This window comes from Drosophila suzukii, chromosome Y (genome assembly GCF_043229965.1).
Source record: "Drosophila suzukii chromosome Y, CBGP_Dsuzu_IsoJpt1.0, whole genome shotgun sequence".
Classification (NCBI taxonomy): Eukaryota; Metazoa; Arthropoda; class Insecta; order Diptera; family Drosophilidae; genus Drosophila; species Drosophila suzukii.
This window is the reverse complement of record NC_092085.1, coordinates 2,427,997-2,499,460: the sequence shown is the minus strand read 5'-3', so window position 1 is coordinate 2,499,460 and position 71,464 is coordinate 2,427,997. Positions and strand designations below refer to the sequence as shown.

Here is a 71,464-nt window from a genome sequence, read left to right as displayed (position 1 = left end):
AGTAGCCGCCATAGCCGAACTGGAACCGCCATCGACCGTCAAAGAACTTCGGCAATACCTAGGAGTAGCGTCGTGGTACCGCCGATTTGTACCAGATTTTTCCAGAATCGTCAAACCCCTGAACGACCTGCTGCGCAAAGGCAGTAAGTGGGAGTGGACACCAGAGCACCAGATGGCGTTTGAGGAGGTTAAGCCCGGAGCTTGCCCGGACTTCAAAACTTTCATCCTGCAAACAGACGCCAGCGACTACGGCATCGGAGCGATACTGACCCAGGACACCGAAAAGGGCGAAAGAGTAATCTCCTACTAAAGCCGAACACTCAAAGGCGCGGAAAAGAACTACTCGACAACGGAGAAGGAGTGTTTGGCGATCGTCTGGGCGATCCGGAAGCTCAGGCCATATCTGGAAGGTTACCACTTTAAGGTAGTAATCGACCACATGGCCCTGGTGGCTCAACAGCATAGAAAGCCCTTCAGAAAGGATCGCCAGATGGGCCCTGGAGCTACAACAGTACGACTTTGAGATAGCGTACAGAAAGGGTCAGCTAAACGTGGTGGCCGACGCATTATCAAGACAACCACTACCGGAAACACTATGAGTTTTAAAAGAGGCATCGGCAACTACAGCTTCAGGAGGATGCAGCTGGATCCAGGACATGGGCGAAAAGATAAAGACCCAGCCGCAGAAGTACCCGGACTATGTTATTGATGGTGAGACACTATACAGAAACATACCTCACCGAGCAGGCAGTGAAGACGTCGCGTCATGGAAGATGTGCGTCCCAAAGTCGCTACGAGAAGCAGTGTTGAGGGAGAACCACGACGCACCGTCTGCGGGACACGTAGGAAGCCGAAGGACAATTGCACGGTTGGCAGCCCGATACTACTGGCCAGGCATGCACGAAAATGCGAGATTTGCATGCGGTTTAAGCCCAATCAGATGCAGGCGGCCGGGAAGAAGTTGAGCCAAGTGCCGGAGGAACCATGGGAACGGTATGTGCAGACTTCGTTGGACCCCTACCAAGATCTAAGCACGGGAACCAAAATCCTGCTGGTCATGATAGACAGGTTTTCGAAATGGACGGAACTGGTGCCCCTACGCAGTGCGACAGCAGAGTCGCTCAAGAAGGCGTTTAGGGAGCGCATAGTCGCAAGGTACGGGGTCCCGAAGGTGGTCATAACGGACAACGGAGTGCAGTTTACAAGCCGTATCTTCAAGAGTTTTCTGGCTGAGATGGGTATCAGACAACAGTTCACCGCACCATACACACCACAAGAAAATCCGACCGAGCGAGCGAACAGAACGGTCAAGACCATGATTGCGCAGTTCGCAGGGCAGGACCAGAGAAACTGGGACGAGAAGTGGCCGGAGATTATGCTAGCTGTGAACACGAGCACATCGGAATCCACTGGCCATACACCGGCGTTTCTTACCCAGGGAAGGGAACAACGTCTACCCAGCAGCCTATATGATAAGGAAACCCTAGGCACTGGACGAGCTACGGAGACCCCTGAGGAAAATGCCAACAAACTAAAAGAGGTATTCGAGATCGTGCGGCGAAATATGGAAAAGGCGTCCCAGGACCAAGCCAGACACTACAATCTGAGAAGGAGGCAATGGTCACCAGCGGTGGGCGACATAGGGTAGGGCACAAGGACGTGGATAGGGATGGATGGTGATCCCGACCGCAAGGCAACAGGATTCAGCGTCGGGTAGTTGCCAGAGTCATCCGCGATAACGCCAGGCGGAAGGGACACTTACAAAACGGCACAAGGATACGGATAACGTAGAAGAGAGTATGCGCGGAAGGAGACAAGCAACACAAGACGCGCAGTCCAGACATACACCGCAGCATCCGGAGATTCTATACGGAATACGCCGAACGAGCTCGTCTAGTTGTTACCCGAGGAAAAGGGGAGGACGGTGCAGAATCAGATCTACACCGTAGCCAGCTGGTCACAAAAAAAAAAAAAACCAGAAACACGCACCACACCAACAGTTGACTAAATACAAGAAAAGGAACGGGGCATGCATGGGCCGCACCAGCAACCTGAAATTTAAAGGGGGCTTAATGCAGGAAGCAGAAAGACATCATAAATACTTACCGGCTGTCCTGGTTGCGAAGCGAATGCGAAGTCCTCTCCGCAACCGCTCTCAAAAGCTGCCAATGTGGAATCAGATGCTGCCAACAGAGGACGAGTGAAGGGCGAGAGAGGACGAAAGGATGAGATGAAAAGGAGTGAAGGAAATGCAAAAGAAACTTACCTACGAATTTCATAGTATGAAAGTTGCAAAATCACCACGAGCCAGGGAAGGGGGCGCCTCGATAGGCGATCGATTGGCACTGGACGATAGTGCGATCGATGGGCACACGACAATGGAAATATCGGCCAAGATGGAAATATCGCAAACGAGCAGGTGGCAACGCCGCACCGTCGGTATCGATATGCGAATAAATATCGATCACGCACGAATGGTGTGACCAGGCGGAGGAAACACGGAAAGGAGTGAGACGCAGCAATGAGCAGCGAGCTGGGGATCGATAGCCCAGGAGTATCGATGTCCCAGTGGGAACACAGGAAATATCGGCGCTGGAGATTTAAAGTTGCTACGAGGAGGATGACCCCCGCTGTAGAAACTCAAGGGAGTTAAGAGCGTCGAGGGAGCATCGAGGGAGCAACGAGGGAGCGCCGCGGGAATCACAAGGACTCAAAGGCTAGGATAAGCAAGGAAACGCCGGAGAGTAGGAACCAGTCTTAAATGTTTCCCGAAGTAAGGGGGGAATGTGTGGAGTTGAATAACTCCCCACAAATAGAAGCAGCAGCAGATGGCCGGCCGCTTACCAGATACGCGGCGAATTCGCGTAGTAACGGCGCGGCGGGGTGAACGAGAGAGTTTGGAGACCAAGGGTGGAGATCGAGAGAGTTTGGAGACCAACGAAGGAGAGCGAGAGAGTTTGGAGACCAATGAAGGAGAGCGAGAGAGATTGGAGACCAAGGATGGAGAGCGAGAGAGTTTGGAGACCAAGGATGGAGATCGAGAGAGAATGGAGACTTCGCGGGCAGAGCAAGAGTGCCGTATGCAGAAGGGGATAACGGAACTCCACTGGACTTTGGACTCTCCCGTGAACTTTGGACCGGGAGAGGAAGTGCCACATCTCGGCAGTGGAGCGGCACACAGGCGTGCCACGAGCGGCACGGGAATCAGCGGAACGGCAGCAGTGGGCGGAACATCTATTGGAAGCGGTACATAAAGGACAAGTGGGTCATCCAGGAGGCACGGACTTTGGACCCAGAGTGGAGAGATCCAGCGGGCCGTGCGCAAAAGGGAAATAACGGTGCTTGGAGGCCCTATGTAAGGCCGCAGAGCGCTGGCAGCTGGATCAGTCGATCACGAGGAGTCAAGCCTTCAAGATCAGTCAAAGTACCAAGTGAGCAATCAGTCAAGCAAGTAATCTACGAGGGAACTACAACCAAGCGAGTCGTCGGAAGCAGCGCCGTGGGAAGCATACAAGGAGCAAGATCGCCACGTCGAGACGTTCGGGATTAGGACATCAGGAATCTCCGAATTGAGACACAGGTGGCTGAGTTCTGAAAGGCATCACGCGGCTAAGTCAAGGCGTTTGTTTTCTAACTTTGTCACGACCACACCCTGGCGAGTCGCCCGGCGGGTCTGTCAGAGACAAGCAAAAGAGTCCTACGACGAAGAGCCGTCAGCTTGGGGAGGAAAGTTGTCTACGACCCAGCGTACCTTGCCCGACCAAGCAGGACCTGGCGTGACGGACGAGCGGTAGATCGAGAGGCGGCAGCCTGGAGAGCCCTGCGATTACCGGCGAAGTTCCCGAGCAGCGACCGCCCAGCTCCCCGAGCGCCAGAACAACGAGATACTGGTCAGAAGACAGCGCAGAGGACATCGACAGCGACGCCAGCAGACATTTCCGGCAGCCACGTTACCATCGCCGCGCGGAGCTCATTGGGGAGCGCAGGAGCGTCGCGGACGTCACGCATTAGGGTGAAGCCGGGTGGAACGTTCGTCTGCGCTAGGCGTAAAGCGAAGTGAACCGCTAGACAGCCTCCGGGCGGCAGCCTTGACTGTCAGCGCGAACTGAGCAAGAACCTAGCGGGACCGTCCGGGACAGAGCAAGGGACAGGTATTGCCTCGAAAGGCGTCAGCCTGGAGAGCAAGGCTTGTTCACCCTAGTCTGAGAACGGTGACGCTTCCCTAAGCCCACAAGGCCGAACTCTCTGCGGGTCTAAGGCGCTACAAGCGACCCCGAGGCAACGCGTCGGCAAGCAAGCAGAGGCGGCCACTACGAGCGTCCCGAGACCCAGGATCCAGAGGAGGACGAGTCAACGCGTCGAGGAGCCAGAAAGAGGAGCGCCAGCAGCCGGCGGAACCCGAGACAAGAGATACCGAAGCCAGCCCAGCCACACACCCGCTGTACTAATACCACGAGAATAAATCCCACTGTTACCATTTGAACACTTTGTTTTCTCACTGATCTACGGGCAATCACGTCATATAAATTTGGTGGGACGAACGCACAATCTTCTGAGCTAGCCGCACGAATCTCGTAGCGAGCAGACACACAAAATCAGTACGTTACAATGTGATGGAGCAAGATCGCTTGTTTCGAAAACATGGCAACAATTTATTATGGGTTGTGCCGAAGCAGTTGAGATTCCACATTTTACATGAATGTCACGATAAGGCCGGACATATGAGCACGGATAAGACTATGGCAAGAATTCTAAACTTATTTTGGTTTCCCCGAATGCGAAACTATGTCAAAAGCTACATCAAATCCTGTGTGGGCTGTGCGTTTTATAAAACACCAGGTGGACGTCAGGAAGGTCATACCACTACGATGACATTAAGCCGATTCCCTTTTCCACGATACACATGGACCACCTGGGGCCATTTCCGAAGAGTTCCAAGAGAAACGAGCATATTTTGGTAATAGTCCATGCATTCACCAAGTTCACTATTGTACGAGCGGTGAAAAGTACAGCCACTAAACACGTCCTGGATGTCCTGCAAGATGTAACCAGCTACCTGGGAATGCCAATTCGAATTGTAACAGATCGTGGTACAGCATTTACATCAAAATATTTCGATAAGTACTGCAAATCAAACAATGTTAAGCACATTTTAAATGCTGTAAGAACACCCAGAGCCAATGGTCACGCAGAGCGCACAAATCGCATCATTTTGTCAATGTTGTTGCCTTCCAATGACATCGATAAGCGTTGGGATGACAATATCCGATCAATCCAGTGGAGCATTAATACCATGGTAAATAGTACTACTAAATGCTCTCCCTTTCAGCTCCTGTACGGGTATGAACCTCGAGATATCCTGAAGAACGCGATAACCAACATCATTCAAAGCCAAGACAATTGGATCAACTTAGAGCAGATGCTGCGACAACTGTCAACGATCACCGAGCTGCCGCCAAGAAACGGTACGATGCCAAGCATGCGAAGCCAACTGTTTACAGCCTTGGAGACCTTGTGCTGGTCGAGAATGAGCCATTCAGCACGGGCACATCACGCAAATTGGAGCCGCGCTATAAAGGACCTTTTATAATCAACAAGGTCCTGCCGAACGACAGATAACTTGTAGAAGATATCCCTCACGCACAACGAAAGCAGAGACACTACAAGTCGGTGTATTCGTCCGACAAGATGAAGCGCTGGTGTGAGCTGCCACCGGAGGAGCCCGATGAAGATGACGACTTTGAAGATGATCCACCCCATGAATCCTGCGAGGACGCAGAGATTTGTCAGGAGAGGCCGACTGTGAACAGCGCCTAATATAGTATATACCAAACCTTCGATATTAGTGTAGAATAAGTCCCTTTTTATAATGTTACCAGACTCTGAAAATGTAAGGTAGTCGAGACAGAGTCGTACTCAAGAGCAGAACGTGCGCAAAACACTTATAGTTATAATTTCTATATGTAACCTTATATCCAACACAACTATCCTAAAAAAAAAACTTACACCACTCGAAAAGCTACCCTTCTCAAATAGAATCGGATATAGGCATTCCATAAACTTAAAAAAATCTGCTCAGTGCAGGGCCGTAAATAGATTCCTTTCCAAAAAAGAAATTAAAGGCAGCACTGCATTTGAATTTAGAAATAAATTGATAAATTTGGCCAACACAAACAGGGCGCTAATTGGTAATGATCAAATGATCAATAAACATTTGTCCTATTACCGGAATTTTATATCAGAGGAAAACGCAAAAGAGGATTTTGATAAAGATCCCTTTAAAGATACCTTTGATATGAAATGTAAGAATTTTTCACACTTCATTCAGTTTCTATCGACGAAACTCGAAGTGTATGTACAGAGAACACATAAGTCTTTTGGTGAATAACATCAAGAAGGATACATTGCATTTAGATGCAACGGGATGTGTTGTGCAACGAATGAAATATGTGGAGAAAAGAATTCTCCTGTACTCATTGGTTGGACATGTTCCAGAATATAATATGGTATATCCTGTGGCGCATGCCATTTTGTCTAATCACTTTACATATGATATTGTTCGCTTTTTAAGCGAGCTAAATAGGTGTTGTAAAGTGTATAAGTTAAAGCTGCCAATATGCAAACGAATAATAACCGACGTCAGTATGGCTATTATTCAAGCCATTTTGAATGAATTTAACGATCTAGATAGTGACATATTACACTAGGATGCGTTCAATTTTGCACAAGTCACTATGCCAAAATAATGTGTGCTGATATCGACAGAACCGTTGGATTGGCTAGTATGGAGTTAAGAGATTTTGTTAGAAATGCTCTTGGTCTCAAGACCGTTAAGCAGGTGGGCTTAAAATCACGGTATGGGCATGTTTCTCGTACAGTAGTGTGGGCCCCATCCGTTTGATCGATGCGATCATGGACCAACATGTTTACGTAAATATACTGAGAACCCCCACTCGTTGTAATTATTTATTTATTTATTTATATAAAGCTAGCTGAAATTTAAAACTATAGGCTAACTAAATTAAGAACATTTCAATTTTAAACTTAATTTTGGTTTTTTTATGGAATGTGATGATTTTCATGACGTGGTCGGGGGTTGGGTTTGAGATAATGTTGATGGGGTTAAGCGAATGGAAGGATTCTTATCTGGGTTGGGATAAGGAAGGACAGTGTATAATGATATGTTGGATATTGGGGAGTGGTGGCAGAATGGGCATGTGTTGGGAAGTGTTCTAGTTCTACCTAGTCGTAGCTGGTGTTCTAATTATATTTTATTATTTATATATATATACTTCTGAGCAGATGTATTATTTTAGAGTAGATACTTTAAAAGTGTGTATATAGTTTTTCCGTTCATATAAGATAGTCGATTACTAGATGTGTTACAAATTGCTAAACTAGTGACGATTTTTCCGTATTTGCGCGTGGGTGAGCTTAAGTTAATGACACAATGGTTAGGTTAGGTTAGGTTAGAGCGGCTGCCAAATCATTGACACACTTAGTCCTTAAAAGGTCCATTGTGGTACCGCGTGGATCTGTATCCCCTTTCTTAAAAATCTGCTGCCATTATTGCAGCTGGCTTAGCATAATTCCCATCCGGTTGCTTTAATGAATTTTATTATTCGTTTTAGGCTTATGTTCGCCAGTTCGGATAGACTGTTCATGAAGGGATTCCCTAAGTGGTACAGTCTAGATCTGCACAGGGCCGGGCAGGAACAGAACAGGTGTTCCACCGTTTCCTCTTCCTCCTCGTCCCTGCAGCTTCTGCAGAAATCGTTTCGGGGCGCGCCCAATCTGCTTGCTAGGCTCGCAAGTTTCTTGTATTGATTTCTAATGTTAAGCTTGCAGGTGGTTATCGGCATACCGATGTTCTCCTTGTCCGGAAGGAGAGGTACGGTAGTGCCATGCCTGGCCAGCTCATCTGCAATACAGTTGCCTGTAATGTTCCGGTGACCCGGGACCCAAATCAGGTAAATTTTAAACTGCAGAGCCATCTCGTGCAGAGATTTGCGGCAGTTTGATATGGTGTGGGAGTTTGTATTGGTCGAGATAATCGACCTGATAGCCGCTTGACTATCACTATAGATGTTAATCAGTTTATTCTGACAGTTTGCATCGTTCAGAAGCATCAAAGCTTCAATTATGGCAAATACTTCCGCCTGGAAGACGCTACAGTGATCCGGAAGTCTGAAGGATTTCCTGATATTAAGTTGTTCGGAGTATATAACTCCTCCGACTTGATTATTTAATTTTGAGCCGTCAGTGTAGAAATTGACTGCCTCTGTAGGGCCCGGCTGGCCTTGTTCCCAGTCTTCTCTGGTTGGGAGCAATGGTTATTTAACGTAAGATTACGATAAGTATGTAAGCTTAATCTACCGAGTGTTGTATGTAAATGGCTCAGCATTTATAACGATATATAAATAATCGCCAGTTCGATGTCACCTGGGTAAAGTTCACCCTAGCCCGTTGCTGCTACCACCGCTCCACCTACAGATCCTTAACCCGGATGTCGGCACTCTGCTGCCAATGGTCGAACACGCAGTGAGGGAAGGCATTTCCAATAGATCTTACAGGCCTTGGTCACATCGTTGTCATGCTGTATCCTTCAGACAGATCTCCAAATGCGGCTCACCGGTACCGGCAAAAATGTGCTCTCCGGACTTCTCGATGATGCACTGCATCATTGGACTTGGTCAGGCGCTTCAGACCCTACGCCAGCTTGGGCAGATCGGTAGGGTTCTTGGGCTCCACAGGGGATAGGAGGAGCTTCTTGACCTGAAATCGAACGAGAAGATAGTACGAAAATAGTAATTTCAAATATTGTATTCTTCACTGTTTAATCTGTAAAAATTTTAAATATTCTATAAGTGTATGAAGATATGTAAATCACAAATTACATTGACAATTATATTCTTTCCCTGCCGATTCGAGTAAGGGTCGCGCCCCTGTAACTTCTGTAGTTCCATGACTATACCGTCGCATTGCAAACTCACATCCTTGATCTGCTCTGAGGGACAGCTTGGAAAACTAGAGGCGCTTTAGTCTCCTCTTCACGGCCGACGGACTGGGCAAGGCAAGATGTTTAACTGGTGAATTCGACGCTCTTATTCGACGTCGTTGACAAGGTCTTACAATCGTCTATCTCAGATGAAACCTGCTAAGGACTGTGTGCCCGCTTGGGCGTGCTGATGGGAGCTGGCCCGGTATTCGCGGGAGAAGCATTGATGAGGGCTCTGGAATAGTGTATCGCTGAAGATAGATGTCTCCGAAATAGTGAGGTTGTTACCGTACAGAGATAGCTCTAAGAACTTGAGGCGCTTCAGTGATAAACCCTTCCATGCGTGGTGTCCATTGAGGAACTTGCCTTTTCATTTGCTGGGCGTTCCGGACTCTGCAGTTGCTCCCCATCGACCACGCCCGCGGTATAGAAGGTTTGCTTAATCTCGAGCCCAGGCGGCAGGTTGAACACTAGATTTTCTCCACCACCGCTGACATCTACTGTCGATGCCTCGTTGGCAAAGTCCAGCTGGCGCTGCTCCTGCTTCACCTGCAGCTGCAGCACGTTCTTTATATCCTCCTGCCCCGCTCCATCGTCCTCCAGCTTTGTCCAACAAAGGTTCTGATGGTGCTGTTGCTGCTGCTGCAGGGTGCTTTGTATCACAGATGAATAGGCCACAGTAAGGGGCGCCTGCCTCCGACCGCCTTTGTACCGGGGACGCCGTCTTGTGGACGATCACCTGGGCCTGCGGTGTGCTGACCACGTCCACGGCATGTAAATTCGTGATGGGCGATCCATCTGCGGAGCTCAACGCTGGGCTCGCATATTGCGCCGGATAGGATCCCGCCGGAACTGGCACTGCCAGCGGCACCGGACTGCCATCCTGCTGCTCAACTATTGTCGCTCGGAACGGCTGGCCATCCTTGCGCGTCACCTTGACCTTCCGGCCATCGATCATGTAAACGGTGTCCGGCTCTGTTTCCGCCTCGGCGATCTCCTGTTGCAGTTGCTGCTGGAGCTGCTGCTGTTGTTGCTGCGCTGCCTGCTGTTGTTGTTGCAGTTGGATCAGTTAAATCGAGTCGTTGTAGGCTTTTAATTGCTTTTCCTGCTTAATCTGCACTTTGTCGGCCACCAGGTTGAGCTGTTGCTGCTGCGCCTGCTGCTGTTGCTGTTGGGCCTGTTGTTCCTCCAGAGCTGCCGGCGCTGGCGGGCACGATGCGGTTGTAGGCGTAGGACCAGGGACTGGAGTTGGGATCCATGGTTGGCTTGGACTCTTCTACTGCTGTTGGCTGGTAATTTTTAGACGTTATAGAATCGGAACTGTCGGTCTGCTCGGGCCCAGCATTATCTTCACATCGGACTGCACAACGCTCCAAATAGCACGAGCGGTTTTTATGTTGAATTTCGGACGCAGCGTTACGTTTTTTTAGATTCGGTGCATAACTTGTTTGTGGATGAAACAATCTCCAAAATGCCCGCTCTGCTGCCCACCGGCCAAGGTGATTTGCAACTTTCTAGGTAAGTTTTCGCATTTCCTCACTCCTTTCTATTTCATCCTTTCTCTCTCCAGACGACCTCTCTCGCCTCTCGTCTCTCTCTCTCTCGCCCTTCAATCGTCCTCCGCCGGCTGAGCCTGGCTTCACGCTGGCAACACTCGAGAGCTGGTGTGGAGAGGACTTCGCATTTGCTTCGCTGCAGGTGAGTATTTTGGTGTCGTTTGGCTGCTTCCTGTATTAACCCAGTATGAATTTCAGGATGCTGGAGCTGCCATGTATGCCCCTTACTTCTGGCCCCTGTTTCAGCCGCGTTTCCCGTTTATGCCGGTTTTCAAACTCCGTTTTGTTCATTTTATTCAAATTTTATTTCGGCCGCTCCTCGAACACTCTCGTGCCCGCCAGCCCCAACCTCTCTCCAGACGCGCACGCTGCGCCTGCCGCCCATGATGCGAGCCTCCTGTACCACCGGTGCCTCCGCGATCCCTTCGGGCCACACCGGCTCCGCGATCTCTCGCCATCGCTGGCCCTCCGGCGCCGACACCGTCCGCGACAACTTCGGCCGGGCCACCACCTCGGACACTTCGGGCGCCGAGTGCTGCCGCTTGAGCGGAGGACGGCCGTTTTCCACGGGCTCAGGCCACACCCAGGGTCCTCGCTCCAGAAGCTCCGCGGTTACTGCGCTCCTGGTAGGCGTTGGCGTCGATGGCCCTGTCCTTGGCGTCGTTGGTCCGGTGCTCGGCGTCGGTGGTGCCCACTGCTCCGGTCTGCCACGGGTCCTGGGGTCCAGCGGGCTCACCCGGGGACCACATTCTTCCCAGATCCGGGGTTCTTCCGTCGCTGCCGTCTCCTCCGCGGGTCCCTCCGGGCAGGTCCAGACAACCGTCTGCTGTCGCCACCTTACCCCTTCGGCCACGAACGTCCGGGTGCTGTGGCTCACGTGGGCCGCAGGTATGTCTGTCCGGATGTGTTGCTGCTGCGGTGGTGGCTGCTGCTGCGGTGGTGGCTGCTGCTGCGGTGGCGTCCACTGTGGTGACCCCTCGTACCGCGGTGTGGGCGGGATTTCGGGCAGCCACCGCGGAGGCGAGGGCGCCCAATCGTCTGCCACTTCTTGCGGCGCTGTCGGAGCTGATCACCGGATCGGGGACCGCCGCGAGATCCGCCGCGAGGTTCGGGTAGGCCGGGCTGCCGACCATCCTTGCCCCGGGCTAGATCCTCCGGACGGCTGGTGGGCAGCCATCATCCTGCGCGCTTCGCTCCTCGTCACACGTGTGCTCATTATGCTCGTTGATTTTGATTGTGCAGCTGGAGCCTGGGCTCCCTTTAACGACACCTCGGTTCCGAGCCTTCCTCTTTGCTCAATCCCGCTATTTCCATCGGCCTCTCCTTCTTACTACCCAGATCTAAGGTACAGCTCTCTGCTCTGTGCCGTCTTCCACCTTCCTTCGGCAGACTTTTGATGCGTGTTTATCCTTCCTCCGATCAGTCCCAATCGAGACCTTAGACGCTCTGGTTCGCTCCCTTTGTGTTCTTCCTTGGAATTTGTTCGTAGTATCCTTTGGGAATCCTTGCAGGTATCCTTGGACTCTTTCCGTAGTACCCTTTGGGAATCCTTGGACGTATCCTTTGACTCCTTTTGTAGTATCCTTTGGGCATCCTTGGGGGTATCCTTGGACTCCTTTCGTAGTACCCTTGGGCATCCTTGGAGGTATCCTTGGGATCCTTTCGTAGTGTCCTTTGGTCATCCTTGGAGGTATCCTTGGACTCCCTTCGTAGTATCCTTTGGCCATCCTTGGAGGTATCCTTGGGATCCTTTTGTAGTATCCTTTGGTCATCCTTGGAGGTATCCTTGGACTCCTTTCGTAGTATCCTTCGGGCATCCTTGGAGGTATCCTTGGACTCCTTTCGTAGTATCCTTTGGGCATCCTTGTAGGTATCCTTGGGATCCTTTCGTAGTATCCTTTGGGCATCCTTGGGGGTATCCTTGGACTTTCAATGTTGTTTTGCGTCTGTTGTGGTTGCTTGCTGTGGCCGCTCTCTTGTGTTTTCCGTTTGTTGCTGTTTCAGCTCGCTTACGTGGATGGTCCGCTCTTTCTTTGTGTTTATGTGTCGTATTTTGCAGATTACTGGTGACGCAAAACCTATGACTTGGTAAGGTCCCTCGTATCTAGAGGCCAATTTTGCTGCGAACCCCTCGGCCACTTTTGATAAGTGGTGTTCCTTGGCCCACACGACGTCACCCACCTCTGGCGTCCATTGCCTCCTCCTTAGGTTATAATGCCTAGCCTGGTCCTGGGATGCTTTCTCCAGGTTCCGCCTTACAATCTCGAAGATTTCCCTGAGTTTGTTTGCTTTCTCTTCCGGGGTCTCTGTCGGTCGTCCGTTCCCTACGGTTTCTCTGTCGTATAGGGCGCTCGGTAGTCTTGGTTCCCTGCCTTGGGTAATGAACGACGGTGTGTAACCTGTGGATTCTGAAACGCTCGTGTTTACTGCCAGCATGATTTCTGACCATTTTTCGTCCCAGTCTCTTTGGTTCTGTCCTGCGAACTGCGCTATCATTGTTTTCACCGTCCTATTGGCTGTCTCAGTCGGGTTCTCCTGTGGGGTGTATGGAGCTGTGAACTGTTGCTTGGCTCCCATTTCGGCCAGGAAACTCTTGAAAGTTTTGCTGGTAAACTGGACTCCGTTGTCCGTTATGACTATTTTGGGGACCCCATACCTCACGATTATACGTTCTTTAAAAGCTTTTTTTAGGGACTCGGCCGTCGCGCTTCGCAGCAGCACCAACTCAGTCCACTTGGAGAACCGGTCTATCAATACCAGCAGCATTTGGTTACCGTGCTTCGAACGCGGCAGGGGTCCGCAAAGTCCGCACACACCGTAGCCCATGGTTCCTCTGGCACCTGCGTAAGCGTTTTCCCTGCCATTTGCATCTGATTCGGCTTGAATCTCATGCATGTCTCTCATCCTCGCACGTGGGCTCGGGCGTCCCTGTGCATTCCTGGCCAGTAGTACCGGGCTGCCAGACGTGCTATTGTCTTTCGGCTTCCTACATGGCCAGCCGCCGGTGAGTCGTGGTTCTCCTTCAGCACCGTTTCCCGTAGAGCTTTCGGGACGCACATCTTCCATGTTGCAACATCTTCGCTGCCCGCTCTATGAGGTATATTCCTGTACAGGGTGTTACCCTCCATCACGTAGTCCGGATACTTTTGCGGCTGTGTCCTTATCTTTTCGCGCATTTCCAGAATCCAGCTGCATGCTGCAGAAGCTTCCGCCGCCGACGTCTCCTTGATCCCTCGAAACGTTTCCGGCAGTGGCTGCCTTGACAAAGCGTCTGCCACCACGTTGAGTTGCCCTTTCCTGTACGCTATTTCGAAGTCGTACTGCTGCAACTCCAGGGCCCATCTGGCGATCCTCCCTGAAGGGCTCTCTATGCTGTTGAGCCACTTCAGCGCCATGTGGTCGGTTACTACTTTAAAGTGGTAACCTTCCAGATACGGTTTGAGCTTTCGGATTGCCCAGACGATTGCCAAGCCTTCGAGGAGCGAGATTGCTACGTCGAGACGTTCGGGATTGGGATACCAGGAATCTCCGAATTGAGACGCAGGTAGCTGAGATCCAGAGGGCTTCACGCGGCTAGGTCAAGGCGGTCGATTAACCCTGTCCACAAAGTCCTGGCGTTACGCCTGGAAAGAGTATACCAAGCCAGAAGGGAGAGCGGTCGATCGGTACGGTCTCGAGTGGAATTATCCAGGAGAGCCCTACGGATTCGACTTGCGAGGTCCCGGAGCGGCGTGCCCGAACCCCGAGTATAACAAGCCAGAAGGGAGAGCGGTCGATCGGTACGGTCTCGAGTGGAATTATCCAGGAGAGCCCTACGGATTCGACTTGCGAGGTCCCGGAGCGGCGTGCCCGAACCCCGAGTACCAAAAGCCACGCGGAAACGTCCCGAACAAAAAGCAAAAGGGTGAGGCTAGGGTGGAACGTTCGTTTACACTAGGCGTGGAAGCGAAGTAAGGCGCGAGGCAGCTTCCTGGCGTTCCGCCTTGACTGTCCGCGCGGGCTGAGCAGAAACCCCAGTGGGACCATCCGGGACAGAGCAAGGGTCAGGCGGCGGTGTGTCGAAAGGAGCGATCCTGGAGAGCGCAGCTTCTGTTCACCCTAGTCTGAGAATGGTGACGCTTCCCTAAGCCCGTACGGCCGATACCCCTCGCGAGTCCGAGTCGGTACCAGCAGTCACCAAGTCACGCGTGTGAAGCGATCAGCGAGCGAGCGTCTTCAGGGAGCTGCGAGGCTCTTCAGGGAGCGGCGAGGATCTTCAGGGAGCTGCGAGTATCTTCGGGGAGCTACAGGACAGGAGCACCGAGTCATCAAGGCGAGAGGTCGTCGAGTCAATCAGGACCATCGGAAGCACCGAAGGTCACAAGCATCGAGTCCAGGCCAACCAAGCGACTAAGACACTTGTAATAATATACCCGCAATAAACCCAATACGAACCCGTGAATTTTGTGCTTCCTCAATGAGCTACTGGGCGGTCACGTTAATATAAATTTGGTGGGACCAACACACAATATACTGAGCTAGCCGCACGAATCTCGTAGCGAGCAGACCATAAAAATCAGTTCGTTACATCTGGCGCCCAACGTGATTGTCCCAACAGTGAGAACAGCACAATAAAAATGAGAAAGAAGGGGATTTACCGCCTCAAGAAGGAAGACTTCGCCCATGTCGCACAGAGGCTCAACGTCGCCCTGGAGGGCAGGCTAGACGACATGAGGAAGGCGCTATCGGAATGCTACTCCGAAACAGAGAACGATCCACAACTCGTCGACATCTGGGACGAGCTGGAGGCGACATACTACGACAGAGCCGGCCCAAGCATTACGTTAACAACCGCCGAAGGGGACAACCTGGTGGCAAGCCTGAGCATTGACAACATGCAAAAAGAGGCCCACAGGAGAGAATCAAGCCAAGAAAAGAAAGCAGCAGCGCTGACCCCGAGGCCAAGCCAGGCGGACTATGCAAAGGTCGCTAAGAAGGTCCGCGAATGGTCGTTCAGGTTCGACGGGGCGGAAAAACCATTCGAGTTCCTGGAGCAGGTAGAATGGTCCGCCAACACGTACGGTTTGGAGCTTGATATGATCCCTCGAGCGATGTCGGAGTTGCTAAAAGGAAGGGCTTTGAAATGGTTCATCGCCTACAATAAGCAGTGCAGAACTTGGGTAGAATTCATTGAAAGTTTCCACACATACTTCCTGCAAAGAGATTTCTTCACCAGGCTGGCGGTCCAGGTCCGGCAAAGGAAGCAAGGCTTGAGCGAGTCGTTCAAGGACTACATGATCGACATGCAGACGATGGTGAGGCCACTTAGCTATTCTACGAAAGAGACGTTAAGGGTCATTAAAGAGAACTGCACCCCAAGCCTACGGATGTTCTTAAGAGCATACAAAGTGTCGGACCTGGACACTCTAATGATCCTAGCCGATGAGTACGAAGAACTTGAAAAGGAACGGGAAGTCTTCGCACAGGAGAACAAGTTCTCAAAGACAAAGTCGGCGTCACCAACACAGGTGACATGCAGGAGATGCGAGGTGGTAGATAACCAGGACACACGAGGAAACGACCAATGGTCACCACCACACCAAGCCAGACGACAGCAGGCAACAGACGCACCACGCGGAGGCCATTGTGCACCACCCCCACAGCAACAGAGACAGCCAAACAATACCTTGTGCAGGCCGCCAAGCAACACACAGAGGCCACAAGATGCCACCCATATCACAGACCCGCAGGAGGCCTGTCGGAAATGCGGTGGGAACGGACACTGGGCTAGAAGATGTCGAAACCAGCGGCTGCTGTTTTGCTGGATAGGAGCGTCGATTGCTGCCAATGATCGGGAAATGGCCAGCGATCTCCGCCGCAGAGAGGCGAGCGGGGATCGCACAATGCCACTCCAAACTAACGGGCAAGCTAATCGAGGAGGAGCAGCAATTGTCCGCAGCTGTGGTGACTGGTGGGAACAGCTACAAAGCCACAATCGACACCGGAGCAACGGCAAGCTTTGTCAGCGAAGAATTGGCGGACAATATTGCTGCTCTAGGACGGATTACAAGGACGAGACGGCAAGTTAGGTTGGCAGATGGAAGGTGCGGCGGAATTGATGCGCAGCTCGAGGTGGAGGTCAAATTCGGAACCACAAACAAGTGACCATGAGCCTGTTGGTTTTACCCGGAGTAGTGGATCCATTAGTGCCCGAGGATCCAAGGATGTTGGGATGGAACTTCCTGAAACAAGTCGGAAGCGAGATAAGGTGTGCTGGACACGAGATAATAATACCAACCAGGAACCGACACAATGGATGGCTCGAGGAGAAGCTATCAGTAGCAGTCGTTCAACAAGTAGACGAGTTGGACGATACTACAGCATTCCTTGAAACAGAGCTGGCAGACTTCAGCACAATGTCGGGAACATCGAATCTGGCAGAACACCAGATAAAAATGAAGGACGACAAGCCAATCATGCAGAGATACTACCCAAAGAACCCAAAAACTCAAGGGGAAATCAACGCAAAGGTGGACGAGCTTCTCCAAATGGGGTTCATAGAGCATTCAAAAAGCCCTTACAGCTCCCCCATCGTGATGGTGAAAAAGAAGACAGGCAAGTGGAGACTGTGTGTCGACTTCAGGCAGATCAACGCGAAGTCAGTTAAGGATGCCTACCCAATGCCTCGCATAAACTACATCCTGGACCAACTAAGGGAAGCGCGGTACATCAGCAGTTTGGACCTGAAGGATGGATACTGGCAAATCCCACTGGAAGAGAGTAGCAGGCAGTATACGGCGTTCACGGTACCAGGCAAAGGTCTGTTTCAGTGGAGGGTAATGCCGTTCGGACTTCACTCGGCGTCGGCAACGTTTCAGCGAGTTTTGGACCAAGTAATTGGCCCCGAGATGTCACCTCACGCATTCGCTTACCAGGATGACATAATAGTGATCGGTCGCACGCTGGAAGAACACAAAAGAAACCTGAGAGAAGTGTTCCGGCGTCTAAAAGAGGCAAACCTGAGGCTGAATCCAGAAAAATGCCAATTCTTTAAAAAGGAACTACTGTACCTGGGACATCGAGTGACAAGCGAGGGAATAGGAACAGATCCAGAAAAAGTAGCCGCCATAGCCGAACTGGAACCGCCATCGACCGTCAAAGAACTTCGGCAATACCTAGGAGTAGCGTCGTGGTGCCGCCGATTTGTACCAGATTTTTCCAGAATCGTCAAACCCCTGAACGACCTGCTGCGCAAAGGCAGTAAGTGGGAGTGGACACCAGAGCACCAGATGGCGTTTGAGGAGGTTAAGCCCGGAGCTTGCCCGGACTTCAGAACTTTCATCCTGCAAACAGACGCCAGCGACTACGGCATCGGAGCGATACTGACCCAGGACACCGAAAAGGGCGAAAGAGTAATCTCCTACTAAAGCCGAACACTCAAAGGCGCGGAAAAGAACTACTCGACAACGGAGAAGGAGTGTTTGGCGATCGTCTGGGCGATCCGGAAGCTCAGGCCATATCTGGAAGGTTACCACTTTAAGGTAGTAATCGACCACATGGCCCTGGTGGCTCAACAGCATAGAAAGCCCTTCAGAAAGGATCGCCAGATGGGCCCTGGAGCTACAACCGTACGACTTTGAGATAGCGTACAGAAAGGGTCAGCTAAACGTGGTGGCCGACGCATTATCAAGACAACCACTACCGGAAACACTATGAGTTTTAAAAGAGGCATCGGCAACTACAGCTTCAGGAGGATGCAGCTGGATCCAGGACATGGGCGAAAAGATAAAGACCCAGCCGCAGAAGTACCCGGACTATGTTATTGATGGTGAGACACTATACAGAAACATACCTCACCGAGCAGGCAGTGAAGACGTCGCGTCATGGAAGATGTGCGTCCCAAAGTCGCTACGAGAAGCAGTGTTGAGGGAGAACCACGACGCACCGTCTGCGGGACACGTAGGAAGCCGAAGGACAATTGCACGGTTGGCAGCCCGATACTACTGGCCAGGCATGCACGAAAATGCGAGATTTGCATGCGGTTTAAGCCCAATCAGATGCAGGCGGCCGGGAAGAAGTTGAGCCAAGTGCCGGAGGAACCATGGGAACGGTATGTGCAGACTTCGTTGGACCCCTACCAAGATCTAAGCACGGGAACCAAAATCCTGCTGGTCATGATAGACAGGTTTTCGAAATGGACGGAACTGGTGCCCCTACGCAGTGCGACAGCAGAGTCGCTCAAGAAGGCGTTTAGGGAGCGCATAGTCGCAAGGTACGGGGTCCCGAAGGTGGTCATAACGGACAACGGAGTGCAGTTTACAAGCCGTATCTTCAAGAGTTTTCTGGCTGAGATGGGTATCAGACAACAGTTCACCGCACCATACACACCACAAGAAAATCCGACCGAGCGAGCGAACAGAACGGTCAAGACCATGATTGCGCAGTTCGCAGGGCAGGACCAGAGAAACTGGGACGAGAAGTGGCCGGAGATTATGCTAGCTGTGAACACGAGCACATCGGAATCCACCGGCGTTTCTTACCCAGGGAAGGGTAGACGCAGCAGCCTATAGGATAAGGAAACCCTAGGCACTGGACGAGCTACGGAGACCCCTGAGGAAAATTCCAACAAACTAAGAGAGGTATTCGAGATCGTGCGGCGAAATATGGAAAAGGCGTCCCAGGACCAAGCCATACACTACAATCTGAGAAGGAGGCAATGGTCACCAGCGGTGGGCGACATAGTGTGGGCCAAGGAACATCACCTGTCCAAAGCGGCCGAAGGATTCGCTGCAAAACTAGCCCCGAGGTACGATGGCCCTTACCAGGTCGTAGATTTCGTCTCTCCAGTGATCTGCAAAATTCGCCACACACAGTCGAAAAAAGAAAAGACAGTTCACGTTGGCGAGCTCAAGCAACAACTAAACGAGCAGACAGCAGAAACGTCAGATGTCTAACAACGGGTACGAGGCGACAGGATTAGGCGTCAGGCCGAAGCGAGAGTCATCCATACGCCACACGGAAAGGACAATCAGGATAGCACAAGGACATGGATAAGGGTTTCTCGTTAATCCAGACTGCGAGGCCAAAGGATTATGCGTCAGGCCGAAGCGAGAGTCATCCACACGCCACGCAGAAAGGTCAAGGACGTGGATAGGGATGGAAGGTGATCCCGACCGCAAGGCAACAGGATTCAGCGTCGGGCAGTTGCCAGAGTCATCCGCGATAACGCCAGGTGGAAGGGACACTTACAAAACGGCACAAGGATACGGGTAACGTAGAAGAGAGTAAGCGCGGAAGGAGACAAGCAACACAAGACGCGCAGTCCAGACATACACCGCAGCATCCGGAGATTCTATACGGAATGCGCCGAACGAGCTCGTCTAGTTGTTACCCGAGGAAAAGGGGAGGACGGTGCAGAATCAGATCTACACCGTAGCCAGCTGGTCACAAAAAAAAAAAACAGAAACACGCACCACACCAACAGTTGACTAAAAACAAGAAAAAGAACGGGGCATGCATGGGCCGCACCAGCAACCTGAAATTTAAAGGGGGCTTAATGCAGGAAAGAGAAACGGACATCATAAATACTTACCTGCTGTGCTGGTTGCGAAGCGAATGCGAAGTCCTCTCCGCACCCGCTCTCAAAAGCTGCCAATGTGGAGTCAGATGCCTCCACATTGGCAGCTTTTGAGAGCGGGTGCGTCCAACAGAGGACGAGTGAAGGGCGAGAGAGGACGAAAGGATGAGATAAAAAGGAGTGAAGGAAATGCAAAAGAAACTTACATACCTATGAAAGTTGCAAAATCACCACGAGCCAGGGAAGGGGGCGCCTCGATAGGCGATCGATTGGCACTGGACGATAGTGCGATCGATGGGCACACGACAATGGAAATATCGGCCAAAGTGGAAATATCGCAAACGAGCAGGTGGCAACGCCGCACCGTCGGTATCGATATGCGAATAAATATCGATCACGCACGAATGGTGTGACCAGGCGGAGGAAACATGGAAAGGAGTGAGACGCAGCAACGAGCACCGAGCTGGGATCGATAGCCCATGAGTATCGATGTCCCAGTGGAGACACGGGAAACATCGGCGCGGGAGATTTAAAGTTGCTACGAGGAGGATGATCAGCGCTGTAGAAGCTCAAGGGAGTTAAGAGCGTCGAGGGAGCATCGAGGGAGCAACGAGGGAGCGCCGCGGGAATCACAATGACTCGAAGGCTAGGACATGCAAGGAAACGCCGGAGAGTAGAAACAAGTTCTAAATGTTTCCCGAAGTAAGGGGGGAATGTGAGGAGTTGAATAACTCCCCACAAATAGATGCAGCAGCAGATGGCCGGCCGCTTACCAGTTACGCGGCGAATTCGCGTAGTAACGGCGCGGCGAGGAGAGTTTGGAGACTTGGATGGAGAGCGAGAGAGTTTGGAGACCAAGGATGGAGATCGAGAGAGTTTGGAGACCAAGGATGGAGATCGAGAGAGTTTGGAGACCAAGGACGGAGAGCGAGAGAGTTTGGAGACCAAGCATGTTGAACGAGAGAGAATGGAGACTTCGCGGGCAAGGCAAGAGTGCCGTGTGCAAAACAGGATAACGGAACTCCACCGGACTTTGGACTCTCCCGTGAACTTTGGACCGGGAGAGGAAGTGCCACATCTCGGCAGTGGAGCGGCACACAGGCGTGCCACAAGCAGAACGGCAATCAGCGGAGTGGCAGCAGTGGGCGGAGCATCTATTGGAAGCGGTACGTGAAGGACAAGTGGGTCAACCAGGAGGCACGGACTTTGGACCCAGAGTGGAGAGATCCTTTTTTTTTTTTTTCATTTTATTCAAATTTTATTTCGGCCGCTCCTCGAACACTCTCGTGCCCGCCAGCCCCAACCGGACGCGGAACGCGCGCCCCTCTCTCCATACGCGCACGCTGCGCCTGCCGCCCAGGATGCGAGCCTCCTGTACCACCGGTGCCTCCGCGATCCCTTCGGACCACTCATGCTCCGCGATCTCTCGCCATCGCTGGCCCTCCGGCGCCGACACCGTCCGCGACAATTTCGGCCGTGTCACCACCTCGGACACTTCGGGCGCCCAGTGCTGCCGCTTGAGCGGAGGACGGCCGTTTTCCACGGGCTCAGGCCAGGGTCCTCGCTCCAGAGGCTCCGCGGTTACTGTCGCGCTCCCGGTAGGCATTGGCGTCGATGGCCCTGTCCTTGGCGTTGTTGGTCCGGTGCTCGGTGTCGGTGGTGCCCACTCCGGTCTGCCACGGGTCCTGGGATCCAGCGGGCTCACCCGGGGACCACTTTCTTCCCAGATTCGGGGCTCCTCCGTCGCTGCCGTCTCCTCTACGGGTCCCTCCGGCTAGGTCCAGACAACCGTCTGCTGTCGCCACCTAACTCATTCGGCCACGAACGTCCGGGTGCCGGTATGTCCGTCCGGATGTGTTGCTGCTGCGGTGGTGGCTGCTGCTGTAGTGGTGGCTGCTGCTGTGGTGGCTGCTGCTGCGGTGGTGGCTGCTGCTGTGGTGGCTGCTGCTGCGATGGTGGTTGCTCGCGTTCGAGCTGCTGCTGCTGCGGTGGCTGCTGCTGCGGTGGCTGCTGCTGCGGTGGTGGCTGCTCGCGTTCGAACTGCTGCCGCTGTGGTGGCTGCTGCTGCGGTGGTGGCTGCTCGCGCTCGAGCTGCTGCTGCTGTGGTGGCTGCTTCTGCGGTGGTGGCTGCTCGAACCTCGGCGTGGGCGGTCGTGCTGGCGTCCACTGTGGTGACCCCTCGTACCGCGGTGTGGGCGGTATTTAGGGCAGCCACCGCGGAGGTGAGGACGCCCAGTCGTCTGCCACTTCTTGCGGCGGGATGCAGGGCTCGGGCGCATACCTCGGCGTGGGTGGGTACCCCGGGTTTTCCCACAGCTGCTGCTCCTCCTCCTCGGCCATCCGCAGTTGGGCCTGCCACTCCGGCGACTCCTCCATCTCCTTTCCCCGCCGCTCCTCACTCCGCCTTCGCGCCACGCACTTTCGTCGAAACTCCCACGTAGCCGCTACCACAGCCTCGGCATGGCTACTGGGAGCCAGCTGGTCCTGGGGCGGCTCTTCGCTAGCCCACTCCACCTCCGCCTCGTAAGTCGGGATGCGTCCGTCGGCCCGGTTGACCGCTTTGGGAAACCGCCATCGCCGTTGCTCCACCCGCGGGTCCTCCACCAACTCGGCGTCGCTGTCGGAGCTGATGACCGACTCGGGGACGCCCCGCCCGGAGATCCGCCGCGAGGTTCGGGTAGGCCGGGCTGTCGACCATCCTTGCCCCGGGCTAGATCCTCCGGACGGCTGGTGGGCAGCCATCATTTTGCGCGCTTCGCTCCTGGTTATGCGAGTGCTCATGATGCTCGTCGATTTTGATTGTTCAGCTGGAGCCTGGGCTCCCTTTAATGACACCTCGGTTCCGAGCCTTCCTCTTTGCTCAATCCCGCTATTTCCATCGGCCTCTCCTTCTTACTACCCAGATCTACGGTACAGCTCTCTGCTCTGTGCCGTAGTACCTTTTGGGAATCTTTGGACGTATCCTTGGACTCCTTTCGTAGTATCCTTTGGGAATCCTTGGGGGTATCCTTGGGATCCTTTCGTAGTATCCTTTGGTCATCCTTGGAGGTATCCTTGGACTCCTTCCGTAGTATCCTTGGGGCATCCTTGGGGGTATCCTTGGACTTTGTGAGGAGTCGTTTGACCCCTCACAAATAGCGCCACCAACATCGCCATCGCCAACAGCATCGGCCGCCAGCGCCAACAACATCGCCAGCTAGCAGCTACAACATCGCCAGCGCCAACAGCATCGGCCGCCAGCGCCAACAACAACGCCAGCTAGCAGCTACAACATCGCCAGCGCCAACAGCAAACAAAACCCTCGCGAATAACTTTGTAAAAAAAAACATTGTACAGTGCATTTAATATATAAGCTTAGCCAATAATCATAAGATTTGTAGTTATATTGATACACAATAATTATTTTAGCTCAGCCTAAGCGATAGGTTCTGTTTACCTTTTCCCCCTCCGTTCTCACATCAGCAGTAGCCACACACACACACACACACACCTGGAGAGCAACGAAATATTCACCACGATAAGTGCAGCGCCGCACAGGTGCAAGCGAGAGAGGACATGCGATCGAGGAGGAAAACAACCCCCGAAAATTGGCACGCGCCAAGGGAAGAGCGAGAGAAAAGGAGTACCGAAACTTCGACAAGTGGAAAAAACCCAGAGCAGCCGAAAACTTGAACAAAACGCGGCGGCAAAGCTTAACTAGCTCTCTTTTGGAAAAGGCGGTGCACGGGATCAGAAGTGCGAGGAGTCATTTTTGCAAAGGCGGTGCACGTGATCAGAAACAGGAGCTCTCTTTTGGAAAAGGAGGTGCACGGGATCAGAAGTGCGAGGAGTCATTTTTGCAAAGTCGGTGCACGGGATCAGAAACAGGTCTCTCTTTTGGAAAACGCGGCGCACCGGACCAGAAGTGCGAGCAGTTCACTTTTGGAAAACGCAGCGCACCGGACCAGAAGTGCGAGCAGGTGACTTTTGGAAAACGCGGCGCACCGGACCAGAAGTGCGAGAAGCAGGGGACTCTTGCAAAGGCGGCGCACGGGATCAGAAGTGCGATCAGAGCAAATTTATGTGGACAACAGGAGTCTTTTGCCTTCGGGCTGATGCCAAGTGACCCAGGAAGGAGTTTACCTAGACGACCTCGAGGAGAGTGTGCCTGCCCAGGACCAGCGGCGGAGCACCCGGAGTCACGCGTGTGTGTGTGCGTGAGAGCGTGAGAGTCCCGTGCAATGAGAAATTTCTCGAAGGCCTCGATGCGGTTTCGCCCAGAGTAGGCTAGAATTTATAAACCATGACCTAACCTAACCCGTTAATTGCGAGCACTGAGAAAAAAAAAAACATGAACCAAGAATTTAAACAAAGAATATTTTCTTACATATCTGAACACATGTTGTTGCCATGTTGTTCTTTTTCCCTTTGACTACTTTGATTTCTGATTTGATTTCCGAGCTGACTACACCGAGAGAAAGGGGTGGACCCAACTTTAGGAAACCTGTTGCTCATTAATTAAATAAAAATATTTCTCAGATATTAAAAATACTACGCACTGCCACACCCTCTTTCTTTTTAAAAGGAAAATTTATTCTTCTTCTCCTATCACTGCCGGCTGTGTTGAGCCAACTCGCGCCCGACTACACTGGGAAAACAAAATAAAGTAGAAACTCGAGTTACAAATGAATCAATAAAAATACCCCAATAAATGTATTTCTCGCCTGGTTTTAATGCAACTCGTAGGGAAAAAAATCCAATCAAGCTGGCCACGCATAAATATGAATATTTCCAGACAAATGCCTAGATTTTAGGCCATAAATTCTGCCCTAGGGAAAAGTTGTCCCCATAATCGATCCCCTCTATCTCGGCCTTCTCGTAGCGAATGCTATGAGCCAGGCCCAAATGCGTGTTACCGCTGACGCTTTTCACTCTGCTACAGACACCGAATAAACTGTTTCTCTCACTCCGTACCCCGGTGGCTGGCACTCTACATCTCACGCCAGCCAACCGATTTTCGTATTAGACCTTTTTGTCCCATATCTTTACAAATATTTTCGGTAAAGAGACCCTGACGGGACTGAGTATATCCCAGCCTACGAGACTTCTTTACAACTTTCAATGTTGTTTTGCGTCTGTTGTGTTTGCTTGCTGTGGCCGCTCGCTTGTGTTTTCCGTTTGTTGCTGTTTTTTGAATATAAAATAAACGACGCGCCGAAAGTAATTGTTATTTGTTCCCCGTGCCCCGTGTTTTTTTTCGCGTCTAGTAGTCCTTGTGCCCGTCGAACGGAAGTGTCAAACTCACCAGTGCTAGTCGCCCCAGTTGTGCAGTTAGTAGGACCACAAGTTTCCACACACGACAGGCCTGTTTGCTGCTCTCTCTGCCCGGCAAACAAACATTTAGTGAATATTTTCTACACTTTTTGTTCGGTCGTGTTTTTTTTATTTTGCTTAAGTCACGTTGTGCCATCGGTATTGTTTTCGTTTCGGTTTTCGGGGAACAGTGCCGTTGTTCGTCTTGGGGGTCTAGTGACCTTGCGCGACCCGCACCATGGACCTGCGCAGCTGGCGTAAGGTCCTTATCCAGTAGGTCATCGAGTGTCGCTTCACCGAACACAACTTCATCACACTGGAGCAGTCGGACATCGATGCCTTCTTCTCGATCTACGTGCAAAAGGCCCAGGTGGCGCCGGTAGAGGAGGAGAACGCGCTGCCGGCCCAGCCTGGGGAGCACCGCTCCCCCCTGCAGAACTTCCTCCGAGATCATTATCCAGAGTTCAGTGCCCACATAGATGGCCGTGGCCAACTTGTGACCGCGGACTACGTGTATGTCTACACACTGCTCCTGCATTACTCATGCGTGAAGCAGCCCAGCGTGTTTATCCACAGCATCTGCAAGAAGCTGCCGGAGCTAGTGCAGACCTGCATCGCAAACTTCTTCGGCCAGACGTTGGAGCAACAGCTGACGCGCCAATTTCTCCGCCAGTCTATGAACAATGTGGCTGTGATTTACCGCCAGGGCGTCCAGATCAGCCCCAGTCGTCCGAGCTGCAGCACCATGAGTCCCGAACTGACCATTCCTCGTCCACATCCGCATCGCCTCAGCCGCCGAGCAGCACGCCACAGATCCGTCATCCAGCGCCTCCAAATGTCCGCCAACGAAATGCTAGCAGCGCACCCGGGAGCTGCACGGTGTTCGCGCCCAGCTGGAGGTGGTGTCCTACGAGAAGACCATGCTCGAGGAGCAGCAAACGGAGAAGGAGGACCTGATCATAGAAATGCTGGACAACATTGATGGGGCCAGAGGGTCAGGCTCGATGCTGTGCTTCTCGACGAAGCAAGCCACACTCTCGCTTAGCTCCAGCAAGATAGCGTTCTGCTTCTGCAGCTCTTTCCTCAGCTCGGCGTTCTCGTGCTCCTTCTCGCGCAGCTGCTTCTCGACCACAGAGCTGTCCAGATGCTCGGGCGTGGTGTTCGGAGACAGGGAACAGTTGAGCAAATCCGAGGACGCATTTAGAACCTCACGTCGGTTGTGTAACTCCTCGCGCGCTTCCTGTAGACAACGATCCAGCTCCTGCTTGTCGCGCTTCAGGCTGGATTCCTCCAGGCGCTGTTCCAGCTTTTCAAGAAGAAAAACAAAAAAAATATAAATATATATTTATGGAATTTTGGGTAGGTATTATGTAGGTACTTTGAATTTATATTTCCTAAACAGCGCCCTTTTTCGCCAATATTAATTTTAGAATTATGTACCTAGTAGCTTTAATTTAATTAAATAATTAACAACCATTAAATATGAATTCAAAAATATTAATTTATGATGCTGTGGATGAACACGCTGGGCTGCTTCACGCACGAGTAATGCAGGAGCAGTGTTTAGACGTACACGTAGTCCGCGGTCACAAGTTGTCCACGGCCATCTATGTGGGCACTGAACTCTGGATAATGATCTGCGTTGGAATAAAAATGGGTCTCATTATTTGGCTAGTTTTAAGCAACAAGTTAGGGGAGGAAAATCCTTGGAAAATCCCAAAACCTTTTCGAGGCGCCAAGGGAACTAGCTTAAAAGAGGACTTGAGAAGTGTACATACCCTTGCATGTCCTATAGTAATCTAAGGTTTCACTAAAATTGTATAAAATGGCCATTAATCCTTGAATAATCCTACTATTTCAACTAGTTTATTGACAATAAAGTGAAGTAAAATGGAAGAAAGAAAATCCTTTGAAAATCCCAAAATAAGAAAATAACTAAATTAAAAAGGGGAACTTGATATGTACATATCTAAAAAGAATTTATATTCCCTTGTATTTATAATCACAATTCAATATTTGACTAAATAGGAATAAAATAAACATTTGCCCTTGAACAATACTTATATTTCAACTAGTTTTATTGAAATTAAAAAAAATTGCTCATATAATCAGTTCTATAAGTTAAATATCAAGTCGGTTAGGGTCTATACAAAGTCCTTCCTTTTCCCCATGAATGTTCCTATATCCAAAACATTTTTTTCTTATCTAGATATGAGGTAATACACCCTGACAGTACTGAAATAATATACAATGACCATTAGTCCTTGAATACCATTATTTCCACTTGTTCTGTTTACAACAAAGTGAAATTCTCATATAATCAGTTCTTTAACAATCGACTCTGGTAGGTGCCTATGTTTTTTCTATATGAAAGTTCCTATATCAAAGGTGTCTTGGAATGTAGACTCATGACATTTGGGCAACCATGACTTTGAAAAAATAGTATCCCCTATAGTATAGTATAGTATTGAAAAAATAGTATAGTATAGTAGTAAAATAGATGAAGGATGACAACCCTGTTTTTCAGGAGACATGACATGCAAAATTATTTCGGGCTGGAAATGCAAAATACCCGAACTCACCTCGGAGGAAGTTCTGCAGGGGGGAGCGGTGCTCCCCAGGCTGGGCCGGCAGCGCGTTCTCCTCCTCTACCGGCGCCACCTGGGCCTTTTGCACGTAGATCGAGAAGAAGGCATCGATGTCCGACTGCTCCAGTGTGATGAAGTTGTGTTCGGTGAAGCGACACTCGATGACCTGTGTCGGGAAATCGCGTAAGTGGATGGCATCGGGAAGACCTGCGAAGATCCCAGGATCTCTACTACTTACCCACTGGATAAGGACCTTACGCCAGCTGCTCAGGTCCATGGTGCGGGTCGCGCAAGGTCACTAGACCCCCGACGAACAACGGCACTGTCCCCCAAAAACCGAACCGAAAACAATACCGATGGCACAACGTGACTTTAGCAAAATAAAAAAAACACGACCGAACAAAATGTGTAGAAAATATTCAATAAATGTTTGTGTTTGCCGGGCAGCGAGAGCAGAAAACACGTCTGTCCTGTGTGGAAATGTGGAAGCCTGTGCTCCTACTGACTGCACAACTGGGGCGACTAGCACTGGTGAGTTTGACACTTCCGTTCGACGGGCACAAGGACTACTAGACGCGAAAAAAAAATACACGGGGCACGGGGTACAAATAACATTTACTTTCGGCGCGTCGTTTATATTATATTCAAAAGCCGACGCTAGGGATGGGAGAAATGTATCAAAATCGATACTTTTCGTATAAAAATAAATATTTATATCGTGATATTTTTCAACTGACTTATCGCTGTTATCGCTATCAGCAACGTAAGTGACGGAAACGTAAGTGCGTAAATACAAATAAATATTTATGTCCTTCAAATTAGCGTCGGCCTGTTAGCAATGTCCGTCAAATTAGCGTCGGCCTGTTAGCAACGAAAGTGGAACGGTGGAATTTGGAACATGGGGGCCCTTTTTATTTTTAAATTTTCTCGCTTTTTGGGGACCAAATCGAAAAATCTAAAATGCTAGATTGTTAAGAAAGAAAAGATCTATCGATCTAGGTAGGTTTGAGACACATCCGAGGTCTATTAATGTTTCAAAAATGCATTTGAAAAATCGTGTCCCCACAATTTTCTTAACTGCTCCCCTCACAGAGGTTGTGCCAATATGCACGATAAGCCAAGCTATTGGGAGTTAATTCAAGCTCCTTTTTTGAAAGTTTCATTAAAATCAAACCCACAGTTTTCGAGAAAACAGCCTAACAGTGACGCAACCTCGGATTTTCCCCATACAAAAAAGGGGGCAAAAATGAAATTACCACGGCTCCACTCCTAGAAGTTGTGCCAACATGCACGGTATATGGGTAGATAGGGGATAATCTAAGGAGTGTTCTGTGAAAATGTTATCAAAATCAAACCCACAGATTTTGAGAAAACTGCTTTACAGTTGGGGGTGCTAAAAAGATTAATAAAAGACCGTTTAATCCAGAAACTGAACCTTTAGATACTAAGACATGAACCACAATGTAAACAGCTTAGCCATGACAATCATTCGACGCTAACTTTCTATAACTTTATACAACTTTCACAGAGGTTGTGCCAACTTGCACGGTATCGCATTAGAAGGGGCATCATTTTAGCTAATTTCTGAATAAATTACAGGCAATTCAAATCCACAGTTTTCGAGAAATTCAAGTATTTTCAATTATGGCTTTTGCCACGCGGTCACACTGTCCAGGCCAGCGAGAAATCGTATGCACCCGTGACATCAACCATCAAAATATATATGCAAACTAAAGTTTGCATATTAATTCATACAACTCTCACAGGGGTTGTGCCAACTTGCACGGTATCGCATTCGAAGGGGCATCATTTTAGCTAATTTCTGAATAAATTACAGGCAATTCAAACCCACAGTTTTCGAGAAATTCAAGTATTTTCAATTATGGCTTTTGCCACGCGGTCACTCTGTCCAGGCCAGCGAGAAATCGTATGCACCCGTGACATCAACCATCAAAATATATATGCAAATTTTAATTAATTCATACAACTCTCACAGATGTTGTGCCAACTTGCACGGTATCGCATTCGAAGGGGCATCATTATAGCTAATTTCTGAGTTAATTACAGGCAAGTCAAACCCACAGTTTTCGAGAAATTCAAGTATTTCCAATTATGGCTTTTGCCACGCGGTCACACTGTCCAGACCAGCGAGAAAGCAAATTCAGCCAAGACATTTACCACGAAAAGGTATTTATCGATATATCGCCAAGTGCCAAGCTACGACCTACAACACTTAATTGAGCCAATCGAATACTTTTGGCCGCCAAGTATTGAAAAATATATATTTTATGTTTCAAATTTTCATTGTGATATGTATGCACCCCCTAATTGGTATTTATTTCCCTATTATTTTAATGTATAATTCATCGAAATCGAGCCAGTGGTTTGGTAGAATTTAACATTTTATTGATTTAAGAAAAATATAAAAATTACCTATTTGCTATTGTGGAGTTGCCATACTGCCGAACAGAATCCCCGTTACTTTGAATTAGAAGCTCGTGCAGATAAGTAAAGTGAAAAGAAAATAAAAGCTGAAATTTATAATAAAACTTAAAACATAGATACATTATGTGTAATTTATTCGTATTAAAACTATTTTGCTGCTCGCTAATGCGATTAGTGTGAGTGCTGGCAGCGCGGTTGCCAAACGATTTAAAAATCGCTTAACAGACAACACATCCGCGGCCCAGATTCATCGCGCCCAACATCCCAGCTTCCACAAAGTGCATATTGATTTCCTTCTGTGTCGACATGTTGATGTCCCAGTGCCACAGAGAGTCTGCTGCATCATTTCTAAGTCTCCTCCGGCTTTTGTTTGAGTTTCGATTCGTGACTTCTCCATCCTGGTTGAAAGTAAATCCGCTCGACACAAAAGGAGCGCGCAGAAGCACACGGAGCTTAGCTGGTACAGCGAGGAGCACTCTTCAACTTCCTCCCTCCCCGGCATCGCTATCTTCGTTATCCTTATCATTATCCGGCATACGCGCGGAAACATCCTCCATCCCGAGTAAACAATGTTGGCGCCTGGAAACACTCAAGTGCAATATTTGGCAACAATAATTTAATGTCTACATAATAATGTCTACATTATAACATTTGACTTTGTGTACCGACATGTGAGCTAATTAGTGGTCGCGACCCCCCGCATGGCGACCCCAATTAGTCGCCCCATTCGATTAAACCCGAGTGCGCTTTGGCTGCATTCCGGAATGGTGTCATACCTGCCATAAAGCATATCTGCCAGCCGTCAAAGGCGCCGTGTCAACACGACCATTGCACTTCTGCTCCGGCGGGACCAAGATGACATTGCATCACCACCATCGATTCCAGTGGGTCAACAGCCGTCCCGGTGACGGGGTTGCCATCCCCCCGACCCAGGGCTTAGTTCGGTGCGTGTGATTAAACAATTGCATGGCCGGGTGGGAAGCCCTATTTGCCTTTCGGAAAAGAAATTCCTGGAACGGCCCTTATTAAATTGCTCAACCTAAAAGTTTTGAATTTCTCACACGGACACCCTACAAAAATTTGGCTCTCAAGTGGCGGCAATGTGCCAAGTGGGGTTAGTATTTCAAGTGCAGTGGCGTTCATGACTGGGACCCCGGGTGGAGCGGACGCGTCCGCAAAACATTACTCAAATCGCCCCCAATGGTGGTGTATTTATATTTCGGGGCACGGAGGCCAGCTGAATTATAGCTTCGGGGTTTTATAACATATAACCTCCTAAGCTTGGAAATAATTTTTATTTATTTATTTATATTCTGGTTTTGGGACAATTGCAAATTGCCACCAACCACTTAATTTAGCTATAGCTACTGGGCCTTAAGCTATTTACATATTTTCTGCAAAAGTTTATTTATATATAGTTATTAACAAAATTTAGATATTGTTATATAAGCGTATGGCCTTGATGAAATCATTGGCGCTGACGATATTGGTGGATTTTGGGGATAGGGCATCAGGTGACTTTATGGAGAGGAAAAAGTGCCGCACGTTGTTTCGCGTACCGCAGTGCTCGCACTGGGGTGGGGGTTGTTTATTGAGAACATGCTCATGGGTGTATCTTGAGTGTCCAAAACGTAGTCTTAAGAATTTTGTGAGATCTCTGCGGTTGATGTTGTCTTCGGATGGGATGGTATAATCTTTAATTGATCATTTCTTTTCGTTGACATATTTGTAGTGGTCAGATGCGTTTTATCAGATCGATTCCATTTGTTTTTTGAAAGTATTTTAAATGAATAACTGTGTGTCTGTGAAGTTATAGTTGCATTCCATAACCTGTGGGCTTCTTTTGTTGTGAGCTTCTTTTGCTGCTAGGTCTGATGTGTCGTTACCTGGAATCCACAGTAATATAATCTTTGGTTGGTGGCGGTTGAGGATGTCTCGAGTACGAACGGTATAGAAAGATTGGTTATTGGTGTTGGTAACTAAAGTTACAGCCCTTCAGTTCAAAAAAAAAGTTTCACTTGTGAATCACCTTGTGAATCCCGTGGGACATGTCCTCTTGCACAAGTGAAGAACAAGTGACGCTCCATATAGTAAATTGTATGGGATGTCCGCATTTTCACAAGTGAAAATTCAAATGAAAATTTTTCGAAGTCCCACGGGATTTTACTTGTTCCTTTTTTTTCGGCCAAAGAGCTAGTGGGATGGCTCTGAGGGCGCCGAGCTGAAGGCTACCGAACGGGTCGCAGGTTGCGGATAGCGAGCGCCCTGGTTCTCCAGGGTAGCTACGAATAAGCGTGGAAGTTGGACACGGCCCGGCTACCGCCAAGCCCCCAACACGAAGCGCAAATAAGTAGCCCCGGACAGTCAGCGGGTATCTGCGCCGTAGCAGTACCGACGTCGCGCTTGTGCTGCCGCCTCCGACAAATAGCTCACACACACCCCTGCCCACACGCTCTGTACCTACCTCTTCCCTACCCACACAACTCATCTCACCCCGGGCTGGACTAGGGTGTCACTCGTACCGTGCCGAGAGTCAATCTGGCTGGGAGCCCGAGTCATCAAACAACTCAGTCTCAAACGGTGAGCTCAGGCAAGTGGCGACCGCCTGTTCTAATTCAGCCTTACCCGGGTACGGCGGATCTCTGCCCGGGTAGACCTGTCCTTTCTCCGCAGCTCGTGGGAATTAACATGAAGAATTTAACAAATATAAAACTAAAAGACTGCACAAGACAAGAGCCCGACACTCTTATAAAGTCGGAAGTCGTAACCAACGACGAAAGAAAGAGCAAGATCACGGCTCTGACTACCCCAGTCCACGTGACGTCCACCCCTGCCAAGGCCAGCGAACAACGCAGCCGGCTAAGCCCAACTCGCCATAGCGACAAGCCCAAGCCTCCCACCAGCGTATGTGTGGCTAACAAGCCACTCCAACCTGAGGGTAGCGCTAAGGCCGGTCTCGTGGTGAGTACCAGGGCAAAGGAGTTTAAAAGGGTACCACCTAACCAGGCAGGACCTCTTGAAAGAAGGAAGGCTTCTAGGATCCTCAAACGGCTGGCCACCAATCCGATACGGGAGGATCAGACATCGAAATTGGATTACCTGAAAATCCAAGAGGACATAGCCTGGGCAAAGGCAATTATCCTTCGACTTCGACATCGCTATGACCACCACCCACAGCAACAAGCGAGAGAGGTTGATGCAGTCAGCTCAACCAGCGAGCAAGAAGGCTAAGGTAACCAACCGCGGCACATGGTCGAGATCCTTTGCGGAAGTGGTAAAGGATCGGAAGATCATTGGTGTCATCGACCAGAGCGTTGAAGGCGGAAGGATCCCAAGAAACCAATGGGGTCTGGTTAGACGGGCCCTTGCATCAGTGGCCTTGAAAGTGCTGGACGAAAACCCAGGCCCGCCACCCGATTGCACAGATGCAGGGTGGTACCAGGGCAATGTAATGCAGAACAGTCAAAACAAAGAACAAACCCCCATTGTGGAACCCAACCCTAGCGAAACTTAAAAGAGAGTGTAGAACTTACTTCAATAAAGCTAAATACAACAATAGCGAATCCACCTGGAATTTATATCATACAAAACTAAGCCTATACAAAAAGGAAATTAGAATATCAAAACGAAGAGCCTGGGCTAACTTCTGCAGTGGTATAGAATCTACTGCGGAGGCATCCAGACTCAGAAAAATTCTAGCTAAAGCTCCAGCGACCATTGGCTATCTTAAAACCAATGCTGACAGCTGGACGGAAAACATTCAGGAAACCCTTGAACTACTATTAGACACCCACTTCCCTAAGAACACCCATGTAGTGGAGGACCTCCACATAGAGGAGAATTTAGACGACCAGAGTATTGACAACATTTCAAACCCTGGCCGCATTCAGTGGGCTGTCAACTCTTTTAAGCCCTGCAAATCACCTGGCCCAGATGGGTTCTTCCCGGCTCAGTTACAACGGACACTAGATATGTCCCTTCCCTGGCTGACAGCCATCTTCAACGGCTGCCTTGCTCTAAACCATATTCCAACAAGGTGGCTGGACGTTAAGGTAATTTTTATACCGAAAGCCGGCAAGCCCTCCCACACCAACCCAAAGGACTTCCGCCCGATCAGTCTCTCTTCCTTCTTGTTGAAGACCCTGGAAAGGCTAATCGACACCCATATCAGACTAACCATCGACCATAGCCTACTCTCTGACGCACAGCATGCGTACCGTAAGGGTAGGTCAACCGATACCGCCCTCCACTCTCTAGTGTACAGTACAGAACGAGGCTTCCGCAATAAGGAATACTCTCTTGTAGCGTTTCTAGACATAAAAGGCGCCTTTAACAACGTCACCCCAACGGCGATTACTTGTGCTCTGACTGAACTGGGCATTGAGTGGCCCATAGTGGGACTCATACACACCATGCTAACCAGCAGGGTAGTGCACTTCACTATGGGACCGGCCCACTCGACCAGGAACGTCAGTAGAGGAACCCCACAAGGGGGCGTACTCTCACCTCTTCTATGGGTTTTAGTGGTCAACAAACTGCTTTCACTCCTAGAAGAGGCGGGCACAAAAGTGGTAGCCTACGCGGATGACGTGGTTATCCTACTGCAGGGTAAATTCCCGCAAACCCTTTGCAATCTAATGGAGACAGCCCTATCCACCCTCTCCCGGTGGACAGCTGGCTGTGGACTGTGAGTTAACCCGGAAAAAACCGAACTAGTTCTCTTTACAAGGAAGTACAAGGTACCAATTCTAGTTCCCCCAAAACTACACCAAACGCGCCTAACCTTTAGCAACCAAGCAAAGTACCTAGGTGTCATTCTTGACAAAAAGCTCCTCTGGACTGATAACATCCTAGATCGCACACGCAAAGCGGCCATAGCCCTCTTCGCTTGTAAAAAAGCCATGGGGAGGAAGTGGGGTTTCTCCCCCATGATAGTTCACTGGCTATATACTGCAATAGTCAGGCCCATTCTACTCTACGGAAACATCGTTTGGTGGCCTTCTCTAGATAAAAACTGTAACCTCCGGATCCTTCACAAGATCCAAAGAGGCGCAGAGCTCTGCATCAGTGGGGCGCTGCGCACTACCGCCACTGAGGCACTAAATACAATTCTCGATCTCCAACCCCTGGACCTACTTGCCAAAAGCTGGGCATCAGCCACAGCGCTGAGGCTCCGTGAAGCAGCGGCATGGACAACAGGCTCCACGGGTCACTCCAATATCCTATCAAAGCATTCACCCCTACCACGTTATACAGACTACGCCCCACCCATAGTCGACTTCAAAAGAAGATACAAAATTTATATACCCACCCGTTCAGACTGGGACAACCTCCCACATAAATTCGTAAACGCCGTCAACATATACACTGACGGTTCCAAGCTTAACTCCCAAACAGGTGGGGGAGTCTTTTCCCCCGAACTAGACTTAAAAGTCTCATTCCGCCTACCAGACCACTGTAGTGTTTTCCAAGCGGAAGTGATTGCAATTCAGGAAGCCACTACCACTAACTTCAGGAAATTCATTTTCTGATTTCTCTGATTTATTTTCCAATAAAAAAGTCTTTCTTTTTAAATTCAACTTTTCTAAAACTCTTTTGTAATTTAGGAAAAATCGTTTCTGCCATTTTTTTGGAGCATTTTTTTGCTTAAAATATCCACTATTGGCAATACAAAAATTTTTACGTAAAGACGTAAGAATTATTTGGTACTCGTTTTCTGACAAACGGCCTGACGTCCCTATTAGTCATAGCTCTAAAGCGGCTTCTATAGCCTTGGTCACGTTTACATTTTTATTTCTGAAAATAACAAGAAAATATTCATGTAATTTTTTTAATTTTTAGGGGAGAGGTCGGAAAATTAGGAGGTCTGTAAGTTGGGACACTTTGAGCTTGTATGTTGAGTCGCCTTTGAAATTGGGGAAAATGTGATCGTTCAAGGATCGTGTTGTTTCTTATTATTATCTGGTCTAAGTACTTTAAAAATGGACTGGAAACAAGTTAAGTCGAACTAAACTTAATTTAACAAACATGAGTATATAGTTTATAAAAGTTTGGTGTACTTTTGGTATAAGTTTTAATTGCTTTTAAAATTCATTTCAACAAATGAGGTGTCATTCGACGCTTACTCCCAGTAAGAATAAAACTAGCTAAATAGCCGGGGGTTTTTAGCCCCACCGTATCCAGCAGCTCCAATTTTCTAAAATTTTACTTTTACACTTTCACCGCCTTTTCTCCCAAACAAATCTATATTTCGAAAGTCTTGGTATGCAATCTTTTTGGTTTTTACGATACCTTTCGATTGGTGTATCACTCGTTACGATCGTTATCAGGAGCGTTGGCCAAGGATTCGGAGGACCCGGACAAAGGTTTAAGGAAGGCGATGACCAATGTAAAAAGCAAATTAACGTAACACAAAATTAGGCTTACTAAAAATAATTGTCCTTTAACAGAAAATATTTAAAAGTATATACAAATTTATGTATTTTAAATTCTATAAGTGAAAACTTATGGAAAAAATCTGATTTTCACAAGTGATTTCACTTGGGACGTATCACTTGCAAGTGATTTCATAAGTGAAAACGCATGGAAAAAATCTCATTTTCACAAGTGATTTGACTTGGGACGTGTCACTTGCAAGTGATTTAATAAGTGAAAACTCATTGAAAAATTCTGATTTTCACAAGTGATTTCACTTGGGACGTGTCACTTGCAAGTGATTTAATAAGTGAAAACGCATGGAAAAAATCTCATTTTCACAAGTGATTTGACTTGGGACGTGTCACTTGCAAGAGATTTCATAAGTGAAAACTCATGGGAAAAATGTTATTTTCACAAGTGATTTCACTTGAGACGTGTCACCGGCACGTGACAGGCCATACGAAAAATGGGTATAAGGAACAAGTGAAATCCCGTGGGACTTCGAAAAATTTTCATTTGAATTTTCACTTGTGAAAATGCGGACATCCCATTCAATTTTCTATATGGAGCGTCACTTGTTCTTCACTTGTGCAAGAGGACATGTCCCACGGGATTCACAAGGTGATTCACAAGTGAAACTGAAGGGCTGTAACTTTAGTTACCAACACCAATAACCAATCTTTCTATACCGTTCGTACTCGAGACATCCTCAACCGCCACCAACCAAAGATTATATTACTGTGGATTCCAGGTAACGACACATCAGACCTAGCAGCAAAAGAAGCTCACAACAAAAGAAGCCCACAGGTTATGGAATGCAACTATAACTTCACAGACACACAGTTATTCATTTAAAATACTTTCAAAAAACAAATGGAATCGATCTGATAAAACGCATCTGACCACTACAAATATGTCAACGAAAAGAAATGATCAATTAAAGAATACACCATCCCATCCGAAGACAACATCAACCGCAGAGATCTCACAAAATTCTTAAGACTACGTTTTGGACACTCAAGATACACCCATGAGCATGTTCTCAATAAACAACCCCCACCCCAGTGCGAGCACTGCGGTACGCGAAACAACGTGCGGCACTTTTTCCTCTCCATAAAGTCACCTGATGCCCTATCCCCAAAATCCACCAATATCGCCAGCGCCAATGATTTCATCAAGGCCATACGCTTATATAACAATATCTAAATTTTGTTAATAACTATATATAAATAAACTTTTGCAGAAAATATGTAAATAGCTTAAGGCCCAGTAGCTATAGCTAAATTAAGTGGTTGGTGGCAATTTGCAATTGTCCCAAAACCAGAATGTAAATAAATAAATAAAAATTATTTCCAAGCTTAGGAGGTTATATGTTATAAAACACCGAAGCTATAATTTGTAAATGGAATTGTTGCGCGTCCATGAGTCGGTCAGCTGGCCTCCGTGCCCCGAAATATAAATACACCACCATTAGGGGCGATTTGAGTAATGTTTTGCGGACGCGTCCGCTCCACCCGGGGTCCCAGTCATGAACGCCACTGCACTTGAAATAATACCCCCACTTGTCACATTGCCGCCACTTGAGAGCCAAATTGTTGTAGGGTGTCCGTGTGAGAAATTCAAAACTTTTAGGTTGAGCAATTTAATAAGGGCCGTTCCAGGAATTTCTTTTCCGAAAGGCAAATAGGGCTTCCCACCCGGCCATGCAATTGTTTAATCACACGCACCGAACTAAGCCCTGGGTCGGGGGGATGGCAACCCCGTCACCGGGACGGCTGTTGACCCACTGGAATCGATGGTGGTGATGCAATGTCATCTTGGTCCCGCCGGAGCAGAAGTGCAATGGTCGTGTTGACACGGCGCCTTTGACGGCTGGCAGACATGCTTTATGGCAGGTATGACACCATTCCGGAAAGCAGCCGAAGCGCACTCGGGTTTAATCGAATGGGGCGACTAATTGGGGTCGCCATGCGGGGGGTCGCGACCTCTAATTAGCTCACATGGCGGTACACAAAGTCAAATGTTAATTAATTAAGAGCGGATTTGTCGCCATATCCCCGGAATGTTAGTTGGGGGAGAATGGGATTTCAGCACCTGCCCGATGTCCTCGGCTATGCATACCACTTGGGGCTCGCCTCTTCCGTCCAATAAAAAAATGTTTTCTCAAAAATATCCAAGTCTTCTCAGCAGTATCTCCTCCGGGGCTTATTGCTGTAGCTCTGCGCCTGTTATGCAGCTCTGGTTAAACATTGATAAGCCGCCACTGGAGTTGCAGTCACGATCCGAAAAAACCTTATGTTGACATTAAGTTATTGTTGCCAAATATTGCACTTGAGTGTTTCCAGGCGCCAACATTGTTTACTCGGGGTGGACGATGTTTCCGCGCGTATGCCGGATAATGATAAGGATAACGAAGGTAGCGATGCCGGGGAGGGAGGAAGTTGAAGAGTGCTCCTCGCTGTACCAGCTATGCTCCGTGTGCTTCTGCGCGCTCCTTTTGTGTCGAGCGGATTTACTTTCAACCAGGATGGAGAAGTCACGAATCGAAACTCAAACAAAAGCCGGAGGAGACTTAGAAATGATGCAGCAGACTCTCTGTGGCACTGGGACATCAACATGTCGACACAGAAGGAAATCGATATGCACTTTGTGGAAGCTGGGATGTTGGGCGCGATGAAGCTGGGCCGCGGATGTGTTGTCTGTTAAGCGATTTTTAAATCGTTTGGCAACCGCGCTGCCAGCACTCACACTAATCGCATTAGCGAGCAGCAAAATAGTTTTAATACGAATAAATTACACATGATGTATCTATGTTTTAAGTTATATTATAAATTTCAGCTTTTATTTTCTTTTCACTTTACTTCTCTGCACGAGCTTCTAATTCAAAGTAACGGGGATTCTGTTCGGCAGTATGGCAACTCCACAATAGCAAATAGGTAATTTTTATATTTTTCTTAAATCAATAAAATGTTAAATTCTACCAAACCACTGGCTCGATTTCGATGAATTATACATTAAAATAATAGGGAAATAAATACCAATTAGGGGGTGCATACATATCACAATGAAAATTTGAAACATAAAATATATATTTTTCAATACTTGGCGGCCAAAAGTATTCGATTGGCTCAATTAAGTGTTGTAGGTCGTAGCTTGGCACTTGGCGATATATCGATAAATACCTTTTCGTGGTAAATGTCTTGGCTGAATTTGCTTTCTCGCTGGTCTGGACAGTGTGACCGCGTGGCAAAAGCCATAATTGAAAATACTTGAATTTCTCGAAAACTGTGGGTTTGAATTGCCTGTAATTAACTCAGAAATTAGCTATAATGATGCCCCTTCGAATGCGATACCGTGCAAGTTGGCACAACCCCTGTGAGAGTTGTATGAATTAATATGCAAACTTTAGTTTGCATATATATTTTGATGGTTGATGTCACGGGTGCATACGATTTCTCGCTGGCCTGGACAGTGTGACCGCGTGGCAAAAGCCATAATTGAAAATACTTGAATTTCTCGAAAACTGTGGATTTGAATTGCCTGTAATTTATTCAGAAATTAGCTAAAATGATGCCCCTTCTAATGCGATACCGTGCAAGTTGGCACAACCTCTGTGAAAGTTGTATAAAGTTATAGAAAGTTAGCGTCGAATGATTGTCATGGCTAAGCTGTTTACATTGTGGTTCATGTCTTAGTATCTAAAGGTTCAGTTTCTGGAATAAACGTTCTTTTATTAACCTTTTTAGCACCCCCAACTGTAAAGCAGTTTTCTCAAAATCTGTGGGTTTGATTTTGATAACATTTTCACAGAACACTTCTTAGATTATCCCCTATCTACCCATATACCGTGCATGTTGGCACAACTTCTAGGAGTGGAGCCGTAGGTAATTTCATTTTTGCCCCCTTTTTTGTATGGGGAAAATCCGAGGTTGCGTCACTGTTAGGCTATTTTCTCGAAAACTGTGGGTTTGATTTTAATGAAACTTTCAGAAAAGGAGCTTGAATTAACTCCCAATAGCTTGGCTTATCGTGCATATTGGCACAACCTCTGTGAGGGGAGCAGTTAAGAAAATTGTGGGGACACGATTTTTCAAATGCATTTTTGAAACATTAATAGACCTCGGATGTGTCTCAAACCTACCTAGATCGATAGATCTTTTCTTTCTTAACAATCTAGCATTTTAGATTTTTCGATTTGGTCCCCAAAAAGCGAGAAAATTTAAAAATAAAAAGAGCCCCCATGTTCCAAATTCCACCGTTCCACTTTCGTTGCTAACAGGCCGACGCTAATTTGACGGACATTGCTAACAGGCCGACGCTAATTTGAAGGACATAAATATTTATTTGTATTTACGCACTTACGTTTCCGTCACTTACGTTGCTGATAGCGATAACAGCGATAAGTCAGTTGAAAAATATCACGATATAAATATTTATTTTTATACGAAAAGTATCGATTTTGATACATTTCTCCCATCCCTAGCGTCGGCTTTTGAATATAATATAAACGACGCGCCGAAAGTAAATGTTATTTGTACCCCGTGCCCCGTGTATTTTTTTTCGCGTCTAGTAGTCCTTGTGCCCGTCGAACGGAAGTGTCAAACTCACCAGTGCTAGTCGCCCCAGTTGTGCAGTCAGTAGGAGCACAGGCTTCCACATTTCCACACAGGACAGACGTGTTTTCTGCTCTCGCTGCCCGGCAAACACAAACATTTATTGAATATTTTCTACACTTTTTGTTCGGTCGTGTTTTTTTTATTTTGCTAAAGTCACGTTGTGCCATAGGTATTGTTTTCGGTTGGGTTTTCGGGGAACAGTGCCGTTGTTCGTCGGGGGTCTAGTGACCTTGCGCGACCCGCACCATGGACCTGCGCAGCTGGCGTAAGGTCCTTATCCAGTGGGTAAGTAGTAGAGATCCTGGGATCTTCGCAGGTCTTCCCGATGCCATCCACTTACGCGATTTCCCGACACAGGTCATCGAGTGTCGCTTCACCGAACACAACTTCATCACGCTGGAGCAGTCGGACATCGATGCATTCTTCTCGATCTACGTGCAAAAGGCCCAGGTGGCGCCGGTGGAGGAGGAGAACGTGCTGCCGACCCAGCCCGGGGAGCACCGCTCGCCTTTGCAGAACTTCCTCCGAGGTGAGTTCGGGTATTTTGCATTTCCAGCCCGAAATAATTTTGCATGTCATGTCTCCTGAAAAACAGGGTTGTCATCTTTCATCTATTTTACTACTATACTATACTATTTTTTCAATACTATACTATACTATAGGGGATACTATTTTTTCAAAGTCATGGTTGCCCAAATGTCATGAGTCTACATTCCAAGACACCTTTGATATAGGAACTTTCATATAGAAAAAACATAGGCACCTACCAGAGTCGATTGTTAAAGAACTGATTATATGAGAATTTCACTTTGTTGTAAACAGAACAAGTGGAAATAATGGTATTCAAGGACTAATGGTCATTGTATATTATTTCAGTACTGTCAGGGTGTATTACCTCATATCTAGATAAGAAAAAAATGTTTTGGATATAGGAACATTCATGGGGAAAAGGAAGGACTTTGAATAGACCCTAACCGACTTGATATTTAACTTATAGAACTGATTATATGAGCAATTTTTTTTAATTTCAATAAAACTAGTTGAAATATAAGTATTGTTCAAGGGCAAATGTTTATTTTATTCCTATTTAGTCAAATATTGAATTGTGATTATAAATACAAGGGAATATAAATTCTTTTTAGATATGTACATATCAAATTCCCCTTTTTAATTTAGTTATTTTCTTATTTTGGGATTTTCAAAGGATTTTCTTTCTTCCATTTTACTTCACTTTATTGTCAATAAACTAGTTGAAATAGTAGGATTATTCAAGGATTAATGGCCATTTTATACAATTTTAGTGAAACCTTAGATTACTATAGGACATGCAAGGGTATGTACACTTCTCAAGTCCTCTTTTAAGCTAGTTCCCTTGGCGCCTCGAAAAGGTTTTGGGATTTTCCAAGGATTTTCCTCCCCTAACTTGTTGCTTAAAACTAGCCAAATAATGAGACCCATTTTTATTCCAACGCAGATCATTATCCAGAGTTCAGTGCCCACATAGATGGCCGTGGACAACTTGTGACCGCGGACTACGTGTACGTCTAAACACTGCTCCTGCATTACTCGTGCGTGAAGCAGCCCAGCGTGTTCATCCACAGCATCTGCAAGAAGCTGCCTGACCTAGTGCAGACTTGCATCGCAAACTTCTTCGGCCAGACATTGGAGCAACAGCTGACGCGCCAATTTCTCCGCCAGTCTATGAACAATGTGGCTGTGGTTTACGGCCAGGGCGTCCAGATCAGCCCCAGTCGTCCGAGCTGCAGCACCATGAGTCTCGAGCTAACCATTGACACCACACCGGGCACATCCTCGTCCACATCCGCATCGCCTCAGCCGCCGAGCTGATCATCGCGATCGCCAGCGCCTCCAAATGTCCGCCAACGAAATGCTAGCTGCGCACCCGGGAGCTGCACGGTGTTCGCGCCCAGCTGGAGGTGGTGTCCTACGAGAAGACCATGCTCGAGGAGCAGCAAACGAAGAAGGAGGACCTGATCATAGAAATGCTGGACAACACTGATGGGGCCAGAGGCTCGATGCTGTGCGAAGCAAGCCACACTTTTGCTTATCTCCAGCAAGATAGCGTTCTGCTTCTGCAGCTCTTCCCTCAGCTCGGCGTTCTCGTGCTCCTTCTCGCGCAGCTGCTTGTCGACCACAGAGCTGTCCAGATTCTCGGGCGTGGTGTTCGGGGACAGGGGACAGTTGAGCAAATCCGAGGACGCATTTAGAACCTCACGTCGGTTGTGTAACTCCTCGCGCGCTTCCTGTAGAAAACGATCCAGCTCCTGCTTGTCGCGCTTCAGGGAGCTGATTGTATCTTCTCTGGAAGATACAATCAGGCTGGATTCCTCCAGGCGCTGTTCCAGCTCCCGGATTCTGTCCACGCACGCGAGTAGTTTGTTCCCGGACGTTTTAAGCTATTCAAGAAGAAAAACAAAAAAAATATAAATATATATTTATGGAATTTTGGGTAGGTATTATGTAGGTACTTTGAATTTAGATTTCCTAAACGGCGCCCTTTTTCGCCAATATTAATTTTAGAATTATGTACCTAGTAGCTTAACATGATTAATAACCATTAAATATGAATTCAAAAATATTAATTTAACAAATAAAATTCCCTCTCAATACCCAAAGTGTGTACAGTTCCGACCCAAAGGTGACTAGTTTTTCGCTGATATTCACACAAAATTCAGCGCTTCTAAATGTCCGCTCCGCTCACACCCAGAACCGAGCTGCTGGAGCAGCGCACCCGGGAGCTGCGCGGTGTTCGCGCCCAGCTGGAGGTGGTGTCCTACGAGAAGACCATGCTCGAAGGGCAGCAAGCGGACGAGGATCTGATTAAAACGCTAAACAAAGGTAAGAATGCCTCATAGATCTTGTGGCTTACATCCCTCTGATAGTAGTTAAATATGATAGTAACATATTTTATCGTTTTTTCCCATTACAGAGAACATGATGGCCAAGAGTCAACTGGCCAAGCTCAAGAACGCCGTCCAGAATGGTGAGAATGCAGACAACGTGCTAAATGAGTTCGATCATGTAGGTAGTAGACCACCAGATGGTCACAGGTACTTGGTGCCATAAACCAATAATAAAACTTTCCTCATTTCAGTTGAAGCGAAGCCTGATGAAGGAAAGCAGCCAAAAGGAGGCCATTATAGCCGAGACTAACGATAAGCTACAGGATTTGCGCGCCGAAAAATCCGAGCTTGTCGAGCAGGTATGCTACCTCTCTGATTTTATGGGGGCATTACACAAAAGAACTAAATCCGGCGAATTTTGTGTGAATATCAGCGAAAAACTAGTCACCTTTGGGTCGGAACTGTACACACTTTTGGTATTGAGAGGGAATTTTATTTGTTAAATTAATATTTTTGAATTCATATTTAATGGTTGTTAATTATTTAATTAAATTAAAGCTACTAGGTACATAATTCTAAAATTAATATTGGCGAAAAAGGGCGCTGTTTAGGAAATATAAATTCAAAGTACCTACATAATACCTACCCAAAATTCCATAAATATATATTTATATTTTTTTGTTTTTCTTCTTGAATAGCTGGAACAGCGCCTGGAGGAATCCAGCCTGAAGCGCGACAAACAGGAGCTGGATCGTTGTCTACAGGAAGCGCGCGAGGAGTTACACAACCGACGTGAGGTTCTAAATGCGTCCTCGGATTTGCTCAACTGTTCCCTGTCCCCGAACACCACGCCCGAGAATCTGCACAGCTCTGTGGTCGACAAGCAGCTGCGCGAGAAGGAGCACGAGAACGCCGAGCTGAGGAAAGAGCTGCAGAAGCAGAACGCTATCTTGCTGGAGCTAAGCGAGAGTGTGGCTTGCTTCGTCGAGAAGCACAGCATCGAGCCTGACCCTCTGGCCCCATCAATGTTGTCCAGCATTTCTATGATCAGGTCCTCCTTCTCCGTTTGCTGCTCCTCGAGCATGGTCTTCTCGTAGGACACCACCTCCAGCTGGGCCCGAACACCGTGCAGCTCCCGGGTGCGCTGCTAGCATTTCGTTGGCGGACATTTGGAGGCGCTGGATGACGGATCTGTGGCGTGCTGCTCGGCGGCTGAGGCGATGCGGATGTGGACGAGGATGTGCCCGGTGTGGTGTCAATGGTTAGCTCGAGACTCATGGTGCTGCAGCTCGGACGACTGGGGCTGATCTGGACGCCCTGGCGGTAAACCACAGCCACATTGTTCATAGACTGGCGGAGAAATTGGCGCGTCAGCTGTTGCTCCAATGTCTGGCCGAAGAAGTTTGCGATGCAGGTCTGCACTAGCTCCGGCAGCTTCTTGCAAATGCTGTGGATAAACACGCTGGGCTGCTTCACGCATGAGTAATGCAGGAGCAGTGTGTAGACATACACGTAGTCCGCGGTCACAAGTTGGCCACGGCCATCTATGTGGGCACTGAACTCTGGATAATGATCTCGGAGGAAGTTCTGCAGGGGGGGGCGGTGCTCCCCAGGCTGGGCCGGCAGCGCGTTCTCCTCCTCTACCGGCGCCACCTGGGCCTTTTGCACGTAGATCGAGAAGAAGGCATCGATGTCCGACTGCTCCAGTGTGATGAAGTTGTGTTCGGTGAAGCGACACTCGATGACCTACTGGATAAGGACCTTACGCCAGCTGCGCAGGTCCATGGTGCGGGTCGCGCAAGGTCACTAGACCCCCAAGACGAACAACGGCACTGTTCCCCGAAAACCGAAACGAAAACAATACCGATGGCACAACGTGACTTTAGCAAAATAAAAAAAACCACCGAACAAAAAGTGTAGAAAATATTCACTAAATGTTTGTTTGCCGGGCAGAGAGAGCAGCAAACAGGCCTGTCGTGTGTGGAAATGTGGAAACTTGTGGTCCTACTGACTGCACAACTGGGGCGACTAGCACTGGTGAGTTTGACACTTCCGTTCGACGGGCACAAGGACTACTAGACGCGAAAAAAAAAACACGGGGCACGGGGAACAAATAAAAATTACTTTCGGCGCGTCGTTTATTTTATATTCAAAAAACAGCAACAAACGGAAAACACAAGCGAGCGGCCACAGCAAGCAAACACAACAGACGCAAAACAACATTGAAAGTTGTAAAGAAGTCTCGTAGGCTGGGATATACTCAGTCCCGCCAGGGTCTCTTTACCGAAAATATTTGTAAAGATATGGGACAAAAAGGTCTAATACGAAAATCGGTTGGCTGGCGTGAGATGTAGAGTGCCAGCCACCGGGGTACGGAGTGAGAGAAACAGTTTATTCGGTGTCTGTAGCAGAGTGAAAAGCGTCAGCGGTAACGCGCATTTGGGCCTGGCTCATAGCATTCGCTACGAGAAGGCCGAGAGAGAGGGGATCGATTATGGGGACAACTTTTCCCTAGGGCAGAATTTATGGCCTAAAATCTAGGCATTTGTCTGGAAATATTCATATTTATGTGTGGCCAGCTTGATTGGATTTTTTTTCCCTACGAGTTGCATTAAAATCAGGCGAGAAATACTTTTATTGGGGTATTTTTATTGATTCATTTGTAACTCGAGTTTCTACTTTATTTTGTTTTCCCAGTGTAGTCGGGCGCGAGTTGGCTCAATACAGCCGGCAGTGATAGAAGAAGAAGAATAAATTTTCCTTTTAAAAAAATATTTCCCGAAGTTCCTTTGGAAAGAGGGTGTGGCAGTGCGTAGTATTTTTAACATCTGAGAAATATTTTTATTTAATTAATGAGCAACAGGTTTCCTAAAGTTGGGTCCACCCCTTTCTCTCGGTGTAGTCAGCTCGGAAATCAAATCAGAAATCAAAGTAGTCAAAGGGAAAAAGAACAACATGGCAACAACATGTGTTCAGATATGTAAGAAAATATTCTTTGTTTAAATTCTTGGTTCATGTTTTTTTTTTCTCAGTGCTCGCAATTAACGGGTTAGGTTAGGTCATGCTTTATAAATTCTAGCCTACTCTGGGCGAAACCGCATCGAGGCCTTCGAGAAATTTCTCATCGCACGGGACTCTCACGCACACACACACGCGTGACTCCGGGTGCTCCGCCGCTGGTCCTGGGCAGGCACACTCTCCTCGAGGTCGTCTAGGTAAACTCCTTCCTGGGTCACTTGGCATCAGCCCGAAGGCAAAAGACTCCTGTTGTCCACATAAATATGCTCTGCTCGCACTTCTGATCCCGTGCGCCGCCTTTGCAAGAGTCCCCTGCTTCTCGCACTTCTGGTCCGGTGCGCCGCGTTTTCCAAAAGTCCAAAAGTGAACTGCTCGCACTTCTGGTCCGGTGCGCCGCGTTTTCCAAAAGAGAGACCTGTTTCTGATCCCGTGCACCGCCTTTGCAAAAATGACTCCTCGCACTTCTGATCCCGTGCACCGCCTTTTCCAAAAGAGAGCTAGTTAAGCTTTGCCGCCGCGTTTTGTTCAAGTTTTCGGCTGCTCTGGGTTTTTTCCACTTGTCAAAGTTTCGGTACTCCTTTTCTCGCTCTTCCCTTGGCGCGTGCCAATTTTCGGGGGTTGTTTTCCTCCTCGATCGCATGTCCTCTCTCGCTTGCTCCTGTGCGGCGCTGCACTTATCGTGGTGAATATTTCGTTGCTCTCCTGGTGTGTGTGTGTGTGTGTGTGTGGCTACTGCTGATGTGAGAACGGAGGGGGAAAAGGTAAACAGAACCTATCGCTTAGGCTGAGCTAAAATAATTATTGTGTATCAATATAACTACAAATCTTATGATTATTGGCTAAGCTTATATATTAAATGCACTGTACAATGTTTTTTTTTACAAAGTTATTCGCGAGGGTTTTGTTTGCTGTTGGCGCTGGCGATGTTGTAGCTGCTAGCTGGCGTTGTTGTTGGCGCTGGCGGCCGATGCTGTTGGCGCTGGCGGCCGATGCTGTTGGCGCTGGCGATGTTGGTTGCGCTATTTGTGAGGGGTCAAACGACTCCTCACATTCCCCTCCTACTTCGGGGGGCGTTGAGAAATGTGGGTGACGGGTTGTCCGACGCCATGTCTGTAGGGGAGAACAAAAGGGTATTAGTGCTTTGTTTTAACGATTACTAACTGGGTTTTTACTTTACTTTGTACGGGCCCTCGTACTTGGGTGCTAGCTTAGCGGCAAAGTTATCCGCTGCCCTGGACAAATGATGCTGTTTTACGAAGACCAGCGATCCTATGGTCGGTCTCCACGCACGTCGCCTGAGATCGTAATGCTTCCGCTGCTCCAACGAAGCTCTCTGAGTGTTCTCCTGTACTACCTTGAAAATGTCCCGTAGGAATTCCGCTTTCGCTTCGGATGAACGTGGCGCTTGGCTTGGTCCTGGAGTCACTTCATCATACAAGGCTCCTGGGAGTCGTGGCTCTCTGCCTTGGACGATGAACGCTGGACTGAATCCGGTTGATTCTGAGATGCTGCTATTAATTGCCAGATTCAGTTCGGGCAGAAGTTCGTCCCACGTCGTCTGCTTGTCCTCGATATACTGGGCGACCATCGTTTTAATGGTGCGATTGGCCCTATCTGTCGGGTTCTGCTGCGGAGTATAAGGTGCTGTATGTTGGATCTCCATTCCCGCCTGCTTGCAGAAGGCTTTGAATGAACGACTCGTAAACTGTGTCCCATTATCGCAGACAAATGTTCGGGGAATACCAAAGTGATTCAAAATCCTCTCCCGAAAGGATTTTTCGAGATGCGCCGAAGTAGCTTTTCTCAAGGGGACCAACTCAACCCATTTCGAAAAGGCGTCGAAGAATACGAGCAGCATCGTATTCCCACTCTTGGATCGCGGAAGGGGCCAATAAAATCGGCGCAGACAGTATCGAACGGCTCGTTAATCTGTCTGTTGAACATTTTTCCCGCCAGTTTGGTTTGGCTGACTTTGAACCGTTGGCAAGTGTCACACTTGCGGACATACCTGGCAATATCGCGGAAAAGACCTGGCCAGTAATATCTCTGGGCGATGCGGGTGGTTGTCTTCCTGATTCCGAGATGTCCTGCCGTCGGCTGGTCATGGCATTCCGACAGTACTCGCTGTCGGTGTTCCTTGGCTACGCACAGTTTCCAGGGCACGGAGTCTTCGTCGTCAGGTCGGGATCCGATATGCCGATAGAGCTGTTGGTTCTCGTACGCGTAGTCCGGGTAATCTTCAGGCCTGTCCTGAACAAGTTTCAGCATCCGCTGGTACCATGTGCATCCCGGCTTATCCTCCTGGATCATCTGAAGTACTTCCAAAGGCTGTCGAGAAAGTGCATCTGCAACAATGTTCTGGCTCCCGCGTCGATAGGTGACGTCAAACTGGTACTGCTGCAGTTCAAACGCCCAGCGCGCTATGCGGCCGGTGGGATTATCAATCGAGTTGAGCCACTTCAAGGCGAGGTGGTCCGTTATCACCTCAAATCGATAACCTTCCAAGTAGCATCTGAGTTTCCTGATGGCCCATATGATAGCCAGACACTCCTTTTCTGTGGCGGAGTAGTTCTCCTCGGCGGCGATGAGGCGTCTGCTGGCGAATGCGTTCTCGTTGACTCGTTCTTCTCCCTGGATTTTCTGCGTTAAAACTGCTCCTAGGCCGATGTCGCTGGCGTCTGTTTGCAACACGAACATCTCGTTGAAGTCGGAGCAGGCGAGAACCGGCGCCTCCGTGAGTTTTCTTTTGAGTTCCTCGAACGCATCTTGCTGCTCCTGCTCCCATTGCCATTTCTTTCCTTTCTTGAGTAGCAAAGACATGGGCTGCACTACGCTGGCAAAGTTGGGTACAAATCTCCTGTACCATGACGCAATCCCTAGACATCTCCTCAACTCCTTGCATGTGGTGGGCGGACTCAGTCGCCGTACTGCCGAAATCTTGTCGGGATCCGTGTGAATTCCCTCCTCACTGATGACGTGTCCCAAGTACACCAGGCTGCGCTTAAAGAAACTGCATTTCTTCGCGTTGAGACGAAGGTTCGCCTTTCGTAGCCGTCGAAATACTTCTTGTAGATGCTGCACATGCTCCTCCAGAGTGCGGCCGATGATGATGATGTCATCCAAATACGCAAACGCGTTGGGCTCCATGTCCGGTCCTATGACGCTGTCGAGCGCCCGCTGGAATGTGGCTGGTGCTGAGTGGAGGCCAAACGGCATCACTTTCCAGTGGTACAAGCCCCTCCCGGGGACTGTAAATGCTGTGCACTCGCGGCTGGACTCGGCTACAGGGATTTGCCAATATCCGCTCTTCAAATCGAGCGTCGATATGTACTTGGCATGGCGCAGACGGTCCCAGATGTGTGTTATCCTTGGCAGCGGGTATGCATCTGGAATAGAATGGGCATTTAGTTGTCGAAAATCTACACATAGTCGCATCTCTCCAGATTTCTTGCCCACGAGTAGAATAGGGGCGCTGTGGGGGCTCCGAGAAGGCTCTATACAGTCGTTGCGTAGCAGTTCGTCGATCTGCTCATCGATAATCCTCTGCATCGCGGGATTCTTAGGAAAATACCTATCATGGGCTTATCATCTCGCATCGTGATCGTATGCTCAGCGATATTTGACACTCCCGTCAATCCTTCGAATTTGGCCAATTCCTACTGTAGGAATTTGTTTACCCAGGGTTCTAATTCTTCTTGCTCGGCGTTTGCGGTGATTGCGGCTAGTGCTCCTCCAGTGTCAGGCGTGTATCCTGGTCTGACTGGGGAAGGCGCTCGCCCTTCTTCTACTGGTTCCGCTGAAACAGTAGCATGATTCCGTCGAAATGGATTATTTCGCACGGCGTTGTCGTCTCGAGACCCTAAAATACTGCTGGTCGGGGTGGTTTGCACCTCGTTATCTGGATCGTTGTTTGCTGGAGTGAACGCATTTGTCAAGAGAGGAGGCATAGCTAAGTCGTTAGTGGGGCTGCTTATTAGGAGAGGGTACAGCTGCAGCGAAGCGCGGCCGCATTGGAGAGTGGCAGACATGCCCATGCCCAATAGTACGTCTTCCATGAACGAAGGGAAAACTACCAGAGACTTGGTTATCTCCTTGCGTGAGCCTTCCGCCAGGCTGACATGAGTGTGTACCGACCGTACGTTATGTGGCGTCCCTACACGTTGAACAACTCGTTCGCTCACGAAGCTTCTGCTAGCTCCGGTGTCTATGGTAGCGTTAAACTCCTGACCCTCGATTTGCACCTGCGCGATAATTCTGCTCGACTGAACTTGTAAGATTTCTCCTAATTCCGGGGAAGACTCCTCTCGTTTCCCGGCTGGGTACGACGGCAACAGTCGAGAGTGCGTACTCCTCTGCGACCACAATCCCAACAAAAGAGGACTATGGGATTGCGACATGTAGCTAAACGGTGACCCTCCTGGGCACAATTCCTGCAAGCAAGACTGAAGTTCGGCACCATTGACCTGTTCCCCACTCGAGGAACTGATTGTAAAACTGTGGCTGGGGTGGGTGGTCGTCTGGCCGGTCGTGTGAAATTCTGTTGACCTATGCATACGCTGGGATCTCGTACTCGTTCCTTCTAGGCGCTGGTTGTGGTTCGGCCAACATTCTGGCATGGCTTCCTGTGCTCCGATCGCGGGTGACCTCGTAATTTACCGCTAAAGTGGTAAGTTGCTCCAAAGTGGTGAAGTCGTGCCTCCTTGCGTACATGTGGTACTCCGGTTGGAGATTTTCATAGATCCGGTCCAACTTCTGCTCCGCATTATACCCCGCTCTGTGCATCATGAGTCTGATGTTGACTAGGTATTGTTTGAAAGTCTCTCCCCGTCGCTGATCTCTGGTGCGGATCTCATCCTCGAGTCGCTGAAAGTACCTGGGTGGCAGAAAGAAGTCAAGAAACGCCTTCTTGAAGTTCGTCCAAGATTTTCCTAGCAGCTGGCTTGTCCGAAACCAGTGCTCAGCTGTATCCGTCAAAAGACCAGGGATGGCCTGCGGCATCTTCTCCACGTCAACTTCGTGTGCGGTGGCTCGTTCCTCGAGGTGTTGGATGAAGGTTATGGGGTCCGTGGTCCCGTCAAAAGTGATTCCCCAATTCTTCAGCTTTTCCGCTAGCGTGGCTGCGGACATCTCTGATTTCCTGGGAAAAATATCCCGCTTGACCGGATGGATCTCCGTGTCTCCGACTACATCGGCGGCACCTCGGCCTTCCAGTGCTGGCACCTGAAGCTGTGTTGGACCCGGTGGGTGTGTGTCGGTGAACGCTGCTTCCTATCCGTTAGGGCGGCTGTAATTTCCGCTTCGCAATCCTGCAGCCGCTCGGCTATCTCCAGCACGTGGTCGTCCCGATTATTAAAAGCAGACAGCCGGCTCCTCATTTCCTCAACTGTTCCGGTTGCTTCCAAGAAAAACTCCTTCAGAATCGCCTCCAATTCCCGCTTCCGGAGATACGAAATCCAACGCGCCCCCATATTGCTGTGAAATAATAGTTAACTGGCAAACGACAGGAAAAGTTTCGATAGGACGAGAGAAATTCTTGGACGAGGGTCAAACGATGTTCGAACTGGTTAAAATCTTCATTGAAAATTTTATTTTATTTGTCACCAAGAATTCACTGAATTCCCACGTGCAACGATGGTGACCACAATCCGATGTCAAACGACGATTTAATTCCTAAATTTTCTCGACGGTGATTAAATTTTGTTCGACGACGATGTAGTTATAAATTTTTCCACGACGATGTTTTTGAGAGCTGCCGATGCACGTGTTGACTCGGCGATGGTTATATGAGAAGCCCCCAACGATGTGATCCCGTTGCCTGTACTTGATCGACTCCTGCTCGTGTGAGAGGGACGACGATGAGAGTGAAAACGAAAAAAACAAAATGGCTGCGCTGTAGGGAGTATACGTTAGCTTTTCCCTACCTCGTTCTTTCGAAACTCTCGTGACCTGAGTTGGCTAGCCTAGAGGGCTCTCGCTCTCTTTCTCTTTCCGATTATCTGCCTGTATGTGTTTCGTCCTCACTTGATTTGCTGGCCACGTGAGCTTGGAACAAAGAATCTCTGATTTTAGGTTATGTACTTTGCTCTGCTTAGAAATACATGTATGTGTGTCTGCGTGCGTTAGAAATTTCTCGCTGTGTGTGGGTATACTTTTGTATAAGTTCTCCCGAATGCCATGTGCTCTGCTTAAATTCTAAGTTTTTTTTTCTGAGGTTATGTTCGATGCGTGGGTATATTTTTGAATATATATATATTTTCCTGTTTCCTGCCCTAGAAATTTTTGTGACCCTCGATATATGACTCTCCTTACGTTCCGACTTAAAAATTTCGCTTCTAAGTGACTGAACCGAAAATTTTCAAACTTTGTACACAGATGGGTATTTAGGCCATATTTAGGTCGTCTAAAATTTTCGTAAACCCCATGTCCCTGTTCGGGCTCCATTCTGTAAAGAAGTCTCGTAGGCTGGTATATACTCAGTCCCGCCAGGGTCTCTTTTTCGAAAATATTTGTAAAGATATGGGACAAAAAGGTCTAAGACGAAAATCGGTTGGCTGGCGTGAGATGTAGAGTGCCAGCCACCGGGGTACGGAGTGAGAGAAACAGTTTATTCGGTGTCTGTAGCAGAGTGAAAAGCGTCAGCGGTAACGCGCATTTGGGCCTGGCTCATAGCATTCGCTACGAGAAGGCCGAGATAGAGGGGATCGATTATGGGGACAACTTTTCCCTAGGGCAGAATTTATGGCCTAAAATCTAGGCATTTGTCTGGAAATATTCATATTTATGCGTGGCCAGCTTGATTGGATTTTTTTCCCTACGAGTTGCATTAAAATCAGGCGAGAAATACATTTATTGGGGTATTTTTATTGATTCATTTGTAACTCGAGTTTCTACTTTATTTTGTTTTCCCAGTGTAGTCGGGCGCGAGTTGGCTCAATACAGCCGGCAGTGATAAAAGAAGAAGAATAAATTTTCCTTTTAAAAAAATATTTCCCGAAGTTCCTTTGGAAAGAGGGTGTGGCAGTGCGTAGTATTTTTAATATCTGAGAAATATTTTTATTTAATTAATGAGCAACGGGTTTCCTAAAGTTGGGTCCACCCCTTTCTCTCGGTGTAGTCAGCTCGGAAATCAAATCAGAAATCAAAGTAGTCAAAGGGAAAAAGAACAACATGGCAACAACATGTGTTCAGATATGTAAGAAAATATTCTTTATTTAAATTCTTAGGTTAGGTTAGGTCATGGTTTATAAATTCTAGCCTACTCTGGGCGAAACCGCATCGAGGCCTTCGAGAAATTTCTCATTGCACGGGACTCTCGCTGGCCAAAACGCGGTTCACTCCACTCACTCACCCGTCTCGCTCTCACGCACACACACACGCGTGACTCCGGGTGCTCCGCCGCTGGTCCTGGGCCGGCACACTCTCCTCGAAGTCGTCTAGGTAAACGCCTTCCTGGGTCACTTGGCATCAGCACGAAGGCAAAAGACTCCTGTTGTCCACATAAATTTGCTCTGATCGCACTTCTGATCCCGTGCGCCGCCTTTGCAAGAGTCCCCTGCTTCTCGCACTTCTGGTCCGGTGCGCCGCGTTTTCCAAAAGTCACCTGCTCGCACTTCTGGTCCGGTGCGCTGCGTTTTCCAAAAGTGAACTGCTCGCACTTCTGGTCCGGTGCGCCGCGTTTTCCAAAAGAGAGACCTGTTTCTGATCCCGTGCACCGACTTTGCAAAAATGACTCCTCGCACTTCTGATCCCGTGCACCTCCTTTTCCAAAAGAGAGCTCCTGTTTCTGATCACGTGCACCGCCTTTGCAAAAATGACTCCTCGCACTTCTGATCCCGTGCACCGCCTTTTCCAAAAGAGAGCTAGTTAAGCTTTGCCGCCGCGTTTTGTTCAAGTTTTCGGCTGCTCTGGGTTTTTTCCACTTGTCAAAGTTTCGGTACTCCTTTTCTCGCTCTTCCCTTGGCGCGTGCCAATTTTCGGGGGTTGTTTTCCTCCTCGATCGCATGTCCTCTCTCGCTTGCTCCTGTGCGGCGCTGCACTTATCGTGGTGAATATTTCGTTGCTCTCCTGGTGTGTGTGTGTGTGTGTGGCTACTGCTGATGTGAGAACGGAGGGGGAAAAGGTAAACAGAACCTATCGCTTAGGCTGAGCTAAAATAATTATTGTGTATCAATATAACTACAAATCTTATGATTATTGGCTAAGCTTATATATTAAATGCACTGTACAATGTTTTTTTTTACAAAGTTATTCGCGAGGGTTTTGTTTGCTGTTGGCGCTGGCGATGTTGTAGCTGCTAGCTGGCGTTGTTGTTGGCGCTGGCGGCCGATGCTGTTGGCGCTGGCGATGTTGTAGCTGCTAGCTGGCGATGTTGTTGGCGCTGGCGGCCGATGCTGTTGGCGCTGGCGATGTTGGTGGCGCTATTTGTGAGGGGTCAAACGACTCCTCACATTCCCCTCCTACTTCGGGGGGCGTTGAGAAATGTGGGTGGCCGTGGCTTGCGTGTTGTCATGCGCCACAGGTGTGACGGGTTGTCCGACGCCATGTCTGTAGGGGAGAACAAAAGGGTATTAGTGCTTTGTTTTAACGATTACTAACTGGGTTTTTACTTTACTTTGTACGGGCCCTCGTACTTGGGTGCTAGCTTAGCGGCAAAGTTATCCGCTGCCCTGGACAAATGATGCTGTTTTACGAAGACCAGCGATCCTATGGTCGGTCTCCACGCACGTCGCCTGAGATCGTAATGCTTCCGCTGCTCCAACGAAGCTCTCTGAGTGTTCTCCTGTACTACCTTGAAAATGTCCCGTAGCAATTCCGCTTTCGCTTCGGGTGAACGTGGCGCTTGGCTTGGTCCTGGAGTCACTTCATCATACAAGGCTCCTGGGAGTCGTGGCTTTCTGCCTTGGACTGAATCCGGTTGATTCTGAGATGCTGCTATTAATTGCCAGATTCAGTTCGGGCAGAAGTTCGTCCCACGTCGTCTGCTTGTCCTCGATATACTGGGCGACCATCGTTTTAATGGTGCGATTGGCCCTATCTGTCGGGTTCTGCTGCGGAGTATAAGGTGCTGTATGTTGGATCTCCATTCCCGCCTGCTTGCAGAAGGCTTTGAATGAACGACTCGTAAACTGTGTCCCATTATCGCAGACAAATGTTCGGGAAATACCAAAGTGATTCAAAATCCTCTCCCAAAAGGATTTTTCGAGATGCGCCGAAGTAGCTTTTCTCAAGGGGACCAACTCAACCCATTTCGCAAAGGCGTCGAAGAATACGAGCAGCATCGTATTCCCACTCTTGGATCGCGGAAGGGGCCAATAAAATCGGCGCAGACAGTATCGAACGGCTCGTTAATCTGTCTGGTGAACATTTTACCCGCCGGTTTGGTTTGGCTGACTTTGAACCGTTGGCAAGTGTCACACTTGCGGACATACCTGGCAATATCGCGGAAAAGACCTGGCCAGTAATATCTCTGGGCGATGCGGGTGGTTGTCTTCCTGGTTCCGAGATGTCCTGCCGTCGGCTGGTCATTGCATTCCGACAGTACTCGCTGTCGGTGTTCCTTGGCTACGCACAGTTTCCAGGGCACGGAGTCTTCGTCGTCAGGTCGGGATCCGATATGCCGATAGAGCTGTTGGTTCTCGTACGCGTAGTCCGGGTAATCTTCAGGCCTGTCCTGAACAAGTTTCAGCATCCGCTGGTACCATGTGCATCCCGGCTTATCCTCCTGGATCATCTGAAGTACTTCCAAAGGCTGTCGAGAAAGTGCATCTGCAACAATGTTCTGGCTCCCGCGTCGATAGGTGACGTCAAACTGGTACTGCTGCAGTTCAAACGCCCAGCGCGCTATGCGGCCGGTGGGATTATCAATCGAGTTGAGCCACTTCAAGGCGAGGTGGTCCGTTATCACCTCAAATCGATAACCTTCCAAGTAGCATCTGAGTTTCCTGATGGCCCATATGATAGCCAGACACTCCTTTTCTGTGGCGGAGTAGTTCTCCTCGGCGGCGATGAGGCGTCTGCTGGCGAATGCGTTCTCGTTGACTCGTTCTTCTCCCTGGATTTTCTGCGTTAAAACTGCTCCTAGGCCGATGTCGCTGGCGTCTGTTTGCAACACGAACTTCTCGTTGAAGTCGGAGCAGGCGAGAACCGGCGCCTCCGTGAGTTTTCTTTTGAGTTCCTCGAACGCATCTTGCTGCTCCTGCTACCATTGCCATTTCTTTCCTTTCTTGAGTAGCAAAGACATGGGCTGCACTACGCTGGCAAAGTTGGGTACAAATCTCCTCAACTCCTTGCATGTGGTGGGCGGACTCAGTCGCCGTACTGCCGAAATCTTGTCGGGATCCGTGTGAATTCCCTCCTCACTGATGACGTGTCCCAAGTACACCAGGCTGCGCTTAAAGAAACTGCATTTCTTCGCGTTGAGACGAAGGTTCGCCTTTCGTAGCCGTCGAAATACTTCTTGTAGATGCTGCACATGCTCCTCCAGAGTGCGGCCGATGATGATGATGTCATCCAAATACGCGAACGCGTTGGGCTCCATGTCCGGTCCTATGACGCTGTCGAGCGCCCGCTGGAATGTGGCTGGTGCTGAGTGGAGGCCAAACGGCATCATTTTCCAGTGGTACAAGCCCCTCCCGGGGACTGTAAATGCTGTGCACTCGCGGCTGGACTCGGCTACAGGGATTTGCCAATATCCGCTCTTCAAATCGAGCGTCGATATGTACTTGGCATGGCGCAGACGCTCCCAGATGTGTGTTATCCTTGGCAGCGGGTATGCATCTGGAATAGAATGGGCATTTAGTTATCGAAAATCTACACATAGTCGCATCTCTCCAGATTTCTTGCCCACGAGTACAATAGGGGCGCTGTGGGGGCTCCGAGAAGGCTCTATACAGTCGTTGCGTAGCAGTTCGTCGATCTGCTCATCGATAATCCTCTGCATCGCGGGATTCTTAGGAAAATACCTCTGTTTGATGGGCTTATCATCTCGCATCGTGATCGTATGCTCAGCGATATTTGACACTCCCGTCAATCCTTCGAATTTGGCCAATTCCTCCTGTAGGAATTTGTTTACCCAGGGTTCTAATTCTTCTTGCTCGGCGTTTGCGGTGATTGCGGCTAGTGCTCCTCCAGTGTCAGGCGTGTATCCTGGTCTGACTGGGGAAGGCGCTCGCCCTTCCTCTACTGGTTCCGCTGAAACAGTAGCATGATTCCGTCGAAATAAATTATTTCGCACGTGTGTGTGTACCGACCGTACGTTATGTGGCGTCCCTACACGTTGAACAACTCGTTCGCTCACGAAGCTTCTGCTAGCTCCGGTGTCTATGGTAGCGTTAAACTCCTGACCCTCGATTTGCACCTGCGCGATATTTCTGCTCGACTGAACCTGTAAGATTTCTCCTAATTCCGGGGAAGACTCCTCTCGTTTCCCGGCTGGGTACGACGGCAACACTCGAGAGTGCGTACTCCTCTGCGACCACAATCCCAACAAAAGAGGACTATGGGATTGCGACATGTAGCTAAACGGTGACCCTCCTGGGCACAATTCCTGCAAGCAAGACTGAAGTTCGGCACCATTGACCTGTTCCCCACTCGAGGAACTGATTGTAAAACTGTGGCTGGGGTGGGTGGTCGTCTGGCCGGTCGTGTGAAATTCTGTTGACCTATTGGTGATGCTCCTGCATACGCTGGGATCTCGTACTCGTTCATCCTCGAGTCGCTGAAAGTACCTGGGTGGCAGAAAGAAGTCAAGAAACGCCTTCTTAAAGTTCGTCCAAGATTTTCCTAGCAGCTGGCTTGTCCGAAACCACTGCTCAGCTGTATCCGTCAAAAGACCAGGGATGGCCTGCGGCATCTTCTCCACGTCAACTTCGTGTGCGGTGGCTCGTTCCTCGAGGTGTTGGATGAAGGTTATGGGGTCCGTGGTCCCGTCAAAAGTGATTCCCCAATTCTTCAGCTTTTCCGCTAGCGTGGCTGCGGACATCTCTGATTTCCTGGGAAAAATTTCCCGCTTGACCGGATGGATCTCCGTGTCTCCGACTACATCGGCGGCACCTCGGCCTTCCAGTGCTGGCACCTGAAGCTGTGTTGGACCCGGTGGGTGTGGGTTCGGAGTCGGTGAACGCTGCTTCCTATCCGTTAGGGCGGCTGTAATTTCCGCTTCGCAATCCTGTAGCCGCTCGGCTATCTCCAGCACGTGGTCGTCCCGATTATTAAAAGCAGACAGCCGGCTCCTCATTTCCTCAACTGTTCCGGTTGCTTCCAAGGAAAACTCCTTCAGAATCGCCTCCAATTCCCGCTTCCGGAGATACGAAATCCAACGCGCCCCCATATTGCTGTGAAATAATAGTTAACTGGCAAACGACAGGAAAAGTTTCGATAGGACGAGAGAAATTCTTGGACGAGGGTCAAACGATGTTCGAACTGGTTAAAATCTTCATTGAAAATTTTATTTTATTTGTCATCAAGAATTCACTAAATTCCCACGTGCAACGATGGTGACCACAATCCGATGTCAAACGACGATTTAATTCCTAAATTTTCTCGACGGTGATTAAATTTTGTTCGACGACGATGTAGTTTTAAATTTTTCCACGACGATGTTTTTGAGAGCTGCCGATGCACGTGTTGACTCGGCGATGGTTATATGAGAAGCCCCCAACGATGTGATCCCGTTGCCTGTACTTGATCGACTCCTGCTCGTGTGAGAGGGACGACGATGAGAGTGAAAACGAAAAAAACAAAATGGCTGCGCTGAGTTGGCTAGCCTAGAGGGCTCTCGCTCTCTCTCTCTTTCCGATTATCTGCCTGTATGTGTTTCGTCCTCACTTGATTTGCTGGCCACGTGAGCTTGGAACAAAGAATATCTGATTTTAGGTTATGTACTTTGCTCTGCTTAGAAATACATGTATGTGTGTCTGCGTGCGTTATAAATTTCTCGCTGTGTGTGGGTATACTTTTGTATAAGTTCTCCCGAATGCCATGTGCTCTGCTTAAATTCTAAGTTTTTTTTTCTGAGGTTATGTTCGATGCGTTGGTATATTTTTGAATATATATATATTTTCCTGTTTCCTGCCCTAGAAATTGTTGTGTCCCTCGATATATGACTCTCCTTACGTTCCGACTTAAAAATTTCGCTTCTAAGTGACTGAACCGAAAATTTTCAAACTCTGTACACAGATGGGTATTTAGGCCATATTTAGGTCGTCTAAAATTTTCGTAAACCCCATGTCCCTGTTCGGGCTCCATTCTGTAAAGAAGTCTCGTAGGCTGGGATATACTCAGTCCCGCCAGGGTCTCTTTTCCGAAAATATTTGTAAAGATATGGGACAAAAAGGTCTAAGACGAAAATCGGTTGGCTGGCGTGAGATGTAGAGTGCCAGCCACCGGGGTACGGAGTGAGAGAAACAGTTTATTCGGTGTCTGTAGCAGAGTGAAAAGCGTCAGCGGTAACGCGCATTTGGGCCTGGCTCATAGCATTCGCTACGAGAAGGCCGAGAGAGAGGGGATCGATTATGGGGACAACTTTTCCCTAGGGCAGAATTTATGGCCTAAAATCTAGGCATTTGTCTGGAAATATTCATATTTATGCGTGGCCAGCTTGATTGTATTTTTTTTCCCTACGAGTTGCATTAAAATCAGGCGAGAAATACTTTTATTGGGGTATTTTTATTGATTCATTTGTAACTCGAGTTTCTACTTTATTTTGTTTTCCCAGTGTAGTCGGGCGCGAGTTGGCTCAATACAGCCGGCAGTGATAAAAGAAGAAGAATAAATTTTCCTTTTAAAAAAATATTTCCCGAAGTTCCTTTGGAAAGAGGGTGTGGCAGTGTAGTATTTTTAATATCTGAGAAATATTTTTATTTAATTAATGAGCAACGGGTTTCCTAAAGTTGGGTCCACCCCTTTCTCTCGGTGTAGTCAGCTCGGAAATCAAATCAGAAATCAAAGTAGTCAAAGGGAAAAAGAACAACATGGCAACAACATGTGTTCAGATATGTAAGAAAATATTCTTTATTTAAATTCTTGGTTCATGTTTTTTTTTCTCAGTGCTCGCAACTAACGGGTTAGGTTAGGTCATGGTTTATAAATTCTAGCCTACTCTGGGCGAAACCGCATCGAGGCCTTCGAGAAATTTCTCATTGCACGGGACTCTCGCTGGCCAAAACGCGGTTCACTCCACTCACTCACCCGTCTCGCTCTCACGCACACACACACGCGTGACTCCGGGTGCTCCGCCGCTGGTACTGGGCCGGCACACTCTCCTCGAGGTCGTCTAGGTAAACGCCTTCCTGGGTCACTTGGCATCAGCCCGAAGGCAAAAGACTCCTGTTGTCCACATAAATTTGCTCTGATCGCACTTCTGATCCCGTGCGCCGCCTTTGCAAGAGTCCCCTGCTTCTCGCACTTCTGGTCCGGTGCGCCGCGTTTTCCAAAAGTCACCTGCTCGCACTTCTGGTCCGGTGCGCTGCGTTTTCCAAAAGTGAACTGCTCGCACTTCTGGTCCGGTGCGCCGCGTTTTCCAAAAGAGAGACCTGTTTCTGATCCCGTGCACCGACTTTGCAAAAATGACTCCTCGCACTTCTGATCCTGTGCACCTCCTTTTCCAAAAGAGAGCTCCTGTTTCTGATCACGTGCACCGCCTTTGCAAAAATTACTCCTCGCACTTCTGATCCCGTGCACCGCCTTTTCCAAAAGAGAGCTAGTTAAGCTTTGCCGCCGCGTTTTGTTCAAGTTTTCGGCTGCTCTGGGTTTTTTCCACTTGTCGAAGTTTCGGTACTCCTTTTATCTCGCTCTTCGCTTGGCGCGTGCCAATTTTCGGGGGTTGTTTTCCTCCTCGATCGCATGTCCTCTCTCGCTTGCTCCTGTGCGGCGCTGCACTTATCGTGGTGAATATTTCGTTGCTCTCCTGGTGTGTGTGTGTGTGTGTGGCTACTGCTGATGTGAGAACGGAGGGGGAAAAGGTAAACAGAACCTATCGCTTAGGCTGAGCTAAAATAATTATTGTGTATCAATATAACTACAAATCTTATGATTATTGGCTAAGCTTATATATTAAATGCACTGTACAATGTTTTTTTTTACAAAGTTATTCGCGAGGGTTTTGTTTGCTGTTGGCGCTGGCGATGTTGTAGCTGCTAGCTGGCGTTGTTGTTGGCGCTGGCGGCCGATGCTGTTGGCGCTGGCGATGTTGTAGCTGCTAGCTGGCGATGTTGTTGGCGCTGGCGGCCGATGCTGTTGGCGCTGGCGATGTTGGTGGCGCTATTTGTGAGGGGTCAAACGACTCCTCACAAAGTCCAAGGATACCCCCAAGGATGCCCCAAGGATACTACGGAAGGAGTCCAAGGATACCTCCAAGGATGACCAAAGGATACTACGAAAGGATCCCAAGGATAACCCCAAGGATTCCCAAAGGATACTACGAAAGGAGTCGAAGGATACGTCCAAAGATTCCCAAAAGGTACTACGAAAGGAGTCCAAGGATACCTCCAAGGATGACCAAAGGATACTACGAAAGGATCCCAAGGATACCTCCAAGGATGCCCAAAGGATACTACGAAAGGAGTCCAAGGATACGTCCAAGGATGCCCAAAGGATACTACGAAAGGAGTCCAAGGATACCTCCAAGGATGCCCAAAGGGTACTACGAAAGGATTCCGAGGATACCTCCAAGGATGCCCAAAGGATACTACGAAAAGAGTCCACGGATACCTGCAAGGATTCCCAAAGGATACTACGAACAAATTCCAAGGATACCTCCAAGGATTCGAAAGGGATACTACAAATCGACTCCAAGGATACTACAGGGCATCTACAAAGGCGCAATGAAACACATAAAGGACATCAGGAGAACGTTAAGAACACAAAGGGAGCGAACCAGAGCGTCTAAGGTCTCGATTGGGACTGATCGGAGGAAGGAAAAACACGCATCAAAAGTCTGCCGAAGGAAGGGGGAAGACGGCACAGAGCAGAGAGCTGTACCGTAGATCTGGGTAGTAAGAAGGAGAGGCCGATGGAAATAGCGGGATTGAGCAAAGAGGAAGGCTCGGAACCGAGGTGTCATTAAAGGGAGCCCAGGCTCCAGCTGAACAATCAAAATCGACGAGCATCATGAGCACTCGCATAGCCAGGAGCGAAGCGCGCAAAATGATGGCTGCCCACCAGCCGTCCGGAGGATCTAGCCCGGGGCAAGGATGGTCGACAGCCCGGCCTACCCGAACCTCGCGGCGGATCTCCGGGCGGGGCGTCCCCGAGCCGGTCATCAGCTCCGACAGCGACGTCGAGTTAGTGGAGGACCCGCGGGTGGAGCAACGGCGATGGCGGTTTACCAAAGCGGTCAACCGGGCCGACGGACGCATCCCGACTGGCGAGGCGGAGGTGGAGTGGGCTAGCGAAGAGCCGCCCCAGGACCAGCTGGCTCCCAGTAGCCATGCCGAGGCTGTGGTAGCGGCAACGTGGGAGTTTCGACGAAAGTGCGTGGCGCGAAGGCGGAGTGAGGAGCGGCGGTGAAAGGAGATGGAGGAGTCGCCGGAGTGGCAGGCCCAACTGCGGATGGCCGAGGAGGAGGAGCAGCAGCTGTGGGAAAACCCGGGGTACCCACCCACGCCGAGGTATGCGCCCGAGCCCTGCATCCCGCCGCAAGAAGTGGCAGACGACTGGGCGTCCTCACCTCCGCGGTGGCTGCCCTAAATACCGCCCACACCGCGGTACGAGGGGTCACCACAGTGGACGCCAGCACGACCGCCCACGCCGAGGTTCGAGCAGCCACCACCGCAGAAGCAGCAACCACAGCAGCAGCAGCTCGAGCGCGAGCAACCACCATCGCAGCAGCAGCCACCACAGCAGCAGCCACCACCGCAGCAGCAGCCACCACAGCAGCAGCCACCACCACAGCAGCAGCCACCACCGCAGGCTCAACACATCCGGACGGACATACCGGCACCCGGACGTTCGTGGCCGAATGAGTTAGGTGGCGACAGCAGACGGTTGTCTGGACCTAGCCGGAGGGACCCGTAGAGGAGACGGCAGCGACGGAGGAGCCCCGAATCTGGGAAGAAAGTGGTCCCCGGGTGAGCCCGCTGGATCCCAGGACCCGTGGCAGACCGGAGTGGGCACCACCGACACCGAGCACCGGACCAACAACGCCAAGGACAGGGCCATCGACGCCAATGCCTACCGGGAGCGCGACAGTAACCGCGGAGCCTCTGGAGCGAGGACCCTGGCCTGAGCCCGTGGAAAACGGCCGTCCTCCGCTCAAGCGGCAGCACTGGGCGCCCGAAGTGTCCGAGGTGGTGACACGGCCGAAATTGTCGCGGACGGTGTCGGCGCCAGAGGGCCAGCGATGGCGAGAGATCGCGGAGCATGAGTGGTCCGAAGGGATCGCGGAGGCACCGGTGGTACAGGAGGCTCGCATCCTGGGCGGCAGGCGCAGCGTGCGCGTATGGAGAGAGGGGCGCGCGTTCCGCGTCCGGTTGGGGCTGGCGGGCACGAGAGTGTTCGAGGAGCGGCCGAAATAAAATTTGAATAAAATGAAAAAAAAAAAAAAGGATCTCTCCACTCTGGGTCCAAAGTCCGTGCCTCCTGGTTGACCCACTTGTCCTTCACGTACCGCTTCCAATAGATGCTCCGCCCACTGGTGCCACTCCGCTGATTGCCGTGCTGCTTGTGGCACGCCTGTGTGCCGCTCCACTGCCGAGATGTGGCACTTCCTCTCCCGGTCCAAAGTTCACGGGAAAGTCCAAAGTCCGGTTGAGTTCCGTTATCCTGTTTTGCACACGGCACTCTTGCCTTGCCCGCGAAGTCTCCATTCTCTCTCGTTCAACATGCTTGGTCTCCAAACTCTCTCGCTCTCCGTCCTTGGTCTCCAATCTCTCTCGCTCTCCTTCATTGGTCTCCAAACTCTCTCGCTCTCCTTCATTGGTCTCCAAACTCTCTCGCTCTCCGTCCTTGGTCTCCAAACTCTCTCGATCTCCATCCTTGGTCTCCAAACTCTCTCGATCTCCATCCTTGGTCTCCAAACTCTCTCGCTCTCCATCCAAGTCTTCAAACTCTCCTCGCCGCGCCGTTACTCCGCGAATTCGCCGCGTAACTGGTAAGCGGCCGGCCATCTGCTGCTGCTTCTATTTGTGGGGAGTTATTCAACTCCTCACATTCCCCCCTTACTTCGGGAAACATTTAGAACTTGTTTCTACCCTCCGGCGTTTCCTTGCATGTCCTAGCCTTCGAGTCATTGTGATTCCCGCGGCGCTCCCTCGTTGCTCCCTCGATGCTCCCTCGACGCTCTTAACTCCCTTGAGCTTCTACAGCGCTGATCATCCTCCTCGTAGCAACTTTAAATCTCCCGCGCCGATGTTTCCCGTGTCTCCACTGGGACATCGATACTCATGGGCTATCGATCCCAGCTCGGTGCTCGTTGCTGCGTCTCACTCCTTTCCATGTTTCCTCCGCCTGGTCACACCATTCGTGCGTGATCGATATTTATTCGCATATCGATACCGACGGTGCGGCGTTGCCACCTGCTCGTTTGCGATATTTCCACCTTGGCCGATATTTCCATTGTCGTGTGCCCATCGATCGCACTATCGTCCAGTGCCAATCGATCGCCTATCGAGGCGCCCCCTTCCCTGGCTCGTGGTGATTTTGCAACTTTCATAGGTATGTAAGTTTCTTTTGCATTTCCTTCACTCCTTTTTATCTCATCCTTTCGTCCTCTCTCGCCCTTCACTCGTCCTCTGTTGGACGCACCCGCTCTCAAAAGCTGCCAATGTGGAGGCATCTGACTCCACATTGGCAGCTTTTGAGAGCGGGTGCGGAGAGGACTTCGCATTCGCTTCGCAACCAGCACAGCAGGTAAGTATTTATGATGTCCGTTTCTCTTTCCTGCATTAAGCCCCCTTTAAATTTCAGGTTGCTGGTGCGGCCCATGCATGCCCCGTTCTTTTTCTTGTTTTTAGTCAACTGTTGGTGTGGTGCGTGTTTCTGTTTTTTTTTTTTTGTGACCAGCTGGCTACGGTGTAGATCTGATTCTGCACCGTCCTCCCCTTTTCCTCGGGTAACAACTAGACGAGCTCGTCCGGCGCATTCCGTATAGAATCTCCGGATGCTGCGGTGTATGTCTGGACTGCGCGTCTTGTGTTGCTTGTCTCCTTCCGCGCATACTCTCTTCTACGTTACCCGTATCCTTGTGCCGTTTTGTAAGTGTCCCTTCCACCTGGCGTTATCGCGGATGACTCTGGCAACTGCCCGACGCTGAATCCTGTTGCCTTGCGGTCGGGATCACCTTCCATCCCTATCCACGTCCTTGACCTTTCGGCTTCGGCCTGACGCATAATCCTTTGGCCTCGCCGTCTGGATTAACGAGAAACCCTTATCCATGTCCTTGTGCTATCCTGATTGTCCTTTCCGTGTGGCGTATGGATGACTCTCGCTTCGGCCTGACGCCTAATCCTGTCGCCTCGTACCCGTTGTTAGACATCTGACGTTTCTGCTGTCTGCTCGTTTAGTTGTTGCTTGAGCTCGCCAACGTGAACTGTCTTTTCTTTTTTCGACTGTGTGTGGCGAATTTTGCAGATCACTGGAGAGACGAAATCTACGACCTGGTAAGGGCCATCGTACCTCGGGGCTAGTTTTGCAGCGAATCCTTCGGCCGCTTTGGACAGGTGATGTTCCTTGGCCCACACTATGTCGCCCACCGCTGGTGACCATTGCCTCCTTCCCAGATTGTAGTGTATGGCTTGGTCCTGGGACGCCTTTTCCATATTTCGCCGCACGATCTCGAATACCTCTCTTAGTTTGTTGGAATTTTCCTCAGGGGTCTCCGTAGCTCGACCAGTGCCTAGGGTTTCCTTATCCTATAGGCTGCTGCGTCTACCCTTCCCTGGGTAAGAAACGCCGGTGGATTCCGATGTGCTCGTGTTCACAGCTAGCATAATCTCCGGCCACTTCTCGTCCCAGTTTCTCTGGTCCTGCCCTGCGAACTGCGCAATCATGGTCTTGACCGTTCTGTTCGCTCGCTCGGTCGGATTTTCTTGTGGTGTGTATGGTGCGGTGAACTGTTGTCTGATACCCATCTCAGCCAGAAAACTCTTGAAGATACGGCTTGTAAACTGCACTCCGTTGTCCGTTATGACCACCTTCGGGACCCCGTACCTTGCGACTATGCGCTCCCTAAACGCCTTCTTGAGCGACTCTGCTGTCGCACTGCGTAGGGACACCAGTTCCTTCCATTTCGAAAACCTGTCTATCATGACCAGCAGGATTTTGGTTCCCGTGCTTAGATCTTGGTAGGGGTCCAACGAAGTCTGCACATACCGTTCCCATGGTTCCTCCGGCACTTGGCTCAACTTCTTCCCGGCCGCCTGCATCTGATTGGGCTTAAACCGCATGCAAATCTCGCATTTTCGTGCATGCCTGGCCAGTAGTATCGGGCTGCCAACCGTGCAATTGTCCTTCGGCTTCCTACGTGTCCCGCAGACGGTGCGTCGTGGTTCTCCCTCAACACTGCTTCTCGTAGCGACTTTGGGACGCACATCTTCCATGACGCGACGTCTTCACTGCCTGCTCGGTGAGGTATGTTTCTGTATAGTGTCTCACCATCAATAACATAGTCCGGGTACTTCTGCGGCTGGGTCTTTATCTTTTCGCCCATGTCCTGGATCCAGCTGCATCCTCCTGAAGCTGTAGTTGCCGATGCCTCTTTTAAAACTCACGTTTAGCTGACCCTTTCTGTACGCTATCTCAAAGTCGTACTGTTGTAGCTCCAGGGCCCATCTGGCGATCCTTCCTGAAGGGCTTTCTATGCTGTTGAGCCACCAGGGCCATGTGGTCGATTACTACCTTAAAGTGGTAACCTTCCAGATATGGCCTGAGCTTCCGGATCGCCCAGACGATCGCCAAACACTCCTTCTCCGTTCTCGAGTAGTTCTTTTCCGCGCCGTTCAGTGTTCGGCTTGAGTAGGAGATTACTCTTTCGCCCTTTTCGGTGTCCTGGGTCAGTATCGCTCCGATGCCGTAGTCTCTGGCGTCTGTTTGCAGGATGAAAGTTCTGAAGTCCGGGCAAGCTCCGGGCTTAACCTCCTCAAACGCCATCTGGTGCTCTGGTGTCCACTCCCACTTACTGCCTTTGCGCAGCAGGTCGTTCAGGGGTTTGACGATTCTGGAAAAATCTGGTACACATCGGCGGTACCACGACGCTACTCCTAGGTATTGCCGAAGTTCTTTGACGGTCGATGGCGGTTCCAGTTCGGCTATGGCCGCTACTTTTTCTGGATCTGTTCCTATTCCCTCGCTTGTCACTCGTTGTCCCAGGTACAGTAGTTCCTTTTTAAAGAATTGGCATTTTTCTGGATTTAGCCTCAGGTTTGCCTCTTTTAGACGCCGGAACACTTCTCTCAGGTTTCTTTTGTGTTCTTCCAGCGTGCGACCGATCACTATTATGTCATCCTGGTAAGCGAATGCGTGAGGTGACATCTCGGGGCCAATTACTTGGTCCAAAACTCGCTGAAACGTTGCCGACGCCGAGTGAAGTCCGAACCTCGTAGTGTTTCCGTAGTGGTTGTCTTGATAATGCGTCGGCCACCACGTTTAGCTGACCCTTTCTATACGCTATCTCAAAGTCGTACTGTTGTAGCTTCAGGGCTCATCTGGCGATCCTTCCTGAAGGGCTTTCTATGCTGTTGAGCCACTTCAGGGCCATGTGGTCGGTTACTACCTTAAAGTGGTAACCTTCCAGATATGGCCTGAGCTTCCGGATCGCCCAGACGATCGCCAAACACTCCTTCTCCGTTGTCGAGTAGTTCTTTTCCGCGCCGTTCAGTGTTCGGCTTGAGTAGGAGATTACTCTTTCGCCCTTTTCGGTGTCCTGGGTCAGTATCGCTCCGATGCCGTAGTCGCTGGCGTCTGTTTGCAGGATGAAAGTTCTACTGAAGTCCGGGCATGCTAGCACTGGATCTGCCACGAGTCTTGCCTTAAACTCCTCAAACGCCATCTGGTGCTTTGGTGTCCACTCCCACTTACTGCCTTTGCGCAGCAGGTCGTTCAGGGGCTTGACGATTCTGGAAAAATCTGGTACAAATCGGCGGTACCACGACGCTACTCCTAGGTATTGCCGAAGTTCTTTGACGGTCGATGGCGGTTCCAGTTCGGCTATGGCGGCTACTTTTTCTGGATCTGTTTCTATTCCCTCGCTTGTCACTCGATGTCCCAGGTACAGTAGTTCCTTTTTAAAGAATTGGCATTTTTCTGGATTCAGCCTCAGGTTTGCCTCTTTTAGACGCCGGAACACTTCTCTCAGGTTTCTTTTGTGTTCTTCCAGCGTGCGACCGATCACTATTATGTCATCCTGGTAAGCGAATGCGTGAGGTGACATCTCGGGGCCAATTACTTGGTCCAAAACTCGCTGAAACGTTGCCGACGCCGAGTGAAGTCCGAACCTCGTAGTGTTTCCGGTAGTGGTTGTCTTGATAATGCGTCGGCCACCACGTTTAGCTGACCCTTTCTGTACGGTATAGAAGGTTTGCTTAATCTCGAGCCCAGGCGGCAGGTTGAACACTAGATTTTCGCCACCACCGCTGACATCTACTGTCGATGCCTCGTTGGCAAAGTCCAGCTGGCGCTGCTCCTGCTTCACCTGCAGCTGCAGCACGTTCTTTATATCCTCCTGCCCCGCTCCATCGTCCTCCAGCTTTGTCCAACAAAGGTTCTGATGGTGCTGTTGTTGCTGCTGCAGGGTGCTTTGTATCACAGATGAATAGGCCACAGTAAGGGGCGCCTGCCTCCGACCGCCTTTGTACCGGGGACGCCGTCTTGTGGACGATCACCTGGGCCTGCGGTGTGCTGACCACGTCCACGGCATGTAAATTCGTGATGGGCGATCCATCTGCGGAGCTCAACGCCGGGCTCGCATATTGCGCCGGATAGGATCCCGCCGGAACTGGCACTGCCAGCGGCACCGGACTGCCATCCTGCTGCTCAACTATTGTCGCTCGGAACGGCTGGCCATCCTTGCGCGTCACCTTGACCTTCCGGCCATCGATCATGTAAACGGTGTCCGGCTCTGTTTCCGCCTCGGCGATCTCCTGTTGCAGTTGCTGCTGGAGCTGCTGCTGTTGTTGCTGCGCTGCCTGCTGTTGTTGTTGCAGTTGGATCAGTTAAATCGAGTCGTTGTAGGCTTTTAATTGCTTTTCCTGCTTAATCAGCACTTTGTCGGCCACCAGGTTGAGCTGTTGCTGCTGCGCCTGCTGCTGTTGCTGTTGGGCCTGTTGTTCCTCCAGAGCTGCCGGCGCTGGCGGGCACGATGCGGTTGTAGGCGTAGGACCAGGGACTGGAGTTGGGATCCATGGTTGGCTTGGACTCTTCTACTGCTGTTGGCTGGTAATTTTTAGACGTTATAGAATCGGAACTGTCGGTCTGCTCGGGCCCAGCATTATCTTCACATCGGACTGCACAACGCTCCAAATAGCACGAGCGGTTTTTATGTTGAATTTCGGACGCAGCGTTACGTTTTTTTAGATTCGGTGCATAACTTGTTTGTGGATGAAACAATCTCCAAAATGCCCGCTCTGCTGCCCACCGGCCAAGGTGATTTGCAACTTTCTAGGTAAGTTTTCGCATTTCCTCACTCCTTTCTATTTCATCCTTTCTCTCTCCAGACGACCTCTCTCGCCTCTCGTCTCTCTCTCTCTCGCCCTTCAATCGTCCTCCGCCGGCTGAGCCTGGCTTCACGCTGGCAACACTCGAGAGCTGGTGTGGAGAGGACTTCGCATTTGCTTCGCTGCAGGTGAGTATTTTGGTGTCGTTTGGCTGCTTCCTGTATTAACCCAGTATGAATTTCAGGATGCTGGAGCTGCCATGTATGCCCCTTACTTCTGGCCCCTGTTTCAGCCGCGTTTCCCGTTTATGCCGGTTTTCAAACTCCGTTTTGTTCATTTTATTCAAATTTTATTTCGGCCGCTCCTCGAACACTCTCGTGCCCGCCAGCCCCAACCTCTCTCCAGACGCGCACGCTGCTCCTGCCGCCCATGATGCGAGCCTCCTGTACCACCGGTGCCTCCGCGATCCCTTCGGGCCACTCCGGCTCCGCGATCTCTCGCCATCGCTGGCCCTCCGGCGCCGACACCG

General features: G+C 49.6%; 2 protein-coding genes across 2 annotated transcripts; one reads left to right on the top strand and one right to left on the bottom strand.

The window, feature by feature from the left end:
• The first annotated feature begins 41,301 nt into the window (after positions 1 to 41,301).
• LOC139353633 (ELKS/Rab6-interacting/CAST family member 1-like) lies at positions 41,302 to 46,246 on the top strand. The gene is made up of 10 exons (XM_070997976.1): positions 41,302 to 41,753; positions 41,826 to 41,997; positions 42,943 to 43,006; positions 43,070 to 43,178; positions 43,364 to 43,509; positions 43,568 to 43,704; positions 44,172 to 44,327; positions 44,419 to 44,510; positions 44,584 to 44,691; positions 45,031 to 46,246. The coding sequence occupies exons 1-10, from the start codon at positions 41,715 to 41,717 to the stop codon at positions 45,427 to 45,429; spliced, it is 1,422 nt and encodes a 473-aa protein (XP_070854077.1). The 5' UTR covers positions 41,302 to 41,714; the 3' UTR covers positions 45,430 to 46,246.
• A 5,649-nt stretch (positions 46,247 to 51,895) lies between these two features.
• LOC139353632 (activity-regulated cytoskeleton-associated protein-like) lies at positions 51,896 to 52,477 on the bottom strand. Its single transcript, XM_070997975.1, has one exon. The coding sequence runs from the start codon at positions 52,475 to 52,477 to the stop codon at positions 51,896 to 51,898; it is 582 nt and encodes a 193-aa protein (XP_070854076.1).
• Between the last annotated feature and the right edge of the window lie 18,987 nt (positions 52,478 to 71,464).

Excerpts from the sequence above, each read along its gene's own strand:
- LOC139353633 (XM_070997976.1), top strand. The coding sequence starts at position 41,715 with ATGGACCTGCGCAGCTGGCGTAAGGTCCTTATCCAGTGG. Across the intron at positions 43,007-43,069 it reads CTTGTGACCGCGGACTACGT|CATCTGCAAGAAGCTGCCTG; the intron begins GTACGTCTAAAC and ends GTTCATCCACAG. Across the intron at positions 43,705-44,171 it reads GGACGCATTTAGAACCTCAC|AAATGTCCGCTCCGCTCACA; the intron begins GTCGGTTGTGTA and ends TTCAGCGCTTCT.
- LOC139353632 (XM_070997975.1), bottom strand. The coding sequence starts at position 52,477 with ATGTCCGCAGCCACGCTAGCGGAAAAGCTGAAGAATTGGGGAATCACT.